The sequence below is a fragment of the Martes martes genome, assembly GCF_963455335.1.
Source record: "Martes martes genome assembly, chromosome: 13".
In the NCBI taxonomy this organism is placed as follows: domain Eukaryota; kingdom Metazoa; phylum Chordata; class Mammalia; order Carnivora; family Mustelidae; genus Martes; species Martes martes.
Genome location: NC_137901.1, coordinates 10,475,748 through 10,547,836, shown reverse-complemented (window position 1 = coordinate 10,547,836; position 72,089 = coordinate 10,475,748).

Sequence of the window (72,089 nt, the reverse complement as noted above, 5' to 3'; positions counted from 1 at the left end):
GAATGGAATACATGTCCAGCCATGTAACAGTGTGTGTAGAAAGAGAAAAAAAAAAACAGCTTACAACAGAATCCTGGGTTATGGTAAAAATAAACATAACCAAGGCCATATGGTTGGGTGGGAGACCTAGAGGGGGAAAGAAGGAGATTAAATGAGGATTTCACGAAGGAGGAAATGATCGACCAATTCACCCGCCGCAGAACACAATGTCAGCTAATAAAGGAAAAGGTCTGTTGGATGTAGGAATGAAAATGTAGCCGCGGAGAAGGGCTGAATAATACAAAATGCACTTTCAGAAAGGTTTAGATTTAAAGCCTGGTTTAATAGTTTATAGCTCTGTAACCATGAACAAGTTCTTTCTTTTAAAACTGAATTTCTCTGCCTTTAAAATGGGGATAATACTCTTACCTTCTTTTTAAAGTTAAAGAATTAACGTAAAGAACTTGAAGAGTATCTGCTTTGATCTATCCCTTAGACTGTTACCAAACATCTCAAAAATAAACATGCAGAATACGTGATAAGAAAGTGGGGTGAATCTATGAGCTGCTGCCATTTCAACCTTGAGCATCCACTGCTAATAATGAAGTGGAGCTTGGTTCCAGAATTGCTTGAATCCTGCTACCCACTTTCATTTTCCTTTCTTCTAAAATGAATCGAAACACAGAAGCTTTCAATTCAGGACAGGATGAGCCAACTACATTTGAATTTTTAAATCTAATCCTGATGAACATCTGGAGAAGAATTTCCTCCCTCCCTCTCTCCTTTCCTTCTCCCCCTGCTTCTTCCCTCCCTCTCTCTTTCTTTCTGACAATTTAGTGACTTTTCCTTTTTGCTAAGACAAAAATGACTTCTAGAGTGACATATGAAACATCCAAGATAGCTAAAGAAACTACGTTTCCTTTTCAGTTGTCTCCTTCTCCATCTCTTGCTCTTTTTCTGCCTCTTTTTTTCTCAACTTTTCTCCAATACAATTCCTTCTCTTCCCCATTTTCTTTCCCACTGTATTTTCCGTCTCCCTATCTTTCCTTGAGAAAGTCAAAAAATATATTGAAGTGTTCCTTTAGGAACTCAATACATCTACCAAAGAGTGTTTTCAAACCTCACCTTTTAATCGAGGGATGACTACTAATGTGTTACTTTTGTCAGTGATTCCAAGATAGGAACAGGGCTGCTTGTAGTCATGGGATGCTCAAAATAAAATTAGAAGTGACTTGGGATAAATCAGAGGCTTACAGAATCTCTCTTGTTTGTATGACAAAATGAAGCATGGGATATCTTCAAAGGAGTGTCTGAAACATATTTTGTTCTTCAGACCCACTGCAATAAAATCCTTTGTCAAATTATCTCCATTTAGTCTGTTGCTGTATTCTTTAGTCCATCTTTCAATCTTTCAAATAGGAATAAACCATGTTTGATCAAAGATGGCTTCTTTTGGAAATTTCTCTTTATTTAAATGTTAATATTTACCTCTGAGATTTTAGACCCTTAAGATTCTAGTTTCAGAACTTAGAAAAAGCAATGCTATCAATACCATTTAACCAAATACAAATTCAATTATAGATCACCACTTAGGGTTTTGGGTTGTTCATAAAAATATGAAATGTCCTCATCATTTCTCCTTCATATATATTTTATCACAGACCCCTTTTATGTGTACCTCTTGTTCCAGCTGGGCCTCTCATTAATGTAACTGCCTGAATAATGATGATTTTCTAACTTTCACTTCTCAATTTTTATGTTATATTGTTGTATCACACAATCTAATGTTCTTTGTCTACAGAAATTCATTCCTTCTTTCATTCCTCTTTTTCTTTCTTCTCAGAAGCCACAATTAGCTTTTATTTACCAAAAGATGTTCTGTAACTTGAAAGTAAGGATGGCATTTGATTTTCTTCTGATTTCTGAGTTAGAGTTTTTAGTATAGCTTGTGCAATTTCTTATGAACAAATAGACACCAAACAGCAACAACAAAAAACAAGCTGGCTTATGAGTTTACTTTTAAATGAAGGCACACTCAAAGAAATGGTAGCCTGACTCCCCAAAATTATTTGAAACAGATTTTTTTCTAAGTCTACGAGACAATGGTAAGCAGAGATTTAATTATTTGTATGCATTACAAAAGAAAAACAAACTTCTAAAGCCCTTTCTCCATCTCTGTTGCCAAGTAAAGGCAGAGACTAGAGAGAGGCAAGAGGCAAGACCTTAGGTACAAAATTTAAGTAATCATTACAAACCTCAGTAATAAACACAATTCCTATTTACTTCAATGCGGTCTTGAGAAATCAACGTTAGCGCAAAAAATCTTTATCAATCTTATGCTTGCACAACTCACTTCCCTTGTAGGACCCTCGACCCGGCCCTGTCTGTTGCTCCCAATCCCTGTCTCACATATACGGGTGACAGTTGCTCTCAATTTTTACTCTTGATGCACACGAAGCTACAAATAACTCTCTCTCTGTCTCTGTCTCTGTCTCTCTCTCTCTCTCACACACACACACACCGTGTATCCCTTCATTCCATTTAAGTTGTTCTCTCATTCACCCTACTTTCTTTAATTAATTGTTATGTCCTCTTGGGTTTCTCTATTTTTCAGTGTCACCTTATTAACTCTATTATGCACAATAAAGGTGGGCCCAATTATTGACCCAATGAGAAAGACTCATTTGTCCTTAGAAAAATTATGTTTAGACTTAATGAAGGGAGAGATGTTATATACAGTAATATACTGATAATGGCAAATAAATTTATATTCATAAAGATGCGTCCAGTTTGTCAGCACTTTCACATACGGCACTTGTGTGCTCCTTCCCTGTGACTAACGTAAGGAGTATATTATTACTTTCCCTTTCTAAAGATGAGAAAATAGGTGCAGAGAGGTGAATTACCTATTCAAGTCCACAAAAAGTTTCTGTGTTTAGTGGGTAAGTTGTGTAACCCAATTCTTTACTCACTGTTTTTTGTTTAAAATTCCGTATTTGAAGAAAAAGTTAGAATTTGAACTCCCAATTGTAGAATTATTATTCATGCGCATGCTTACTGTGTGTTGTGAGAAATTTGTAATAGAATAAGCTAGGTGTATATGCTACCATAAGATATCAACTATTCTGACTCTGCCAAACAAAATGAAAGTATACAATAGGCTTGTGTCTGTGTTTCCAACCAGTTCTGACAACAATGATGGTATGTGCTGTCAAAAAAAAAAAAAAAAAGCTAGCACCATCCAAAAATAGTTTTCTTGCCTTTTGGGTTGATTTCTCTGTCAAAATGATGAACCAATTGTGCAAGGAGAATCAGCATTTAGGGGGGTATCTTTTCTACCTGTCACAGCAGCCTGTCCTGCCAAAGTATAAGCTGATAAAAATGCCTGAAGTCTTCCCTTATCAGCCAACTATAGTCCTGATTTTAAAGAAGAAAAACTAAGTGTAGACCAAGATGCTCAGGAAGTAATACTGAAGATAAACATCCTCAAAATAGTGGAAGCAATAACTTTTCAATCTATATCCACTTTACCACAGACTCCTATCTTTAAAATAAAAGAAAATCATAATGCTGGTGGTTACTAATTATTCATTTTTTCATACATTCTTCCATATGTCATACCAAACTCCATACCAAAGTACTCAGGTAAGAATATAAGCTGCAGCCATTAAGGAAAAGGGTCCTGCCCCTCTGGAATGCTCAAAAAACGTATCAAATTATTTTCTAAAATAGCCCAAAGCAGCTCAAGTAGTTTCAGACTGCTTCAGGCATTCTTAAATTCATAACTGACAAGCGTTAGGAAATTTAGCTGTAATCATATCTTTCTCATTCAAGAAAAAGTTAATAATTGCAAAAAAAAATAGACACTAGCTTTTCCTATTTGCACATTTTAAAATGGAGAACAAAGTGTACAATGCCCTCCAGATAATATTTATCTTTGGCCAAAAATGTTAAATAGTGCTGACTAGAGAAAACTAGCAAAATGGATTTCTTCAGACAGTTCTGAGTCTAGAAGGCATAACCTTCTTTAACAATAGCACCTGGGAAAAGAACTGCACTAGTAATTATACTGGGGTGAAAATTATCATTCTTTTGTGCAGATTTATGGGGGAAAAAAAAAGGTCCATGTTAATTCACCGAGAATCAAGAAAAGATGGTTTAATGTTGTTTATTGCACCTGAATCATTTGATAAAACTGGAATTCATACTAACATGGAGTAAATATAACCTAGACAAATATTGTTGAGTACAATTTGGCATATTTTCCACATTCGCTGACAGCCAAGGACCTAAGCGTGGTACATTAGTAGACAGTATTAATAGCAAGACTTGGAAACACAATAGCAAATGGCAGTAAAAGGTATTTCCTACTTCATACTTTGGGTGAACAGGATGTTAAAGATCTATCTCTTCTAAGAATATTTCTGAGAGACAATCATTCACATTTAGCATGAACTACTAATAGCAAACAAAGACCTCACCTGGTTGTTCTGTTATTTTAAGCTACCATCCTTTTCTTTCCCCACTATTTAGAGTCAAAATCTGCCACCTTTTAAGTTCTTCCCATTGTGCTTAAATTTGTCTTATGGGAGACTCCCGAATAATTTTTCTCCTTTTCCCAAAATAGCAGGTTATCAAAATCAGGAAGCTGCTATCTGTTCTCTTCTACGGTTTCCAATGTCACTATTTAAACATCTCCAATATCCTCAACTGTTGTATTTATAACATACAAATTAGACATCTAAACTCCATCTCAACTCCCAAATTTCTTTCTTAGATGTTTTCAAACTCGTGAAACATAGGCAATGATCATAGGAATTCAAATGTAGTGACACAAAAATAGATTTGATTTCAAAACTAATACAGAGAACTGAGCTTCTGAGAGTCAGGACCTCCTACCAGAGGCATTCCCATCTCAGTCAACGGCAACTTTACTTTGGCTGTTGCTGTCCTTTCTTACCCTATCTCTGTCTCTTTCTCTTTCCCTCTCCCCATATTTAATACGGCAACAAATTTTTTCCATCTTCAAAATGTATTCAAATTTTGGCCACCTCTCACCTCCCCCATTGCTATAGCATGGTCCGTGATTATTGTAAATAGCCTCTTCCCTTGTCATGTATCACAGCATGATATTCTCCAGCATGTGGATCCTGTTAAAACATGTGTAGGCTCATGGTATTGCTTTGCTACCAACCCTGCAGATCTTGCCCCTCTCTCACAGACAATGTGCTCCTTTTTCCTCCAATGTTACACCTCATATTCTACAGCTCCCCCTTCCTCTCACTCTGATCTAGCCCCACTAATCTCTTTGCTGTGTTTGAATTATCAGAAAGCAGGATTCCTCAACATTAGCATTACTGACCAGATATTTGGGCTGGATAATTCTTTTCTGTATACTACTGGTCTCTACTCACTAGATGCCAGAAGAAAGCCCTGCCCTAAGTTCTGACAACCAAAACTGGATCCAAAGACTGCCAAATGTCCTAGAGGGTCAGAGTAATTTCTAGTTGAAGGCAACCATCTTAGGGCCTCGGCGTTTTGTGTTTCTTCTTCCTAGAAGAATATCTAACATTTTAAGTATTCTCATTTTCTTCTGAACTTTACCCAAATATCCAGGTGTTTTTGTTATTTTGCTTCTTTTCAACTTTCCTGGACACAATAACTAAAATTAACACAAACTCCTATTTTACATTTTAATTTTTTTTTCAAAATTTATCCATAGCTAATGTATTTTTAAAGACTTTTCTTTCTGGAGTAGTATTAGGTTCACAGCAAAACTGAAGGGAAGGTACAGAGATTTCACGTATATACCCCCTTTCCCCAACATACCACAGCCTCCCTCACTATCAACATCCCACAGCAGATTGGTACTTTTGTTACAGTTAATGAACTTACACTTACAAATCACTAACACCCAAAATCCAAAATTTACATTCAGGTTCATTCTAGGTGTAAAAGCTATAGGTTTGGACAGATGTATATAATCCACCATTGTAATATCATACAGAGTAGTTTCTCTGCCCTAGAAACCATCTGTGTTCTACCTAGTCATCTTTCCCTCCTTCTTAACCCCTGACAACCACCGATCTTATTAGCATCTCCATGTCTCCATATTCTTTTAAATTCCAAATGTCATATATTTAGAGTTATATAATAAATCACTTTTTCAGATTGGCTTCTTTCATTTAGTAGTGTGCCTTTAAGGTTCTTCATGTTTTTTTCAAGACTTCATAGCTCATTTCCCTTTAATATTAATAATATTCCACAGTCTGGATGTACCACAGTTTATTTATCCATTCACCTACTGAAGGACATCTTGATTGCTCCCAAGTTTTGGCATTTGAGTAACGCTGCTATGAACTATCCATGTACAGGTTTTTGTGTAAACATAAGTTTTTAATTCCTTGGATAAATATTAAGGAGCACAACTACAGGATCACAAGGTAAGAGTATGTTTAGATTTGTAAGAAAATACCAAACTCTCTTCCCAAAATGGCTGTGATATTTTGCCATCCATAAGAAATGTATGAAAATTCCCATTGCCTGACATCCTTGCCAGCATTTAGTGTTTTCAGTTTTCTGGAATTGGGCCATTCTAAAAGGTGTGCAATAGTATCTCATTATTGTTTTAATTTGCATTTGCCTGATGACATATGATATGGAACATCTCCTCATGTTTATTTGCCATCTGTACGCCATCTCTGGTGAGGTGTCTCTTAAGGTTTTTGGCTCATTTTCAAATTGCTTAAATTGCTTATAGTAGAGTTTTAAGTGTACTTTTTATTTTGGGTATCAGTCCTTCATCATATGTGTCTTTTTCAAATAAGCTCCCCACTCCCAGTCTGTGATTTGTCTTCCGATTGTCTTGACATGCATCTTGCAGAGCAAGAAGTTTTCCATTTTAATTTAATTTAATTTTATTGAAGCATATCTCATATATTTTAATATATATCTATAGGTGTTGGACCTAGAGTCATCATCATACTCAAGGTCAGTTAGGTTTCTCCTAGGCTGTCTTTTAGGATTTCATAATTTTGCATTTCACATTTAGGTCATTGATTTTTATTTTTGTAACACATGTAAGGGCAGTGTTTAGATTCGTTTTTTAGATGTGGATTGTTCCAGCACCATTTATTGAAGAGACCATTTTGCCCCTTGTATTGTTCTTACTCTTTGTCAAAGATCAGTTGATGGTATTCGTATGGGTCTGGTTCTGGCTCTCTATTCTAATTCATTCACCAATTTGTCTACTCTTTCATGAATGCCACACTGTCTGTTTACTGTAGCTTCTTAGTAAGTCTTGAAGTAGGATAACATCAGCCCTCCAACTTCATTCTCCCCCAGTACTGTGTTGACTATTCTGGGTCTTTTGCTTCTCCATATAAACTTTAGAATCTGTTGGTCAATATTCACAAGATAATTTGCTCCAGAAGGGGAGGAAAAGAAAAAAAATAAAAGAGGTATAGTAGACTTCACATATTTTAGGGAATAATAGAAGACTATAATGTGAAAATTAATGTATATTCTGAATGACAGCTGATATCAGGAACGTAGCTCCTGAGTGGGATACCTGAGGTTTCAGATCTTTGGTTAAGCCAAAAAGAGTACTGAGAGCACTTAAGCGGGCAGCTCATTCTTAGGAGCAAAACTGATGACTCTTTTATTGGAACATGATTCCCAGTTTATTCTATCCTTCACAGTAGCAGACAAAGAATGACTAAAGGATGATTGAGGTGCAAATACATACCCCACCCCCCCAAACACCAAACAGTAAATGGATAGCAGATGAGGAACACAGACCAAAAATATTTCACTAAAGTAAAAGAAAACTCTAGCTAAATGCATTACACAGCATTTGAACAAAATAATAAAAATATAGCCTTGCAGAAGGCCATTGGTCAGACTGCATGACTAATGATACAGGAATAAGGGAAGACACAGTACACAGAGTATTTAATTATTATTCAAAAAGGATATGAATTAACCAGCAGAGAGATACTTAAATGCTTAAATTGACCCCACAACCAGCCTGAAATTGTAAAACTATAAATATGTAGTTTCTTTCCTCTTCTCTTCCCAAAGACATTGATCACTGAGCTTATGCCCACCATTTTGAGGAACTCGAAAAGAACTGGGAAATGGCACTACTTCACTTATAACATCATTTTACATGCATCCTTTGTGTGTTACACTGTTTTCTAGGTCTGTACCAACCTAAAAGAATGACCTGAGTTTGGCATATATATTATATTTCTCTCAATATATCTATCTGTATCTGAATTTACTTTGTTATCTTTTTAGTAAATGGGCTTGTCATATATACCATGCTGTATCTACTTTCATGATAGAATATGTCACCAGTTACTTTTTATGTCAATGCATTTAGTTCTTTCTAATTTTTACACAGTCTGCATGTAATACCATTATAAAAATATTTAATAAAGTTAATAAAACCTCTATTCAAAGTTTAGTATAAATACTCAGCAATGAATATTTTCATGTATGCTAGTGTATCGTTTCATTATTATTTATGACACATTTCAAGATAAGGTGTTTCTGAGTTGAATGGCATATATTGTTTGTTTTTATTGTCAAATATTTCTTCAAAATAGGTTGTATAAATTATCTAGTTTAACACATTAATAGTATGTATTCCCCACCTTTTTGCCTCTTTCAGTATTTGATAACTTTCCCTATACTTTAATGAAACAAAGTTTTTTTTTCCTTTTGCATTTATGTTACTATTAAAGAGACTGAGCATATTTTACCTTTGAAAATTATTTCTCTTTGTTTCTGACTTTTCATGTCCTTTGCCTTTTTCACAGTTTTATTAGTTTCTTTAAAAATCAACTTTTGGGGAAGATGGCAATGTAGGAGGACCCTAAGCTTATGTTGTTCCACAGTTACAACTAGGTAACACCCACATCAGAGTAATTGACCCAGAAAACAACCCAAAGATTTTTCAGAACAAACCCTCCACAGCTAAATGTAAAGAGGCTACAACCAAGCAGGTAGGAAGGGCAGAGATGTGATCAGGAGACAGATTGACTTGTGGGATGGTCTACAGAAGGGAGAAGCACACTGAGCACAGAAAGGGGAAATGATCAGACTCTCACACCAAGCACCCCAGGGACTAGAACCACAAGATAATCCAAGTGGCTAATTTTACTACTTCTTACAATCCGCAGGACTTAACTAAACCTAATATTTTAAAAATCCGTGGGCTTGGCTCTTGAAGAGCTGGTAGGATAATAGGAAACTGAGTCTCCACCCTTAAACAGATGGTACAACAAACAGCCCCTTAGAGATACAGCATAAAAACAGCAGTTTGAAAAATACCAGGGGTATATGGGAGAATGAACTGTCTACTAATCTCAGAGCTTGTGCTGGAGGGGCCAGGACTGATGGGAGACTTCTTCAGGAGCAAAGGAGCTGCCTCGTGCCATTTCCTTCCCTGTCCTCCAGCCCAGACACAGACACTTATGGGAGCCAATGACATGTTAACATTCCCTGCATAACTTGCTAAGAGTGGACACTGTCCATCTGTTCTGCAAACATGCCCCCTCCAGCCAGGCCTTGGTTCCAGGTGACCCTTACTGCAGACCTGCAAAAACCTCCCTAGCACTGCATTCCCTGGCCTTCATTCTCCTGTGGACCTACACCATTCATATGCCCTTGGGCCCTGGCTGGAACCTATCCAAAATGGTGCCAAAAGTCTGGCAGGGTGCAAGCAGCCCTGACAGGAACCAGCACCATTCCAAACTGTCTCCTGTGCCAGGGAGAGGGCAAGATAACCACACACACCAGTCCAACTGAAGCTTGAGTAGGCGGCTGGAGGCAGCTAACTGGTCTGACTATAGGTCCCACACAGCAACAAAAGCTTCTCAAAGGAAAACAGAGAGAAAGCACCCAGCAATTTGCTGCAATCGCCTCTATGGCAAATGCCTGGTCTGACTCAATCCAAGTGCAAGGCAACCACAGACTACCCTAATAACAACATAGGGACCAAACCTCCCCACAACAGAAAAAGCGAGCCATCACAGACAACTAGACTGAAGGCAAAAGTGGCTTAGCCACAAGGCATAAGCAATACACATAGGAGACACCCCTGCAACACCAGGTTCTGGTAAATAGGGGACACTGCACTGCATGGCATTATAGGCCCTCTTCTTTATAAGACCACTACTTTCAAGAGCAAAAGACATAGCTGACTTCCCTAACACACAGAAACAGACACAGAGAGTTAGATAAAATGAGGAGGCAGAGGAATATGTCACAAATGAAAGAACAAGACAAAATCACAGAAAGAGAGCTAAACACAATGGAGATAAGTAATATGTGTGATAGAGAATTAAAGGTAATGTTTATAAAGATATTCACTGGATTAAGAAGAGTGGAGGACCTCAGTGAGACCCTTAACAAAGAGACAGAAAACATAAAATAGAACCAATCATAAATGAAGAACTCAATCACTGAAATTAAAAAAATAAAGTAGTGGAATAAATAGTGGATTAGAGGAAACAGAAGAACAGATTAGTGATCTGGAGAACAAAGCAACAGAAAGCAATTAAGCTGAAGAGGAGAGAAAAATGTTATAATAAAATGAAAATACACTTAGGGAATTCAGTGATACCATCAAGCACAATAATATTCACATTATAGGGATCTCAGAGGGAGAAGACAGAGAAACAGGGGCAGAAAATTTATTTGAAGAAATAATAGCTAAAAACATCCCAAATTTGGGGGGGAGGGGCCGGCTCCCGGCAAGCCGCGGAGCAATGGAGCACAAAATCGGGACTTTTAAAAGTCTGCTCCAGGGAGGGACATCGCTCCAGAGGTTAAACCGGGGGGAAACCCAGGTGTGGTCAGCATAACCCCAGGTCCCGCGGGGTCACAGAAGGACGGGGGCGTCTGAGTGCCGCAGAGCTTGCGGGTATTAGAGCAGGGAAGCCGGCTACAGCGACAAAGCCGAGGAGTGAGCTCTCAGCCCAGGGTTACCTTGTGCCGGTCACAGGCTGGGTGGGCTCGGAGCGCAGCCGGAGGCCACGGAGACGGAAGCGACCGGGTGTATTTCTCCAAGTGCCAGCAATTGACCACTTTCCTACCCGTGCGACAGAAGGCCAGGGAGGCAGGGCGGTTGGGCGCTTTTCTCTGAGGGCCCATTGTGGAGTGGAACCCCAAGCTCTCGGCTCCTCCGGCCGAGAGATTGGGAGGCCGCCATCTTCATTCCCGTCCTCCGGAACTCTATGGAAAGCACTCAGGGACCAAAAGCTCCCGAAAGCGAACCCGAGCGGATTACTTAGCCCGGCCCCTAGCAAGGGCAGTGCAATTCCGCCTGCGGCAAAGACACTTGTGAATCACCACAACAGGCCCTTCCCCCAGAAGATCAACAAGAAACCTAGCCAAGACCAACTTCACTCACCAGGAACAGCAGAATTCTATAGGAGGAGAAAGCAAATCTTACCCGGACAAAATGACAAGGCGAAAAAACTCAACACAAAGAAAAGAACAAGAGGCAGTACCGAAGGCTGGAGACCTAATCAATAGGGACATTGGTAACATGACAGATCTAGAGTTCAGAATGACGATTCTCAAGGTTCTACCCGGGCTTGAAAAAGGCATAGAAGATATTAGAGAAACCCTCTCTGGAGAGATAAAAGCCCTTTCTGGAGAAATAAAAGAACTAAAATCTAACCAAGTTGAAATCAAAAAAGCTATTAATGAGGTGTAATCAAAAATGGAAGCTCTTACTGTTAGGATAAATGAGGCAGAAGAAAGAATTAGTGACATAGAAGACCAAATGACAGAGAATAAAGAAGCTGAGCAAAAAAGAGAGACAAACAAATACTGGACCACGAGGAGAGAATTCGAGAGATAAGCGACACCAAAAGACCACACAACATTAGAATAATTGGGATTCCAGAAGAAGAAGAAAGAGAGAGGGGAGCAGAAGGTATATTGGAGACAATTATTGGAGAGAATTTCCCTAATATGGCAAAGGGAACAAACATCAAAATCCAGGAGATGCTAAGAACGCCCCTCAAAATCAATAAAAATAGGTCCACACCTCGTCACCTGATAGTAAAATTTTCAAGTCTTAGCGCCAAAGAGAAAATCCTGAAAGCAGCCCGGAAAAAGAAGTCTGTAACATACAAGGGTAAAAACATTAGATTGGCAGCGGACCTATCCACAGAGACCTGGCAGGCCAGAAAGAACTGGCATGATATATTCAGAGCACTAAACGAGAAAAACATGCAGCCAAGAATACTATATCCGGCTAGGCTATCATTGAAAATAGAAGGAGAGATAAAGAGCTTCCAGGACAAACAAAAGCTGAAAGAATTTGCAAACACCAAACCAGCTCTACAGAAAATATTGAAAGGGGTCCTCTAAGCAAAGAGAGACCCTAAAAGGAGTAGATCAGAAAGAAACAGAGAAAATATACAGTAACAGTCACCTTACAGGCAATACAATGGCACTAAATTCATATCTCTCAATAGTTACCCTGAATGTTAATGGGCTAAATGCCCCCAATCAAAAGACACAGGATATCAGAATGGATAAAAAAACAAAAGCCATCAATATGCTGCCTACAAGAAACTCATTTTAAAAGAAGACACCTCCAGATTTAAAGTGAGGGGGTGGAAAACAATGTACCATGCTAATGGACATCAGAAGAAAGCTGGGGTGGCAATCCTTATATCAAATCAATTAGATTTTAAGCCCAAGACTATAATAAGAGATGAGGAAGGACACTATATCATACTCAAAGGGTCTGTCCAACAAGAAGACCTAACAATCTTAAATATCTATGCCCCTAACATGGGAGCATCCAACTATATAAACCAATTAATAACAAAATCAAAGAAATAAATCGACAGTAATACAATAATAGCAGGGGACGTTAACACTCCCCTCACTGAAATGGACAGATCATCTAAGCAAAAGATCAACAAGGAAATAAAGGCCTTAAATGACACACTGGACCAGATGGACATCACAGATATATTCAGAACATTCCATCCCAAAGCAACAGAATATACACTCTTCTCTAGTGCACATGGAACATTCTCCAGAATAGACCACATCCTGGGTCATAAATCAGGTCTCAACTGGTATCAGAAGATTGGGATCTTTCCCTGCATATTTACAGGCCACAATGCTCTGAAGCTACAACTCAATCACAAGAGGAATTTTGGAAAGAACACAAATACATGGAGACTAAACAGCATCCTTCTAAAAAATGAATGGGCCAACCAGGAAATTAAAGAAGAATTGAAAAAAATCATGGAAACAAATGATAATGAAAACACAACGGTTCAAAATCTGTGGGACACAACAAAGGCAGTCCTGAGAGGAAAATATATAGCGGTGCAAGCCTTTCTCAAGAAACAAGAAAGGTCTCAAATACACAACCTAACCCTACACCTAAAGGAGCTGGAGAGAGAACCACAAAGAAAGCCTAAACTCAGCAGGAGATGAGAAATCATAAAGATCAGAGCAGAAGAGGCACCTGGGTGGCTCAGTGGGTTAAAGCCTCTGCCTTCAGCTCAGGACATGATCCCAGGGTCCTGGGATCGAGTCCCGCATCGGGCTCTCTGCTCAGCGGGGAGCCTGCTTCCCTTCCTCTCTCTCTGCCTGCCTGTCTGCCTACTTGTGATCTGTCTGTCAAATAAATAAAATATTTAAAAAAAAAAAAAGATCAGAGCAGAAACCAATGAAATAGAAACTAAAAAAACAACAGAACAAATCAATGAAACTAGGAGCTGGTTCTTTGAAAGAATTAATAAGATTGACAAACCCCTGGCCAGACTTATCAAAAAGAAAAGAGAAAGGACGCATATAAATAAAATCATGAATGCAAGAGGAGAGATCACAACCAACACCAAAGAAATACAAACAATTATAAGAACATACTACGAGCAACTCTCTGCCAACAAATTTGACAACCGGGAAGAAATGGATACATTTCTAGAGACATATAAACTACCACATAGATAACCTGAACAGACCCATAACCAGTAAGGAGATTGAAACAGTCATCAAAAATCTCCCAACAAACAAAAGTCCAGGACCAGACGGCTTCCCAGGGGAATTCTACCAAACATTTAAAGAAGAATTAATTCTTATTCTCCTGAAGCTGTTCCAAAAATTAGAAATGGAAGGAAAACTTCCAAACTCATTTTATGAGGCCAGCATCACCTTGATCCCAAAACCATACAAGGATCCCATCAAAAAAGAGAATTACAGACCAATACCCTTGATGAACACAGATGCGAAAATTCTCACCAAAATACTGGCCAATAGGATCCAACAGTACATTAAAAGGATTATTCACCACAACCAAGTGGGATTTATTCCAGGGCTGCAAGGTTGGTTCAACATCCACAAATCCATCAATGTGATACAATACATTAATAAAAGAAAGAGTAAGAACCATATGATACTCTCAATAGATGCTGAAAAAGCATTTGACAAAGTGCAGCATCCCTTCCTGATTAAAACTCTTCAAAGTATAGGGATAGAGAGCACATACCTCAATATTATCAAAGCCATCTATGAAAAACCCACTGCAAATATCATTCTCAATGGAGAAAAACTGAAAGCTTTTCCGCTAAGGTCAGGAACACAGCAAGGATGTCCGTTATCACCACTGCTGTTCAACATTGTACTAGAAGTCCTAGCCTCAGCAATCAGACAACAAAAACAAATTAAGGGCATCCAAATTGGCAAAGAAGAAGTCAAACTATCACTCTTTGCAGATGATATGATACTATATGTGGAAAACCCAAAAGGCTCCACTCCAAAACTGCTAGAACTTGTACAGGAATTCAGTAAAGTGTCAGGATATAAAGTCAATGCACAGAAATCAGTTGGATTTCTTTACACTAACAACAAGAAAGAAGAAAGAGAAATTGAGGAGTCAGTCCCATTTACAATCGCACCCAAAACCATAAGATACCTAGGAATAAATCTAACCAAAGAGGCAAAGAATCTGTACTCAGAAAACTATAAAGTCCTCATGAAAGAAATTGAGGAAGACACAAAGAAATGGAAAAATATTCCATGCTCATGGATTGGAAGAACAAATATTGTGAAAATGTCTATTCTACCTAAAGCAATCTACACATTTAATGCAATCCCTATCAAAATCCCATCCACTTTTTTTAAAGAAATAGAACAAATAATCCTAAAATTTATATGGAACCAGAAAAGACCACGAATAGCCAAAGGAATATTGAAAAAGAAAGCCAAAGTCGGTAGCATCACAATTCCAGACTTCAAGCTCTATTACAAAGCTGTCATCATCAAGACAGTATGGTACTGGCACAAAAACAGACATATAGATCAATGGAACAGAATAGAGAGCCCAGAAATAGACCCTCAACTCTATGGTCAACTAAGACAAAGCAGGAAAGAATATCCAATGGAAAAAAGAGCCTCTTCAACAAATGGTGCTGGGAAAATTGGACAGCCACATGCAGAAAAATGAAATTGGATTATTTCCTTACACCACACATGAAAATAGACTCAAAATGGATGAAGGACGTCAATGTGAGAAAGGAATCCATCAAAATCCTTGAGGAGAACGCAAGCAGCAACCTCTTTGACCTCAACCGCAGCAACTTCTTCCTAGGAACATCGCCAAAGGCAACAGAAGCAAGGGCAAAAATGAACTATTGGGATTTCATCAAGATCAAAAGCTCTTGCACAGCAAAGGAAACAGTTAACAAAACCAAAAGACAACTGACAGAATGGGAGAAGATACTTGCAAACGACATATCAGATAAAGGGCTAGTATCCAAAATCTATAAAGAGCTTAGCAAACTCAGCACCCAAAGAACAAATAATCCAATCAAGAAATGGGCAGAGGACATGAACAGACATTTCTGCAAAGAAGACATCCAGATGGCCAACAGACACATGAAAAAGTGCTCCACATCACTCGGCATCAGGGAAATACAAATCAAAACCACAATGAGATACCACCTCACATCAGTCAGAATGGTTAAAATGAACAAGTCAAGAAATGACAGATGCTGGCGAGGATGCGGAGAGAGGGGAACCCTCCTACACTGCTGGTGGGAATGCAAGCTGATACAACCACTCTGGAAAACAGTGTGGAGGTTCCTCAAAAAACTGAAAATAGAGCTACCCTATGACCCAGCAATTGCACTACTGGGTATATATCCTAAAGATACAAACGTGGTGCTCCAAAGGGGCACGTGCACCCGAATGTTTATAGCAGCAATGTCCACAATAGTCAAACTGTGGAAAGAACCTAGATGTACATAAACAGATGAATGGATAAAGAAGATGGTGTATATATACACAATGGAATACTATGCAGCCATCAAAAGAAATGAAATCTTGCCATTTGCAATGACATGGATGGAACTAGAGGGTATTATGCTTAGCGAAATAAGTCAATCAGAGAAAGACAACTATCATATGATCTATTTGATATGAGGAAGTGGAGAGGCAATGTGGGGGGTCTGGGGGGAGCTAGGAAAGAAAAAATGAAAAGATGGGATTGGGAGGGAGACAAACCATAAAAGACTCAATCTAAAAAAACAGACTGAGGGTTGCTGGGGGGAGGGGGGATGGGAGAGGGTGGTGAGGGGAAATGGACATTGGGGAGGGTATGGGCTATGATGAGTGCTGTGAAATGTGTAAACCTAGCGACTCACAGACCTGTACCCCTGGGGATAAAAATACATTATATGTTTATTAAAATAAAAAAAATCCAATTAAAAAAAAAGAAGTACATTTGTGGAAAGTACAGTTTGACAAACAGAAAAAAAAAATCCCAAATTTAAGGAAGGAAACAGAAATTCAGATCCAGAAGACCATGAAAGCCCACAACAAGATCAACCCACAGAGCTCCACACCAAGACACATAGCAATTAAAATAGCAAAATGTAGTAATAGGATGAGAATTTTAAAAGCAGCAAGAGAAAAGAAAATAGTTACATACAAAGGAAACTACATAAGGCTATAAGCTGATTTTTTTACCAGAAATTTGGCAGGTCAAAAGAGAGTTGTATGATATATTCAACGTGCTGAAAGAAAAAACCCTGCAGCCAAGAATACTCTATCCAGCAATGCTACCGTTCACAATACAAGGAGAGCTAAGGAGTTTCTCAAACAAAATTTAAAGGAATTCATGACCACTAAGCCAGCCCTATAATAAATGTAAAAAGAGGACTCTTTGAATGGAAAGGAAAGACCGTAAGCAGGAATAAAAAAAGTAGCAAGCACAGAAGCAGTAAAATTAAGTATATCTATAAAAATCAGTCAAACAATTCACAAATTAAAGGATGTCCAAGTATGACATCTTACTCTCAAACATGAGTAGGGGGTGAGTAAAGAATGAGTTCCAGTGTAAGTGACCATCAACTTAATATAGACTACTATATGCAGAAGATATTATATACAAACCAATGGTATTGACAAATCAAAAAATAGTAATAGTCATGCAAAAGAGGGAGGGGGGAGTGGAAGAGAGACAGAGAGAGAGAAAGAGGAAGAGAAAGTCAAGTATATTACTAAAGAAAATCAGCAAACCATGAGAGAAGAGAGCAAGAAAAGAAGGAAGGAGAAAAACAATAAAACTAATTATCAAAGGGAAATAAGTGCATATCTATTAATAACTACTTCAAACATAAATGGACTAAATGCCCCAATCAAAAGAGATAGGGTGACAGAATGGATAAGAAAGCAGGACCCATGTATATGCTGCCTACAAGAGACCCATTTCAGATCTAAAGATATGTACTAACTGAAAATGAAGGGATGGAAAACCATTTATCATGGAAATGGAAGTGAAAAGAAAGCCAGGGTAGCAATACTTGTTTCAGACAAAATAGACCTTAAAACAAAGACTTCAAAGAGTCAGAGAAAGATACTATATAATCATAAAAGGGACAATCCAATAAGAAGATATAACAACTGTAAATATTAATACACCCAACAGAGGAGTACCCAAATACAGAAAGCAGCAAATGAGAAATAAGGGAAGTAATTCACAGTTATATAATAATAGTAATGGACTTTAACTCCCCACTTACATCAAGTGACAGGGCGTCCAAATAGAAAATTAACAAGGAAACAGTGGCTTTGAATAACAAACTGGACCTGATGGATCAAACAGATACATTCAGAACATTCTATCCTAAAACTGCAGAAGACACATTCTTTTTAAGTGCACATGGAACATTCTCCAGAATAGACTACATATATGACCAAAAAAGAAGTCTCAAGAAATTCAAAGAGACTGAAATCATATCATCCATCTTTTCTGATCACAATGCTATGAAACTGAAATCAATCTCAAGAAAAACGGAGGCAAAGTAACATGCTATGAAACAATGAATGGGTCAGCCAAGAAATAAAAAAAGAAATAAAAAAAAAATACTTGGACACGAATGGAAATGAAAATGCAATGGTCCAAAATCTTTGGGTCACAGCAAAAGCTGTTCCAAGAGGGAAGTTTATAGCAATACAAGTCTACTTCAACAAACAAGAAAAAGCTCAAGTAAACCACCTAACCTCATATCTCAAGAGCTAGAAAAAGAACAAACAAGACCCAAAAGTAGTAGAAAGAAATAATAAAGATTGGAGCAGTAGTAAATAAAATAGATATTAAAAGGAAAAAAAAAACAGAGCAGATGACATCAGGATCTGGTTCTTTGAAAAGTTCAATAAAATTGATAAACCTTTAGCCAGACTTGTGAAGAAGAAGAGAAGAAGGAGGAGGAGGAAAAATAGGGGAGGAACAGGGGAAGGAGATAAAGAAGAGGAACTCGAATAAAAAAGCAGAAAGGAAAGAGGAGACATAACAACTGAACCACAAAACCACAAAGAATTGTAAGAGAATATTATGTTAAATCATATGCCAACAAACTGGATAAGTTAGAAGAAATGGATAAATGCCTAGAAACATATAACTTCCCAAAACTGATTCAGCAAGAAATAGAAAATTTGAACAGACTAATCACCAGTAATAAAACTGAATCAGTAATCAGTAATCAAAAAAAAAATCCCCAAAAACAGAAGTCCAAGACCAGATGGCTTCAGAGGTAAACTCTACCAAACATTGAAAGAAGAATCAATCCCTATTCTTCTCAAACTATTTCAGAAAATAGAAGAGAAAAAAAACTTCTAGATTCATTCTAAGATATCAAGGTACCTTGATAGCTAAACCAGATAAAGACAGTATAAAAGAAAAAGACATATAGATGCAAAAGTCCTGAACAAAATATTAGCAAAATGAATCCAATTATATATCAAAAAAAATTCACCACAATCAGGTGTGGTTCAATATTCACAAATCAATCAATACAATATATCACATCAACAAGAGAAAGGATAAAAACCATATGATCTTTTCAATAGATGCAGGAAAAGTATTTGACAAATAACAACATTCATTCATGATAAAAATCCTAAACAAAATAGGCTTAGAGGGAATATCCCTCAACAAAATGAAGGCCATAAATGAAAAACCCACAGCTAATGTCATTCTCAATGATGAAAAACTGACAGCTTTCTCCCTAAGATCAGATACAAGATGGGAGTGTCTACTCTCACTGCTTTGATTCAATATAATATTAAGTCCTAGCCACAGCAGCGAAACAAGAAAAAGGAAAAAAAATCCTAATTGGTAAGGAAGTAGTACACTTTCATTTTTTGCAGATGGCACGATATTATATATAGAAAACCCAAAAGACTCCACCAAAACCTACCAGAACTGATAAATGAATTCAATAAAGTCATAGGATACAAAGTTAATCTACATAAATCCACTGCATTTCTATACACTACTAATTATTAAGCAGCAGAAACAGAAATAATAAAAAAGCAGCAGAAAGGGGCGCCTGGGTGGCTCAGTGGGTTAAGCCGCTGCCTTCGGCTCAGGTCATGATCTCGGGGTCCTGGGATCGAGTCCCGCATCGGGCTCTCTGCTCAGCAGGGAGCCTGCTTCCCTCTCTCCCTCTCTCTCTGCCTCTCTGTCTACTGTGATCTCTCTCTGTCAAATAAATAAAATCTTTAAAAAAAAAAAAAAAAAAAAAAAAAAAAAAAAAAAAAGCAGCAGAAAGAGAAATGAAGAAAGAAATCCCATTTATAATTGCACCAAAAAGAATAAAATATGTAGGAACAAACTTGGTCAAGTAGGAGAAAGGCCTGTACTCTGAAAACTATAAAACATTGATGACGAAGGGCCTGGGTGGCTGAGTCCATCAAGTGAGGGATTCTTGATTTCAGCTCAGGTCAGGATCTCAGAGTCCTGGCATCAAGCCCTGCATCAGGATCCGAGCTCAGTGCAGAATCTGCTGGGATTCTCTGTCTCCCTCTCCCTCTGCCCCTCTTCCCACTTGCACTCTCTCTCTAAAATAAATAAATAAAATCCTTTGGAAAAAAAACACTGATGAAAGAAATAAAAAATGACACAAAGGAAAAGACAGTCCATGCTGATTGGCTGGAAGAACAAATACTGTTGAAATATCTATACTACCTAAAGCAATCTACAGCTTTAATGCAACCCACAGCATTTTTCAATATACCAACAGCAATTTTCACAGAACTAGAACAAATAATCCTAAATATGTATGGAACCACAAAACTCCTCGGATAGCCAAAGCTGTCCTGAAAAAGAAAAACAAAGATGGAGATATCACAATCCCAGATTTTGAGATATACTACAAAGCTGTAGCAATCAAAACAGTGTTGTATTGGCACAAAAATGGACACAGATAATTGGAGCTGGACAGAGCTCAGAACAGGAATGAAGAAATAAACTCACATTATAAGATCAATTAATCTTCAACAAAGGAGGCAATAATATGCAATGGGAAAAAAGACCTTCTCCTCCACAAATGGTGTTGGCAAAACTGGACAGCAATATGCAAAAGACTGAAACTAGACTACTTTTTTACACCATCCACAAAAATAAATTCAAAATGGACTGAGTACCTAAATGCGAGACCGGAAACCAGAAAAAAACCTAGATGAGAGCACAGGCATTAATTTCTCTGACACTGGCCACAGCAACAGTTTTATAGATATGTTTCCAGAGGCAAGGAAACAAAAGCAAAAATAAATTACTGGAACTACATCAAAATAAAATAAACAATCAATAAAACTAAAATACAACTGGCTGAATGGGAGAAGATAGTTGCAAGTAACATATCTGATAAAGGGTCAGTATCCAAAATATGTAAAATATAAATATAAAATATATATTTAAAAAACCTGATAGAACTCAACATCGAACCAAAAAAAAAAAAAAAAAAAAGTGGGCAGAAGACATAACAGACATATTTCTTCAAAGACATACAGATGGCCGGGGCGCCTGGGTGGCTCAGTGGGTTAAAGCCTGTGCCTTCGGCTCAGGTCATGATCCCAGGGTCCTGGGATGGAGCCACGCATTGGGCTCTCTGCTCAGCGGGGAGCCTGCTTCCCTTCCTCTCTCTCTCTCTGCCTGCCTCTCTGCCTACTTGTGATCTCTGTCAAATAAATTAAAAAAAAAAAAAAAAAGACATACAGATGGCCAACAAACACATGAAAAGATGCTCAAAGGCCCTAAACATTAAGAAAGGCAAATGCAAACATCACTTCACACCCGTCAGAATGGTCAAAATCAAAAATGCAAAACACAAGTGTTGACAAGGATATACAGAAAAAGGAACATTTTTAAAATTCAAAATTCATTTTACAGTTGTCTATATTTATTCTTAAAATAAATTTGAAAATAGATTTATAATTGTTTTATATTGATATTACTAAATTCTTATTTCTAATCACCTGTCATCTTATTGTCTTAGAAAACATTATTTAATTAGATGAAAAGCAACTTTAAAATGTATATAAAGAGAGAAGTTTGGGAATATGAGGTAACATTTTAGAAAAAGTGTCAATCATTTCACAAGTTTGGTGACTGCTCATTTGTCCACTTCTGCTTTGTGTTCTAGCATCAACATTTTCAAATGCTTAACTGCAAATAAAGGTTGGTAAGTACATGATTAAATTACACTCCAGATAGAGTTGTCAGATTTAATAAAAAATAGAGGAGGGGGGCGCCTGGGTGGCTCAGTGGGTTGGGCCGCTGCCTTCGGCTCAGGTCATGATCCCAGGGTCCTGGGTTCGAGTCCCGCATCGGGCTCTCTGCTCAGCAGGGAGCCTGCTTCCCTCTCTCTCTCTCTGCCTGCCTCTCTGTCTGCTGTGATCTCTCTCTGTCAAATAAATAAATAAAATCTTAAAAAAAAAAAATAGAGGAGGATAACTGAGGGATAATTTTAATTTCAGATAAACGTTTTGTTGCTGTTGTTGGTATAAGTATGTCCCAAATGTTGAACACAAATCCAAATTTAACTGGTGTTCCATATTTTATCTGGCAATTCTAACCCCAGCAAGAGGTCAAGTGCCATTCAATTTAAAGAACCATCTTTAACTTAAAGTTTGTAAGTTTATCTTTCTTAAATTGTAATGTGTATTCCAAAATGAATTAACTTTAAAAATTATTTCCATTTTATTCCTTCTATTTATAATTTTGAATTTTGAAAAATACATTTCCTTTAAAAAATGAAGCTGGTAAATGCTTGGCATCTTTGATTAACACAACAAAAAGTTGAAAACCTTATTTCTAACAAGGTTTCTATACAAATTTAATAAAATCCCAAACCAGGGAACCTATAGCTTATGGCATGCCCCTTAACTCCACTACCTTGGAAAGTAAAGTCACAATGTTCTCATGCTGCTATAAATTTGTTCTGTAAAGCCCAGAGAGTAGATACCAAAGATGAATTCTGAAAAGGCCTAGAGTAAAATTTTCCTATGTTCACTTTGGGCTAGTATGCCAAATATTTTATTGGGATCAGAAGAAGAGCCGATTTACTCCAACAATGCCACTTTCAGTAAGAACTCAGGAATTCACAAAATGCAAGAGTTCACTTTATTTTCTAAAAATGTCTCTTTAGGGGCGCCTGGGTGGCTCAGTGGGTTAAAGCCTCTGCCTTCGGCTCAGGTCATGATCCCAGGGTCCTGGGATCGAGCCCCGCATCGGGCTCTCTGCTCAGCAGGGAGCCTGCTTCCTCCTCTCTCTCTCTGCCGGCCTCTCTGCCTACTTGTGATCTCTACCTGTCAAATAAATAAATAAAATCTTTAAAAAAATAAAAAATTAAAAAAAGTCTCTTTAAAAATGAAAAGAAGGAACTGAGGAAAAAGGACTGTGCAAAAAATAAGATACTAGATTTCAGATTTTGACTATTTGAAGAAGCAAGTTTAATCTTGAAAACGTAAATTGTATTTCATTGTATTATATTACAGATAAAAAGTGTAGAAGAATACTGTGCATTCTTCTTCCTTCTTGTTTAATCTCACTTCACATGGTAATCTTTTATATACTGCCTTTTCAACATTTTGTCTTTGTATCCTGCTGCATCTCACCCCTAAAATTCAACACATCTTTGTTCTTTTCCATTTCTGTGCTTTTCTGTGCTCCTTGTTAAACCTAAATCCTAAAAGTGTCTAAAATGGTATCCATTTTTCTTCAATATTAACAATTTTTCAAAAATTATTGACACCAAAAGTAGAATATAGTTGTTCCATGAAATCACTGAGGGAACTGAAAATTTTAACATGAATATTCCTTATTTGACCAACAGGGAGTTAGCAGCAGCCAAGGGTAACAGAGTAATTTAAGACATTTCTATAAACTCTTCACTCAAAAAGAGTAGGAATAAATTGGATTGAGTCTATTTCACTTGACATTATCTTTTGACTTTCTGTTCTCTTGTAATTTCACCTCCTCAACTATCTGCTTACCAGTGCTCGGTTCCAACTGATCTTTGGGAAGTAAGAAACCTGGGGATAATTGTTAGATTGCACCTATTTTAGTCTAATCTGGTCTGAAGTGGACATGGAGAAGCCGTATGGCAGATACATATGGGACATGCCTGTGTTAATCCAAGAGTTCATTATTCAACAGATATACCTATGTTTTATATATATATATACATCTCATATCTATAGTGGATACAGTTATTCTCAATTATTAGCACTTAACTAATCCCATGCTTTGAAAGCATATCAATATTTTGTCTGTACAAATTAATACAGAAATCACTTTTCTTCTTAACCTGGATAATTGAGTTGTCCTCAGTTTCTTAATACACCCATTTGTGAGTAAGATTATAGTCTCATAAAATAATTCAGTCCTCTATTTGCTGTGTACTTAAAATTCAATATAATACACTGCTATTATTGGAAGCAATTATTTCATTTAATTGTTTGAAATAAAAATATTAAATGGGGCGCCTGGGTGGCTCAGTGGTTTAAAGCCTCTGCCTTCGGCTCAGGTCATGATCTCAGGGTCCGGGGATCGAGCCCCGCATTGGGCTCTCTGCTTGGCGGGGAGCCTGCTTCCTCCTCTCTCCCTCTCTGCTGCCTCTCTGCCTACTTGTGATCTCTGTCTGTCAAATAAATAAATAAAATTAAAAAAAATATATTAAATGTCATTCTCATTTCAGTGTTCTTAAACATTTCAGAGATGCATTCACATTATGATTTAGCCATATGCTCTTCTTTATTTTAAAAGGTTTACTAAAAAAATAAAAAATAATAAAAAACAAAAGGCTTATTAGAAAAACATTATTTCTTATCCTGTGAGCAAAAAAAGATAGTGTGATATTTTGATTTATAAATGATAGTGTGATATTTTGATTTATAATTAGAAATAATTATAGTGTGATATGATAGTGTGATATTTTGATTTATAATTAAAAATAAACTATATATACATTTGGTCTTTGTCCACTATGCCTTTGTCCACTATGCCTGACAGAGTTCTTAAAAGGCTTTGTTATTTTCTGAGGAGAACCATAAGGTGTCTCCTGTTACGTTAATGAGGTGACCTGTGGACTTTAACTAAGGATGGGGGCTGGTTGCCTGGAGAACCAACACTGTGAGAGAGGTTGGAACTTTTAAGTCCCAACCTCCAGACCCCCAGGTAAGAGAGTGGGACTAGAATTTGAATCCGTTGCCAGTGTCTAGTGATTTAGTTAATCCTGCCTTTATAATGAAGCCTCCATAAAAACCCAAAAGGAGCTTGCTTCTGAAGTGGTGAAAGGAGCAGTCTTGAGGGACTGTCTTTTTAAACTATGGAATCATGTTGCGGTAGATAGTGGCAGAACTGTGCTAACTTGAGGGACACCCAGGTGGTGTCCAGAGCCCTGCTTGTTGAGCATATGGGGAAACCATCACACACATGCCTGTTGGAATTGGTTCCAGAACACTAAATAGATAGCAAAAATTTCATTAAGTCAATGGACTTTTTAAAATGCTTTATCGTGGGGCGCTTGGGTGGCTCAATGGGTTAAAGCCTCTGCCTTCAGCTCAGGTCATGATCTCAGGGTCCTGGGATCGAGCCCCGCATCGGGCTCTCTGCTCAGCAGGGAGCCTGCTTCCCCCTCTCTCTCTCTGCGGGCCTCTCTGCCTACTTGTGATCTCTGTCTGTCAAATAAATAAAAAATCTTTAAAATGCTTTATCGAATCTCTTTATATTTCACTGTTTTGAACATATTTACATTATACAAGCATAAATGCGGAGTTGGCTAGAGACACTAATACTGGGGAAATACACACACACTGATGGATAGATATATAACAGAGAAAAGAGATAATCTATAACTTAAATGCTTCTGAAGTCAATTAATAACTTTACCATTAATTAAATAATTTTAATACAAAGCCCTCATTATCAATCTTTCCACTCTTTCCTAAAAGCACACAGAAAAAGAATTTTTTTTTGTTTTTTTGTTTCCTGAAATGTTAATTTAAATATATGCATGTTTTTGTGAACACTGTCAGAGCTCACAGGTTTCTATTTGCAGTATTTTCTTTTTCACTTTGTTAATTAGTATTAATTTCCTGTTAATCAAAGTTATTGTTTGTGGGGCCCTTTATATTTAAATATCCACCAGGAGAGTGACTTGACTGTTTTAGCTTTCAGTGTTTTGTATATTGATGTTTATATTTTTATTTAACTTTACATTGTAGTCTGACAATAGGTTTAGAAATTTTTAAAAATAATTATATGCATTTTCCTTCTTAACTGAATTAAGGGTATTTTTTAGTTTTCAATGAATGTTTCAGTGGAATATATAATCCTCATTGCTTGGATAAAAATTTTAATAATACCAAAAAATTTTAATAATATCTATTAGCATTTTGGTAGTAAGCAATGAAATCAGCACTCCTTCATTACACAATATTGGTACCAGCCATACTTTTATGTCCTTATGTTCAACTACATAAGGTCTATGAATAAAAACAGGACCTTCTTGCTTCAAGAAATACTTTGCTTAGAAGACTGATTCAACTAAAACATCTTGTTCTTTAAGACTTAAAGATGTGCCTCAATCTAAAAATGATATGTTATAAATACTGTCCAATCCCAACCAGCTTCCTAGCTTGCAAGACCTGCCTTAAAATAACCCAAATGAGGCTCTAAAACCTTTCCATGATTTTCCCATTCCATAATACTGAGACCATGTCAGCTTATTTTCTTCCATATTTTAGTAAGTCTAAAGGACTTCACTTAAACCCATAAATGTGTTTTTATTGATGATCATTTGGGAGTCAACAGCAGAAGTATGCCTTTGTTAAAATCATGTATTTCTCTTGTTTTATTTCTCATAGTCATACATTCTAATCATGCTAACCATTCTAATCAATACTAAGCATGCTATTTTACCACTTACCTGGTGTATACATGTATTTACGTATGTATGTATGACTGCTTGTATGTAGGGAGATACACATGATATTCCATCCCTGTATTTATAATTTTTGTCTCCTAAAACCAAGCATATTTTTTGTCTTTAAACTACGGATATGGAAATTTTATATATGAATATTGGAATTTAATCAATTCTTATTTTAATTATTGATTTATATAAGCCCACTCTTTACATTATTTTACTCTAGATCTTTTTTCATCTTTCTTTTGGTGGGTTGATTGAATGGCCTATGTTTTAAAACTTTTACTTCATACGTTTCTTAATAGAAAAATCCCCGGTGAAGGATTTCAATTACACTCTCCTTACTCCATACCACTTTTGATAACTTTAAAAAATTTTTTCAAGAGTTCACTTTGTAATTTTGGCAGAAAACAGGGGATTTCAAATACTATATGAGCACAATTTTGTATTCCTTTTTCCTTACGTGTTGTTGTCATTGCTGTTTAATTGATAGGTTGGCTGCCTGTTTGTTTAGTAACTTGCCTAGAGTAAACCAGTGAAATGTGTCCTTTCTTCGGTGTATAACTACTTATGTCACTCATTAGTTATTGAAAATTCTTGGTATTGTCTTAATTTTGTCTTCCTGGAGTCTCCCCTGTGTCTGCTTAGCTTTGTCATCAAAGTCTGCTGAAACATTTGAGCCAGTAATTCTTGTATCTCTCCCCCTCTCCCCCTGATGCAAATGTGGTGCAGGAACATATTCAAAGAATAGGTGGCTAACGGTTCTGTCCAGATTCACTTTCTTCTGGCTCCTCTTGCTTTGCTCGACATGTGTGCATATTCTCACAATCAGTCTGGGATGGATACAGTGTGCTGAAATGCACATGCAGCTTTCATTCAACAAGTCTATGTGGAGCGCTTATCACAGCCTCTTACAGCTGACTCATCTCCTGCCTCTTCCTGTTAAACTTCTGTCCAGTCTACCAGATTATTGCTTGCCCAACTAAGGCTACAACTAGTTCACTGAGATACTGGCTTTCTCCCTCCCACCTACCTGCACACTGAGACTGCTTCTCTTATTGCCAATGCCTATGGACAAGAGGTTTTCCAAGCTTTATCCCAAATCAAGTTAACTGCCATCAGATGGTAGTTACTCATTTTGGGGGGTACGCCCTAACCTGGGAGAACTACCATGCTGACCAAGACTGGGGCAAAGTGGGCAATAATAACTGCCCCAGAAAGAAACTCCATTGATACCCTGTGTTCTTACCCACTGTGAGAGTCAAGATTCTAACATGGCCCATGGTCCCTGATTTCTCGTGTTCATACCTTGTATCATCCCTCACGTAAGTATGGGCAGAATCTGTAACTTGCTTCTAGCCCTTAGAATATGGCAGTTGAAGAGATTGTGCAGATGTAATCAAGGTCTCAAATCAACTGTATCTGAGTTAGCTGAATATTCAACTACACATTTTGTTAGAGATCAGTAATACTTAAGAGGTTAATCCTCTTCAAAAAAGTCTGATTAATTTGGAATAAGAGTATATGACCAGATAGACTAATGAGTGTGCCTCCCACTCTTACCTCACATTTCAAAGGAATCCATAATACTTATCCTACATAAACATTAGAAAAGGAGATACAGGTTTTAAAAGAAATAAGCATGAGCCAGGATACAGCATGGTGGTAGGTACACATGTACACACACAATGGTCTTGAGTAAAATATAAAACAACTACAGCTAAAACAAAATTTGAGAGAACATTAGGAAATACAGTCTTGGTTGTTAGAGAGAAGAGGACTGAGGTGAAGGTCCCAGAATGGCTAGGTCAGTCAGTGTGTATTACTTTGTGCTGCTCTGATCTAACATGTGTACTTTGTTTTGTTAGGTTTTTTGTTTGCTTGTTTGGTTTTGGTTTGGTTCATTTCTTCTTTTTACTTTCAATGGAGACAAAGACTTTCTTTGTTGCTTTACTTTTTCAGGGTTGAAGGTAGGATATAAGTACACAATCTCTGGGCAGAGAAAAATTGTATGATTATTTCAAATAATACAAGAAAGTTATCTTTTTTTTAAAGATTTTATTTATTCATTTGAGAGAGAGAGAGAGAATGAGAGGGAGGACATGACAAGGGGGAGGGTCAGAGGGAGAAGCAGACTCTGCTGAGCAGAGAGCCTGATGTGGGACTCGATCCCAGGACTCCAGGATCATGACCTGAGCCGAAGACAGTCACTTAACCCACTGAGCCTCCCAGGTGCCCTACAAGAAAGTATCTTGATAAAACTCAGTACTTCTAAATTAACTAGGTATATAAGGAAACTTTGTTATCATGGGAAAATGTAACCTAAATAAAGACCATCTAAGAGTTTTTCTTCCCAGGGCATTCAAATGAGCTATCATAAAAAATACTGGTAGCAGCAGTTGTGAGGAGAATTGGCATCTAAATAAATCTATGAATTCTTGGTTAATGCAGATGCATAAGAATAATTAAAAATCCAACTATCCAAAAATAGTTTCCCTTTTGTACTGGCGTAAGTATGTTATTTCCTAAGGTTCATGGTGAATGAGGTAGACATTCTTCCAGCCTTGTGTGTCTATTGTGTGTCTAGATTATTGTGTGTATCCTTGTGTGTCTAGATTATTCTAAATAATCTATTTATTTTCATCAAGCCTCACTCTTTTCTTTATATCTTAAAAAATATATCCTACAATGCACAGTTTTAAATTCCAGAAAAGACATATAAATGCTCCACATTCCTACTTAATTAAATACAAGCATTTTCTTTTATTATTCCCTTTTTTCCTACTTTTATCTTCCTTTATTTGAATGCTTTTTTCTCTCTATTGCTGCTCCATAGCCTAAGTCTTAACCAGAAGCTACTTATTAAGTGCTCTCACATGGACTGTTACTAAAAAGATGTACCAATAGGCATGTTATAAGAATTTTAAAGAAGGATAAATTTACCTTCTGAGGACTTAAGGTTTCAAATGAAGTGGGGAGAATACAAAGGTGGGAGGAGGAAAAACTGGAGTACAACAGAGAAAAAGATGACTAAGGAAAAGTACACCAACACAAAATGCTTACTGAAAAGGGAAACTTAAGGGGGTAGCTGAAATGGTGTCACACCATTTGGATGTCTACCCAAAGCTTCACTATGAAAAATAATTGTCAGACAGAATGAAGAGAACCACTGAATTCTGATATTTTGGAAAAGGAATAAATTTCACTGTACTAAAGAGTAATGTGATAATTGAAGTAAAATGCAAATTTAACAGGATGTCTGATAACAAAAGGTAGGTGCATATTACAAAAGATATGGCTAATGGGATTTACATTGGTTTGAGGAGTGTTCTATGAAAGGAAAAATGTCACTTGAGCTGGAGTTTCTAGAAATCAGTACTGAGCTCATGGATTAGTCAGTGCAGGTGGCTCTAACAAAATATGATCGACTGGGTAGCTTAAACAACAGACACTGACTTCTCATAGTTCTGGAGGCTGGGAAGTCCAGGATCAAGGTGCTTGGCCTATTGAGTTCCTAGTTGGGACTCTCTTCTTGGCTTGCAGATGGCTGCTTCTAGCTGTGTCTTCACATGGAGGAGAAAGCAAGCTAGCTCTCCCATCTCTTCTTACAAGGGTACTAATCCCATCATGAGGATCCCACCTTCAGGACTTCCTCTAAATGTAATTACATCCCAAAGCCCCATCTCTAAAGACTATCCCATAATGGGTTAAAGCTTCAACATATGAATTTGAAGGGAAAACAAATACTTTATCCAAAACAGTCCATTACTCTTCTCTCCCTCCAGGTGATTTTCAATCACTATGTGCCAATCATATCCTAAATCTTAAATCTTCAACAAGATAGCCTTTCTGTGCTCCAGACTTGAATTTTCAGCATTTCTTTAATATTTTTGCTTCAGTATGTCTGCACAGACTTCTCAAACCATGGTTCAGTTTGAACTCTTCATCGCTGTTTGCCTCTTCTCACTAAATGAAACCTCTATTTTCCAAGTTACTTTAAGCAGTATATTGCCTGATGGTGTGAATTCTTCTGAATTCTTTATCCTATCTGTTACATCACTGTGTTCTGCTCATATTCACTTCAATATTTTTATGAAATCAACTTTTTGCATTTCATGGCTATTTCTACCATACTGGTTTAAGTTCTCATCACTATAGCAATATCTACCAAACTGGCTTTCCTACTTCTACGCATAAAAAACACAGACTGATTTTCAACATGTCAGCCATGTATATTTTTTGCAAACAAAAATATAATTGCACCAGATTTCTATTTAACAGCTTTCTTAGTGGGTTTCCATCGTCATCAGGTAAAATTCAGATGCTAGAACAGGATCACGAGGACAGGCATCATCAGGCTCCTGTCTATTAATCTATTGTTCACTATTTTGGTCATTCTAGTGAACTTAGAATTCACATTTGCTTCCGTAGTTACTCAATTTCCCAAGCATTTTGTCACCTCACAACTTTTACATATGTTGTTCTATCTGCCTGGAAGATTAGACCTATTTTCCATATGTCTAAATCTAAATTTATCCTTCAGATGTCAGCCTAAAGTTCACTAAACCAAGAAGATTACATTGATGCCCTCATCCAAATTAAATCTCAGTGATTCTTTTCAAGTTTATCCATACTCTTCTTTAAAAAATTTATCATCATAACTGTCTGGTTTTAATTTGCTTAATGTCTTTGTACTCTTCTTTAAAAGATTATAGGCTTCATGTAAGCAGACTTTTTTTTCTTTTTTCTATTTAATTCACCTATGCATTACTGAAATCTGGAAAAAAAATGTGTGGTACATAGAAGGTACTAAATATTTTTCATTGAATAAATTAATTTGTCAGTTAAAAAAAAAATCTGCTACTAAAAATCATCAATGAAGAGAACAGATTATCCAGACTTTAAAGAAGTGAATGTGGAAATATAAAATGTTTTAACCTATCAGACTAAGTCTGTTGAAATTTGAGGAAAAATTGACTAAAATGTGACTTCTTTTGTTGTCAGTACTCTGTATATAATATGAGGAAGATAATGACCTTTAAATAGGGGTTTTATTTTATTTTATTTTTTTAAAAGATTTTATTTATTTATTTGACAGACAGATCACAAGTAGGCATAGAGGCAGGCAGAGAGAGAAGGGAGGAAGCAGGCTCACTGCTGAGCAGAGAGCCCGATGCAGGGTTCGATCCCAGGACGCTGGGATCACGACCTGAGCCGAAGGCAGCGGCTTTAACCCACTGAGCCACCCAGGCGCCCCTAAATAGGTGTTTTATTTCTACTAGTCATTAATAGAGGCATATAGGACATACGTGTGTGGGTGTGAGTAGCGAAAGGACACTGGGAAAGAAATTTAGCGTAAGAAATAGATTCAGGGGGGCACCTGGGTGGCTCAGTTGTTAAATGTCTGCATTCAGTTCGGGTCATGATCCCAGGGTCCTGGGATGGAGCCCTACATCAGGCTCCCTGCTCTGTGGGAAGCCTGTTCTCCCTCTCCTCCCCTGTTTGTGTTCCCTCTCCTGCTGTGTCTTTCTCAAAAAAAAAAAAAAGAAAAAAAGAAATAGATTTAGAAAAAAATTAGCATGGCATTAATTACCTGAAACTTAAGTATATATTAATTAATAATTAAATTTCTCTGGGTAATTCAGAGCACTTTCTAAACTCTCCTCTCCAGACCTATGAAGTCCCTGCCAATCTTTGGCTACAAACACTATTGCGTAACAGAACATGTAGAGGTAATAGGCACATTTGCTCCACTGATTGCAAGACCTTCTCCATAGCCCAAATTCCGCCACAACTGACATGTGCATAATTCCACCAGAAGCCAGTGGCAGTTTTACATGATTAAAGATGGCAGAATCAGGGCCACAGATACATTTCCATGCAAATGTGCTTGAGAAAATAGCTTACAATACATTATGTAAACATATTTAGAATGAATAAACACACTCAGCTAAATTTTCAAACATCTGTTGAAGCTTGTGGCAGCACCCCAAATTTGCATACCTAACTCCTTTTTAAATAGGGCTTAATTTTGCCCTCCATATTATTAGATCGTAGTAGCCCTTTAACTCCAAAATACATAACTATCATTGTACCATTGATGCTAATTATCATTTTTTCAATCCAACTGCACTCCCTTTTAGCTTTAGACTTTCTTCTGTGCTTCTTGGGAGAGAGCGGTCTATGACAGGGGGAGAACTTTTATGCGTATTCCAATTCAATCTATGTGTTATCAAGAAAAGAACTGAGACTTGAATTATTTGCATAACTGTGCTCCTAGCCATATACAAATGCAGAAATTCTAACCACAAGATGCATATTATGCCCATTTAGTGGCATAAACCTGTCACTGCTTATAGTTTATGTACCCTAGAGTTCAAACAGTGGTGTAGTACCAATATATTGTTTTCTATTTTTATTTATCATGCCCTACGATAGTCTCTATTGGTTTCTGCTGAAAGTCATACAAATATATAACATATGACCTAAGTAAAAGTAGCAGGGCTTACTTAGAAAGCAAAATCTCAGAGCAAGAACTCTAGCTTCCTGCCATACAGAGTAATGAAACAGAGTTCCTCCTTATAAAGAAATTCTGGAACAGACAAAGCAAATATTCATTTGTTTCTTTGACTAAGACCTGTTTTAAAAAGATATTGCTTGGATATAGTTATTAAGTTAAAAACAACAACAACAACAACAACAACAACAAATTAAGAGTAGGATAATATGATGCCCCAAAAATATGTTACTTTGGTACTGAAATTATTTTCAGCTAAACATAAGTAAAAAGCAAGAGATGTAGAAAAGTTCTCTCAACCTTCTCCCCTTTCTGCCTAAAGACAGGATATAAACTCTCTATTTACTAGACACAGACTCTTATCAGCTCATTTGCAACAAACAAACAAAAAAACAAAACTTACTCCATTAGTTCCATCCCATATATTTACCTTCCCACAATTTGCCACTCATGGAAGCCTACAATTGCTATCCTTTGTCCAGTCATTCTTCTACAAATGTGTCTTCCTTTGTTGAAGACACTATATAAACCAGAGTTCTAAGCCACCACTTTGAGTTACTCTTATTTTTAGGTTACTTGCATATAATGTGCACTGAATGCATAAATAAACTATTTGTTTTTCTCTTGCTAATCTGTATTTTTGTATTTGTATTTGTAACTGTATTTAAAGAGCCCCAGGTGAAAACACAATGTGGATAGAGGTGAAATTCTACCTCCTCTCTCCAAACAGTGCTTCTTACAAACTCTATTTTGTTGTACTTATTCTTACAAACTCTGTTTTTGTTGGGAAAAAAAATGCATTTCTCATTTTTGAATCTTTAAAATATGGACATTCCCTCCAAAATCTAGTTATGTCTTTAAAAAAAGAAAAAAAATATGTAAATATTATAACCAGGTATGGAAAAATAATTATTAAGATTCATTTCAAGTCAAGGCAGAGTCATTCAGCACATCATTATTTGGACCAAACACTCCACCAGTCTCTGGGGATATGTGATTTAACTACATAAAGGGCCAACTGCACAAACATTAAATTCTAAGAGGGATGTAAACAATAGACAATTAAGATGTATTGTGGCAATTCTGTGATTGCATACTGATCTAAAATCTAAATATGTTACCCAAAAGGTTTCAAAGGATTCACTGACCCAAAGACTCAGAAACCCCTGTAAATATGCAAGATGTGGCAGCAAAGCCCTTTAGATGCTTCCAAATCACCCTATCTCCTGGATTAATACCACAAAGTGACTTCAGTCAATTCCTCTAGAGTCAACAATTTGCTTGATTTGAAATTTTAAACAACAGATATTTTAGACATAATGAAATTACTATGTTTTAGGTCTGTGTTTTGGAATAATTTATGATTCACCAAAGATAATACAAAATATTTTATTTGGAAGTGTGGTGCTGTTTTAACGAAAATGAATGTGTAAGGCATTGGCTTTGGGTGTATAGGGTAAGCAGACGATAGAAGAGCTGTACAACATCAGGAAATTCTTAAGGAGGATTGAAAAGATAGTAAGGAAGTTGTTACTGGAAGCTACATAAATGGGCAGGGAGCTTGGTAAAATGGTCGTTTGTAGTCATACATAAAGTAGAAAAGGTATCTCATGACCTGCTGGATTTGGTTAAGGAATGTTCATGTTGAACACACTAAATAGTTATTTTAAGCATATAGGAGAGGTGTAGTTAGAGAAAGATGTGCCAAAAAAGGTAAATAATCAGTTTTAAGCAGAATTCAGAAGACATTTAAGGGATTAATGGTATCAAATTAAAGTCATTTTTCATGTCCAGTCCATCCCTTAAAAAGCTCAAGTAAAAAATGACATCAAGGCAAAGGTCAAGTTCATAGCACTTCCAATAAAACATGGACTGAAAATTAAAATCTCAACACTGAGGCTTGAAGAACCTTTACTGATATTTCAAAACGACTGACAGGCAGGCATGGTTGGGCTTCTAAGAATCTTAAGGGCATGCTTATTAAATGAATCTTAAATAGACAAAAATTCTTCTCTAAGTATCTAAATGTGTTGTTTGCATAGTAAACTGACTATCAGCACAAAGTATGAAAGAGTCTAGAGTAAAATAAAATTATGTGTGAGTTTTCTAATGAATTAAATATTAATTTAATATTAATTATATGATTATAATTAATATTATAATCATATAATTACATATATAAGTATGTGTGTGTGTGTGTGCGTGTGTGTGTGTTATTTCACAGAAATCCCCAAAAGTTTTTAAGTCAACTATACCACTTTGCACTTCACACTGGATGGATGGGCTCTAGGTGACAGATAACATGTCTCTGTAGTTTGCTGGTTTCAGTTCAGGAGAAATTGTATTCAAGGAATTGAACCTCAGAAAACATAGTCGTGATTCAGCACAAACTCAGAAATGTTATAGATAACAATATTCAAGAATTTCTGCTAAGCTACATTAAATTTGTGATTTAGGTGAACGTATACATGTTATATCATCCTAGTATAACAAGTTAAAAGTTTCTAAATTAAATTTTTTTGAATTATTATAATATAATATGATACATGATATGACATGATATGATATGATATATAATAATATGTTGTCAAAGGATATTTAACTGATGGCCCACCTGGGTGACACAGTTAAGCATCTGACTCTTGGTTTCAATTCAAGTCATGATCTCAGGTCTTGAGATTGAGCCCCAAATTGGTGGGCTCTGTGCTCAGTGCAGAGTCTGCTTGAGACTCTCCCCTTCTGCTCCTCCCTACTGCTCTCTCTCCCTTTCTCTCAAACAAATAAATCTTTTTCTTTTTAATTAAGAACATTTAATTGAATCTGAAGAGGCTCATCTGCCTCTAGAACTGATTCGGATGATGAGATCCTAATCTTCGAACCAATGATGGAATGGAATGAAGCTTTTGAGGGGCTTGGAGGCAACTGAGTTTATTTTGCATGTGAGAGAGATGTAAATAATTTATAACCAGTAGGCAGACACTACTATATTAAAATGGTCACACTATTTTTTGCTCCTTCTCCCATTGACAGAGTTTTATTTTTCTCTCCATGATGGCTGATTCTGTCACTGATTTATAAATAAAACACTACAGAAGTGACACTGTCAATTTCCTGCACTAGGCCTTAAGTATCTGGAAGCTTCTGGTTATTGTCTCTTGGAACACTAGCTCAAAGTCCTAAAGCTGCCAAGGAGTCCAAATGCCCTGAGACTGCTATGATGGAGAGACCACATGCAGTCACTCCAATCAATAGTCCAAGTGAGTTCAGCCATCCTGCTAGCCCTGCCAAGGCATCCAAGATATGAGCAGAGCCAACGTGAACCCTCCATGCCAGTCCATCAGCTAACTGAATTCCAATAAGTGACCTTAGTCAGTGCCATGTGGAACAAAAGAATGGCCACATGAAAACTGCTCAAATTTCTGATTAAAAAAATAAAAATGAAAACAAAAATCACGAGATATAATAAAATGGTGTGTGTTTGTTTTAAGACACTAAATATTCAGGTAAATTATTAGGAAAAAATAGATAATCAGAACATAGGATTATAAAGGTCTTAGTTTTGGGTTACATGAAGACAGACATTTAAAAAAACACAAGACAGTGTTTGAAAGTTGTTTCTCAGTCCGGATTATCTTGATACTACTTTCTTTGATTTTGTATAGGCTTGAAATCCTAAGTCATTTAAAGATACTGATTACAGTATGTAAAGTATTCATATTACAGGCTACTTTTAAAGAATGGAAACAAATGCAAGAACAATATTATCAGTTAATGTCTAGGGACATTTCAATAAAAAATCTGCAATATACTGATGGGCTCACCTATTACCATAGACATTCACAGAGTTTTTTGACATAAAATAATGATGGGAGTCTTAAATGACATTTTTATACTTATTATTAGGCAAATCATATATCTAATTTTGAACTGCAATTTTCTTTTCCTTTTCAGTGATTACTTAATATGTAATACCTATTTATCAGAGATTCTCCCTATCTGAACTTATAAAAAAGTAGATAAAACATAGTCTATCTCTTCATAAGCTTATTTTTATAGCCTTAGTAATACTCAATACCTAATAATCTAAAACTACATTAACAACTTTATAAACTACATTTTGAATATATAATATGTGAAATGTAATGAATAAATCACACTAATAATAAAAAGAAATGCATCACTCATAAGAATGTTATTACAATGTTACTTTTAAAAGAATAATATACATTTAATAGATTTTGCAAAAAGACAGAAACAATCAGTAAAATATGAAAGTAAAGAAGGTAGTAAGGGATATCTGAAGGACAAATTTAGGAAGTATTATTTTCCCAAGTTTGTAAATGTCTCTCCTATTATTATGCCATTTAAAGATGTCACTGACTCAACAAAAATGTGATGATTTTCAATATATAGCTTATATGATTCATACATGGTCTTAGTAAAATATTGATGCAATTTTTGATCAGATTTTTATCTTTTTTTTTAAAGATTTTATTTACTTATTTGACAGAGAGAGACACAGTCAGAGAGGGAACACAAGCAGGGGGGACTAGGAGAGGGAAAGCAGGCTTCCCGCCGAGCAGGGAGCTGGACGTGGGGCTTGATCCCAGGATCCTGGGATCATGACCTGCGCCGAAGGCAGACGCCCAACGACTGAGTCACTCAGGTGCCCCATAGGCAGATTTTTATCTTAAATAGATATTAAAAGAAAAGAGAAAGTTCTTCTACAAAGAACATATTAAAATTATAGTAAATAATAAAATTATAAATAATACAAATATTATAATATATAATATAAATGATACAAAATAAAAATTATTTCATGGAAAATATTTCCATACAGATGTCACCAAATTCACTTGTATCTCATTAGTCCAAAATTATTCATGACATTATGTACATTTATTTATTAAATGTGCAGGTGAAAATTATGAGCATTAACATGATGAAATTTAAAATGAATTCTATATATTATATGTTAATTCTTTTTCTGTTTTTTTTTTAGGATCGAAGGTTTACTTAACACTGGTGGGCTCAGAGGAGACTGTTCTCCAAAGGTCTGAGCCATGTTAATTTTTTTATATCATTGTTTATCTTTACTGAAGTTAATCTTCAATTTTAAGAATGTGTTAATAATTATACATAGAAGAATTTTCACATCAGAAATTTAAACCTATCAGTGATATTGGAATATTTCAAGAATAAGTAGAATTGCCTAAGTCAGGTTAAATGGGAAGGTTAAAATGGAAGCAATATATTTAATAAGCAAGAAAAATATGCAGTTCCTTTTTTTTTTTTCCTAAATTTTTATTTATTTATTTGACAGAGATCACAAGTAGGCAGAGAGGCAGGCAGAGAGAGAGAGAGAGGAAGGGAAGCAGGCTCCCTGCTGAGCAGAGAGCCTGATGTGGGGCTCGATCCCAGGACCCTGAGATCACGACCTGAGCCGAAGGCAGAGGCTTTAACCCACTGAGCCACCCAGGCGCCCCGAAAAATATGCAGTTCCTTTTAAATATGATGTTTAACCATGTTGATTGTTAATGCTCTTTGAATTATGGTAGGTAGAGCATTTAGTTTTACTTCAATCCTTTAATAATTTCTTGCTAAATGACTCATAATCTTCTTACACATTTTGAGCCATGGTGGAGAAAGTTAACTAAGATGCACTAAGCAATGGAAGCTAGCAATGGAAAAATGTGATTTACAACTTTCTTCTCGTAAACGATGCTTTCCCTTATACTCCTGTCTTTGAAGGAAATCACCATTAGGGACCACAGAAAATATTTCACTTACAGGGTCAAGACAATGAATACATTTTGAACACTGTGTTTTTTTCTTTCTCTCTCTTCTTCTTTCTCTACATATAGATGATATAAATCAATTATTAAATATTAATATATACACACACACACACCAAATCCACTAATGTTAAATCCATTTTTTTTCCTGGACCCAATTCTAGGATTCCTACCCCTCATTCCCAAGAACATACCCTGTATTTGCAGTAGGTACTGGTTGGGAGCAAAGTCCCTTTCTACTGAGAAGGGCTCGCAGATCTCCACATCATTAGTATGGTTTTGATAATATGCTACGTTCTTAGGGTAGGCAAGATGTTCAAGGGTGCATTAGAGATGAAACTCTTTACCTTTACCTTCCTTTACCTTTTATAAGTCTACATTATGTAATCAACATTATTAACAAATTTAGTATAATCCCTTCTGTTAATCAATATATATTTTAACTTCAAATTTCAGTAAGTATAATTGAGTGATTGGGAAGGAATGGAAAGCAAACACAGCAAACACAACACAACACAACAAAACAAAACAAAACAAAAAACAAACTGGCTGTAACTTCTCCTTCACATGACAGTGCCCATGGTCTTCAGTTAAGCTTATAGCTACCACTTTTGGGACAAGCTATTTGAAATGCCACTTCTACCCTCACTGGAGGAAAACTATAATCCCACAGATGAGGAGCTACAGACTTTTGAGACGAGTTCCTATTCCTCTTCCATTCTGCCATTATAAAATGCCTCATTTCCATTCCTTTTACATTGAGGGGCCATAAGCATTGGTAATGAAATAAACAACATGAAAGACATCTGCTTTTCTTATTTTTAGGTAAAATAGAACCCTGAGAGCACAGTACCCAGATCACAGTCAAGTGACAGTCCTCAGCATCATTAATATGCTCACTCTGGCAAAACTTTCTCCCATACCCTTAAGTTATATATATATGCACAGGTAAATAAAACTTGCCTTTATTTGCAGAAGTCTGAGATAACTTGATGGAACAAACTAAAGGTTTCTGAAAGATTACGTCATCAATATTTTCTTTCCATATTTTTAAGTAAGTAAGTAAGTGATGATGTCAATGCAGTCAAAGCTCATGGGTATGCTCACTTTAGGATCAAGATTTGGGTGAGAAATTTGTGCCTTTCAGTTTGATGCCAATTTGGGTAATTTGTTTGGGTAGAATGAGTACATACCAGAATAGCTGATGAGCATTAGGTTAAAAGAGGTGTCTTAGTTGCTTTAAATGAAAGAAGTGCTTAAACTGTGTTATTAAAGATTTAGTGATTGAGAATAAGCAGATTTTTATATACATTTTATATACATTTTTATATACATTAACTGTAAATAAACCTAGACAGACATTTATCTCTTTTTTCTCTATTTTTTTTCCAAACTTTTTTGGTCCAGTTTTTATCTGTCTCTCTTCTCCTTTTTCTTGTAAGTTAAAGTGACCCCCAGGGATGCCTGGGTGGCTCAGTTGGTTAAGCATCTGCCTTCAGCCCAGGTCATGATCCCAGAGTCCTGGAATGGAGTTCCACATTGGGCTCCTTGGTCAGCATGGTGCCTGCTTCTCCCACTGCCTGACGCTCCCCCTGCTTGTGCTCTCTATCTCTCTGACAAATAAAATCTTAAAAAAAAAAAAAAAAAAAAAAAAGTGACCCTCTTGGCAGTTACCAAAGCTACTACTGGTGAAGTGAGGTGGGGTGAAGACATACAGAAGGTTTGAGTAGCAAGGGACTTAAGATAAAATCTACTTCTGTTTTCTTATTCAGCTGCTGAATAAGCTGAGGTCCGAAAGTACTAAACTCCTTTTTTTTAATTCAAATGGCTGGATTCCTGATTATCTCCCATACATTTATTATTAAAAAGAAAGAGAAGGAGAGACAGAGAGTGAAAATAAACAAGAAATGGAATGGAAAAACTATAAATAAAACAAAACAAAAACCAAAAATGTCCCTCTATTCTGATATTCTTCAAGGAAATCATTTCACTAATGCTAAGTATTGCCTCTTTCTTAATTTTGAATTTCTCAAACAGTTCACTTATCTCTCAATTATATCACTACACAATATTTCAATGATTGTAGCACTGTTAATCTTTCCTCACTAGTTTGTGTAACATATACGTACTGAGTACATGCTATGGGCAGGTGTTATGCTGGGAAAATCATCCCTGACTTAAGTCAAAAAAAGGACCAGACTCTGCTATGAAACATATACATTTAAATAAATTAATAATAGTGGAAATGATAAGCGCACATAAAGATGCATATAAAATGTGCTCTGAGAGAGACTGATTTCAGTAAAGTTAGTAAATATCTGAGTGCCTTTTCTCATTCTGGCACCACGTGTCTCCCTAGAGAGTCCATAAATTAATAAATAAATCAGACAAGCTACATGACATGTAGCAAAGAAATAGGCATGCCGACAAAACATGCCAGGGTAATATTATGAATGCATTCGGCAGTAGGGAAAGAACCGGATACATCCAGATACATCCATGGGCTGTGCATTTGAAAGGGTAATATCAGACTTCAATCTTCAAAGGCATGTAAAATTCGGCTGATAAAAAGTGGAAAAAGGAGCTCTGCAGAGAAGGGAATAATAATGAGAACAAAATGAGAGGTGTGGTATGGTGTGGTCAGGAAAGGAGAGCAGTTTTATATCTTTAGAATGCGGTGGTTAAAGGAGAGTTAGGAAAAGGGATAAAACAAATTATTTGAAGGGAAAATCTGAGTAAACCTTTGCTTTTTATATGGTGTATAATAATAATATAAGATATAATATTTATTGTGCTAGTCTCTGGCATGTATGTATTAATAATAAATAGATCAAGAATTATTCCAGATTTTTTTTTCTGACTATATGAGATCATAATATATAGATCCAATTCGGAGATATTTTAAAGGGTATTTTATTACCTTTCATTCTTTGAGAAGAGCTGTCTAAAGTGAGCTAGAAAAGACTGAGCATTTTTCAGTACCATGATATGGCTCTTCCACTATAAATCTACTCAATTTATCCCAGTTTTGATTGATCTTATCCACAAAGGAGACAGAAAATCCTTCAGAGTAAAAAGAGTTTGAGTGTGTTTCTGATCAGAGACTGCTCAGATTAATCAAGTTGTCAACCACCCAGAACCATTAAACTGATCAAGATGTTGGAGATACTTAGTAGAAAAATAGGACATGTATCTCTTTTTTTCTTGTCTATAGTAAGTATCAGAAAGCTGGAATGACTATCTTATATGTCACCTATAGTACATAATTCTTATGACATACCTGAATATACCTATGTAGAATACCTGAATAATTACGACAAAGATAAGATCTTTGCCCAAGCAGTTAGGATAACTGTCATATATTAAAATTTTTTAAATACAGAACCTTTTTTTTTTTTTTTTTAAGCATCTGGTCCATTTCACCATGTCAAAACAGGGAACTGGTCAGCTTCAGCAGGTCAGTGTAAAGCAAACCTATAGAGAAATACATGGATGGAGAATGCCATACTAAAGGACATAATGGTTAGGACCCAGAACCCTAGAGTCTGCATGAACGTTGCTAGTTATAACTGTGAGACCTTAATTTAAATATTTGAAATACCTTATTTCAAAAATGAGGTTTTATAATTACGAAGGTGGAATGGGTCCTGTTGACAACCAAAGAAAGTGAAAACAAAGCTTGTTGACTCCAGGACCCGCTATTCCCAACAAAATGTAAAGGAGGCTCAGAACAGCATAAAGCCAGGCTGCATTGATTCCACAAGAATGACCAAATATGCTCCTCTCTGGCCACTATATTTAACTTCCCTTTAATCATCTTGTATTCTGAATAAATATTAAAATACATATTCATAAACTGCTACCACTTCTTGCCCTGTCTAATCCAAAACTAGCTGATGCTTCCCAGTTTAAAATCACTTAGCACAGTCTCTCCTTAACAACTTCATGTAACTCCCCAAATCAAGGCATGATGCCTCCAAGTCTTCCTTTGCAGTGTGTGACCTTTTCAAAAATCCTATATGATGACTTTTATTATTCTTATTTCCATTATTTTAATGTGTAAACAGAGACTTAGAGAGGCATAAGGATTTGACCAGAATAAAGTAATCAGTGATGGAGCTGCTCCCAGCTCAATCAATCAATCAATTAATCAATAAAATCATCCAGCACAAACTCAAACCTCTAGTACAGGTCCCTCCTTACTCCCCTTTCTGTGACATTATCAAGGCTCCTCTAAGGACACTTTTTCCCATGATGCAGGAAGGTATAGAAGCCTGATTTTATTTGACTAGAAATGCAGTACGTAGATAATTTTTATACTATATGACTAAGTAGAAAGATCACATCCCAGTGGGGAACCTGAAGAAGCTTCACATAGACTTGCAAAATTATTTAAGACTGACATCAATAAAAGGACATCAATGTTATAAAAAGCTGGAGATGTGCTTTCTAGACAGAGAACAAATATAATCCAAGGCACAAAGATGAAAAAAAAATCCAATATTTTTAGGTTTAGATGGTGTGGTTTATTTTACAGACTCTGTGTACAAAATAAATCCACATCTCCTTCATTTTCTCGATTATCAATTATTCACACCTCTTGTTAGGAAGCAGGCAAGTGTCTCTGTCTTTGTCAAAAGATTGTCAAAGAATTGTCCTATACAGCCTGAGGGAACTATATATTTTTTTTTCCTTCTTCTCTGTTTTAATGCCTAAAAGTCAGAGATAACTACTTCAGGACATTCACAGTCTATTTCTTTACTGCTCCCATGTTGTCACTGTTAAACTATACCAGTACCTGTGATAAAGAGATACAACGAGGGTCTCACATTTAGATTCCACACCAGGCGGAAATGAATGGCACTCTCTCACTGCTACATTTGGCTGAAGCTACTTTCTCTCTTTACTTCTCAAAGTTTCCCTTCTTTAGTTTACACTCTTGTTGTCAGCACTTATTCTCCAAAGGACAACTACAGTGTAGTGGATCCTGGGAAAATATAATTAGAAACAAAATCTCCTAACCTGTAACACCTTTCCACAAAGGTAGAAGAGAAAGAATACAATTTTGTTACTGGATACTTAGAATGTGATGCACATCACGGGCAACCTGCTAAGAGATTGCAAAGACTGAAAGAAATCATGCCCTTTATTCCATCCAAGTAGATACAACCCACTAGCTATACATTCTCAAGATAAACAATACCCAGTCTCCCAAGTAAGAGGATTTAACAACACCAAAGCCATGGAAGGTTTATCCTACATTTACATGGTAATTGGGGAGACCATATGTATTAGCTAAATGGCTTTATCCAAAAGAAAAATAAACTTCTCATGTCTTTATGACAGGAGGTAGTTTTGGAGCAAGGTGGTTCACTGAAGTCAGGCTCCTACCCTCCCTCAGAAACTGGGAGAAAGCAGGGGCACTGTCTTTTTTGATGGATATATTTCAAAGACATGATTCTCAGATCCTTCAGAAAGGTATTTCTGGGTCTTTAACCTGGCAGGAGGCTTATTTAGCTTTTAAAATATTTGCATACATTTCAAAGAGACAAAGTACTTAAAAGTTTTCTAAAGTAAATGCTGTAAGAAAAAGGAAAAGGAAAGTTAATTAACCTCTTTGCCTCAGTAAATAAGATGTATGTAATCTATTCCATACCATGCCAACAAAATTATTCAGAATATCACTGGTTATAATATGGAATGAAGAACACTTGGAAGGCAAAGCAATGTGACATCAAGTGGCAGTGACACTAAGTTTTTAAGGCAACAGTAATGTTTCTTTTTATAGTCATAGGGAGCAGATAGAGGGAAAATGAGTTGTTAAGAAAGGTGTTGAAGAAAAAGACAGTTTGTAAAGAGACCTTTAACTTTTGAAGTCATAAGTATGTCTGAGAGCAAGGACAGATTCTGAATATAGATATTACAAAGTTTTATTGACAATTAATTCCCAGCTGTCTTCAATATGATGCATTATTTCATGGCTGAATTCTGTAGGTCAAAGACAGGAAGGAGGGATGCTCCATGAAATTAGGTTTCCTGATCTCACTGGAAAGGAGGACATTCCATGGTGGTGGAAACAGGTGCTGGCACTTAAGCATCAGAGACAAGGCAATAAGCCACAGGACTGAAATAGGATTCAGAGTTTTGGAGGCACAGGGAACTCTTCTGGCTAATCCTTCTACAGATCACTTACAAATTAAATAATTGGCTAGCCTCCTATGATTTTCATGACATACTTGCAAGGAAAAACTCAGATTGGTGGGCAAGTGCCTGATTACACTCACTGTAGTGGGGACATACTGCTTCTTATTCAGTTCTTGAATGTAAGCACTTTGGAGATCACTAGACTCTACATTAACTGGAAGGTGGAGTTCCTCAGGGAAAAGATACAGAGCATGAATCTCCTCCAAAGTTTTCATAAGAGTGGCTGTTTCCTACAAAAACAGAAATAATCAAACCTCTGGGGTAACTGAATATTGGTATTAACACGAGGCTGGTCCTTAAGTTCATCTGAGTAAGGGACAAATAATGGAGACAAATGGCTGATGAAGAGGTCAGGTGTCCGATTGTGCCTTGGTCCCAATTAATCTAAGAGTAGATGGTGAGACTATAGACCTATTCTATGGTCATTTGCCCTGGTAGAGATTATATGATGGGAATAAATATATTTTATAGCTGTCAGAATCATTTTATTGGCTTCAAAATGAGCTCTACCAATGTGGGAAGGACTAAGTGGTAGTTCTGAGAATTGGCAACTCCTGACAAAGAGTAAACAAAAAACAATTCCGAATCCCCAGACTAATTATAGAGACTAATAGAGACCCAAAAAATTCAAAGCAAATGCCTCCTGTCCTATCCCACTTAACTTCTCTATTTGGCCATGGAAATTCACATGAGTTGTAGAAAATGACAAGTCATTGTATACTTAATTAAGTAGTACTGCCAATCCCAACTTTGGTTCCAGATGTGGTATCTTTACTGGAGCAAATCAGCACACTTTGTAACACCTCATATAAAGCCTTTCCCCTGGTAAGTATTTTCTTTCCCATTCCAAACAGTAAGACCACAAACCCTTTTCATTTCCATGGCAAGGACAAAAGTATACTCCTAACACATTATTCAGTGCTAGGTCAACCCTCCTGCTCATCATCATATTTCATAGAAGTTTGTATCATTCAGAGAGATCACAAAAAATTCACTGATCCATAAGATTAATAACATTATCCTATTTAGATCTGGTCAGCAAAGTGTAGCAAGTGCTTTAGAGGGCTTATCAATACATATGCTTGACCAACGGTAGAAGATAAACCCAGTGAAACTTCCAGGGAGTTTACTGGTATGAATATTGTGATACCCTTGTAAAATGAGCCGAGCCGCTGTGTCTACCTACTATGATGAAAGACATGATTCTTAGCGGATCTCATTGGATTTGAAAGGGAACATTTATCACATCTGAACTTGCTTCTAGAAACTACCTGCACAATAACCTGCAAGGTTGCCAGGATTTTTAAAAAATTTTTAAAGACTTTATTCATTTATTTGTCAGAGAGAGAGAAAGAGAGAGCACAAGCAGGCAGGAGAAGCAGGCTCCCCACTGAGCAAGGAGCCCGATGTGGGACTCCATCCCAGGATCCTGGGATCATGACCTGGGCTGAAGGCAGATGCTTAACCAACTGAGCCACCCGTGTCCCTGGGGGTCACTTTTACTTACAAGAAAGAAGGCAGACACTTAACCGACTGAGCTACCCAGGTGTCCCTGCAAAGGTTGCCAGTTTTAAATGAGAACCAAAGCATGAATAGACTCCACAGAACGGATGGGCACGAGCTTCCACACCTCTTGGAACTTATGACCCAGCAGTTCCAACAGTGTGGGAGGCAGAGAAAAATGCAGAAGGTCCTGGCAAGCAGTCCTAACAGGAGAAACACAAAGTATATTCAAGGTTTCTGAGTAAGTCTAACCTCTTCTTCAATGGTTAATATTTAATTTTAAAGCAATTTTAGGCCAACTGCTAGGCCCTAGTGGAGACTGAATATATGATCACAGAACAAAATATAACTATGCAATCTAAATTGTCAATCATGCCTTGGAGATATCATCTGACCCACGGAATCATACATTTGGACATGCATAGCACCAGCATTTATTATAAAATAGACTTGTTACAGAAATGGAAAAGATTGAGTATATTCATAAAGTATCCACAAACTGCATGATGGATAAACACTGTTACTACTTTGACATATATTTTTTCATCCACACCAATAGCTTTACTTTGAGTACATATAACAAATTAAAAGAGGAAAAAAAAACATTAAACTGCTTCACAGAGGGATCCGTACGATATGCTGCTAAGGGCCTGCAGTAGAAAGTGCTGATTGAATAAAGAACAGCCTTGAGAAACAGTGACATAGGGATATTCTCCCAATGAACAGAATCTTGATTGTGCATTTTACGTATAAGAACAGTCTAAGTCACAGATAACAGCAGACTGACTAATGTATAATAACTAATGATTGGCAAGTAAGTCAGGAATTGGGAGAAAGTGGTTATTAGGAGGTATGGGTTAGGTATATTGTACGGACTTCCTGGAACATAAATTGAGAAAATATTCATGTTTGACATACATACCACACAGAGGGCATGTACAAGAGGAGATGCTTATCATAATCAGGGAAATAGTTACCTTCTCTGTGAATATAAGTCAGCAGCTTTGCCAAACTACCATAATACTTGCCTGATGGGTTTATTTGAGAAAAGGGCAATAGAAGCAGAGACGAAGACAAGGCATGGTGAAGAAAGGACTCAAAAGTGGTCTTGTTGATGCTGATCTGTGTACTCCTGCAAACAACAGAACTATCAATATTTCACCATCCCCTTAGTATATAAGCTGGTCATCTGCATGTAACAGGAAAATATTTTGCACATGGATGCCCTGGAATGCTAAACCAACACAACTATTGATGGATTGAGACACTGATCTCTATGATTTGCAACCATAGGCTCCCATCTCCCCTGGCTTCTCATTATATTGGGCTTATAGGCATCTACAACTGGAAGTAAGAGGTAAGAGTACATAATAAGGATTTTGTATTTATTTTCCTTTTTCTCATTATAGAGATTTCCTCAAGCTGGCTATTGTCCCTTGACTAGAGATCACTGCTATTTTTTAAGACATCTTCTGGGTCTATTTGATTCTCCTTCTAGAACAAAATCTCACATCACTTTTTTGGATGGGGATAATGGCAGGGCTGCTGGTACCATCAGGCTTCTGTGTTTTGCCTTGTTTTATCCTTATTCCTGCCAGACCCTTGTAATTAAATAAAAGATAACTTGTGTGTGCATTCACATGCAATTTTAGATATTAATGATATATTTGTCATCAATAGGGTGTTTTTTTTGTGTGTTTTAAGTTTTTCAGGAAAATAGAAAAACGGGCGACTCAGGTAGCAACAAACCAACCCTGGCTGCTACACTTGCATTTATCAGACCAACAATTCACTACTTCACTAGTCACCACGTTTAATCTTTGTCTTACCAAGCCTCCCTGAAAATATAAAATTAAAGTTCAGAGAGGGGAATAATGGAGTGGAAAATACGTGTTGGGAGACAATTTTAGGCAGGTCCTTGCATCCTTTCACATCTTTTTAACTTCTGCTCTGGCCTATCTCTTTGAAGATATTTATATTAACAACCAGCCTTTGAAGATAAAGATACTGTCTCCCTCTGGGGGCGGAGAACAGATTTGTTATTTGGCTGAGATGCGAAAGACACTATGTCACTCTAAGGCAAAGTATGGACAGGTTTCTTATCATCTCCTCCTTAAAAAGTCCAAGGTTCCCTAAACTCAAGAGTTTCTCCGCTATGAGGCAAGACCCCTTTGTGCACAATATCCATCTGACTTGCCCAAAACTGCCCTGGTACTTGGGGAGCAAGAGGAACAAGACTCATGCTCCCTGCTGTGCCCTGAGGAATAAAGTTCTCTGTCTCTGACCCAGGAGTTACACATTTTCTTCCAGCATCCACGTGGAACTGTGGAAGGCTAACTTGCTCCTTGAAATCAGGGTAAACTTTCAGACTCTTCATAGCTCTTGATAATGTGAGCTGGAAAACATTGGACAATAATAAAACAGAGGGTCTTAAATGTCTTCGTGAAAACGGCATTTATTTCAGGAGAAAGTGAAGCACTGTTTTGTTTTGTTTTGTTTTGTTTTTTTAATGTATTTTAGAAGTCCAGGGAAGTAACATGCCTAGCTTGGGGTTTTTAAGTGAAGAAAGGAGATGACTGGATCAAAGAGGGAAAAGACAATATCTGTAATGAAGTGCTAATATTTTAGTACCTTATATACTGAAGCGAGAACATTTAAGACCTGCTTAGCACAAAGTCCTTGAGAATGGAAATTAGATGGTATTTACCATACAAGGCAATTAATTATAAGTAAATAATAAATTGGGGAAGGTAGAGATACAAAGCTGATGCCAAAGATTTGAAACCAAATGAAAAGAAAGTTACTGGAACCAGTTATAGAACTAAAAAGGACAGGTTTTTGTGGGGATATATATCTATACATATATATATATATATTATATGTATATGTGTGTGTATATATGTATATGTGTGTGTGTGTATATATGTGTGTGTGTGTGTGTGTGTGTGTGTGTATTTAAGCTATTGAATCATTCATCTGACAGCAAAGAAAGCACAGCTCTGTCAGAGCCACGCCACTTATCTAGGCTTTGATCTCCACAAGGGAGTGCTCTTCACTGTGTGAGGCCAGGAAACAGGTGATCACCCGATACCCCCACCCCACCACATCCCAACAAGTGAGGGAGTTTCTTGGGATGGTGGGCTATTCTTGACTGTGTATACTGTGGTTTGCGGAGATTGCCCGACCTCTCTACGAACTGGCAAAAGGGGGGCTCACTATGGTAGAGTGGACAGCTGAGGCAGAAGGATAATTTTGGGAATTACAAACAGCCTTACTGAGTGCCACAGCATTGGCCATCCCAGATGTTACCAAGCCCTTCCAACCGTATGTGGGTGAAAAAGCAGGGATGGCCAAAGGAGTTTTGACTCAGACTCTGGGGCCTTGGCAAAGGCCAGTCGCCTATCTTAGCAAGAAACTAGATCCAGTAGTGGCTGGGTTCTCCTCTTGCCTCTGCATAATTGCTGCCACAGCCCTCCTGGTCAAGGATGCAAGTAAATTGAATTTGGATCAAAATCTCATCTTGACCACCACCCACGCTATCGAGGGCCTTCTCCGAACTCCACCAGACCAATGGATGACAAATGCCTGAGTGACAGGGTATCAGGCCCTCCTCTTCAACGAACCAAGAGTGACCTTCCGGCCCCCGGTGGTGCTAAATCCAGCCACGCTGCTGCCAGAGTTGCTGGCTGACCACCCACACGACTTTGGGGAGGTCCTAACCCAAGTCACAGGAATAAGGCCAGATCTCAGAGACATTCCCCTCCCGGATGCCAAGATGACTCTGTTCACAGATTGGAGTAGCTACATGATCAATGGAAAGAGGTATGCGGGCGCTGCGGTGGTTTCTCCTGAGCAGGAACTTTGGACAGCAGCCCTGCCACAGGGAACTTCGGCACAAAAAGCAGAACTGATTGCACTCACTAAGGCACTGCAGATGGCCAAAGGTAAAACCGCCAACATCTATATGGACAGCAGGTACGCCTTTGCTACTCTCCATATACATGGAGCTATTTATAAAGAAAGGGGCCTATTAACAGCAGAAGGAAAAGGAATTAAAAACAGAGGAGAAATACCGGCTCTCCTCCAGGCTATTTGGGACCCAAAAGAGGTGGCCGTTATGCATTGCCCAGGACACCAAAAGGGGACTGATCTGATTTCAAAAGGAAACCGATTAGCAGATCAAGCCACAAAGCAAGCAGCCAGAGAAACAGTACAAGAATTAGTTACACTCCCGGCTCCAGCCCTACCAGAAAAACCGAACTATTCAGAAAAAGATTTAAAGTGTTTACAGAAATGGGTTAAACTGGACTATGAAGGGCACTGGGCTAAGACTAAAACAGGAAAAATAATTCTTCCTCAAAGACTAGGTAAGAAGTTAGTGGACCAGATACATCAGGGTACTCATTTGGGGATACGCAAACTCAAGGAGCTTATAGCAAGCAGTTCCAGGTTTCTAAATTAGGGCGTATGGTTCAGGATGTAGTTGACAGATATGCTCAACGCCAGGCAGTTAATGTGGGAAGAACTAAAATGGGAAGAGGGAAAAGAGAAAGAGGTAAGGAACCAGGAATTTATTGGGAAATAGATTTTACAGAAATGAAACCCGGAAAATATGGGCACAAGTATATGTTAGTTTTTGTAGATACCTTTTCAGGCTGGGTAGAGGCTTTTTCCACCAAACATGAGATGGCACGAGTGGTAGCCAAAAAGCTACTAGAAGAAATAATTCCTAGGTTTGGGCTGCCTCTCACGATCAGGTCAAACAATGGCCCTGCATTTGTGAGTTCAGTCTCACAGGCATTGGCCAAGGCCGTGGGCACTAATTGGAAACTACATTGTGCCTACTGGCCCCAGAGTTCCGGGCAAGTAGAGAGAATGAACCGGACTGTTAAAGAGACCTTGACAAAACTAATTCTGGAGACTGACGGTGGATGGGTGGATCTCCTTCCTTTCGCCCTCCTCAGGGCATGATTTACACCCTATTTAAACAAGGTGACCCCATAATGTTTGGGAGACCCCGTCGCTATCAAGTGGGAAACTTGGAGCTTCGCTGGAAGGGACCGTCTACTGTTATTCCCGTTTATGACAGTGAAAGTAGACGGCACTAGGGCCTGGGTTCATGCGGGTCCCGTCAAACGAGCCAAGAACAAGGACACCCCCCCCCCCCCAGATGGAAGCCGCAGCCGATGGACCCTGCTGACCATGGACTAAAGCTAAGACTAAAAAACTGGGAGTTTATTGTTGCTCCTATTGTTACCTGTTTATGTAAAGTATAGGTGGGAAATTAGATGAACAGAATTAGGAAAAATGGAAAAGGTTATACAAAGCGTTGAATGGCTAACTCATCAACTGACTGTGCACTACTGTTACTTTTTGGTCCCTGTATTATAAACGCCCTAATGTCATTTGTACCAAAGAAAATTAGAGCGATAAAAATGTTAGTCTTACATGCTCGATATGACCCCTTACAACAGGAGAACATAGAACTGGCTGAAAAGTCAAGGATTTGACTAAATTCCAAAGAAAAGGGGGGAATGTAAGGTCCTGGTTAGCCAGAGGAACTTAGTTGCAAACCCCGGATATAGGGGCGGGCCAGGCCAGATGGAGACATCCAATCAGTGGGGCATGCACATATTTACTGTGGTGAGTTGAAATCCCATTGGCCACCTGTGTGTGGGCGGGGCTCAACCACCTATATAAAGGTTGGTCTGTGAGGGGGGGGAGTAGTAGGAGGAGTTAGAGTAGCCGTTGTGATAGCTGTTAGAGTAGCTGTTGGGATAGCCATTAGAGTAGTCGTCAGAGTGACAGTTGTTGGGAGCCATTAGGGTAGTCATCGGAGCGTCGTGGTCGTCATGGTCGGTGGGAGCGTCATGGTCGTCCTGGTTGTCGTAGCCAGCAGCAGACTCACCGCCGCCAACAGCCTCGCCGCCAGCAGCCTCATCCCCACGAGCAGCCTCGCCGCCCCAAGCCACGGCACCGCCACGAGCAGCCTCGCGGGAGCGGCATCATTCTGGAGAGCGGCCTCGCCAGAGCGGCATCAGTGGCCTCGCCGGAGCGGCCTCATTCCAGGGAGTGGCCCCGTCTGGGGAGCAGCATCATGGGGAGCAGAGTCTGTGTCGTCGGGGTTGTCATCTCCGTCATCACTGAGAGCGGCCTCGTCCGGAGCGGCGGCCTCGGAGGAGCGGCCTCATCGGGGTCATCGTTGTCGCCTCTTCGTAAGAGACGGCCCCTACCAGTCGGTTTGATTTTCGATGCTTGGCATGAAATAAAGCTTTACTTGACTTTTGCTTTGCATCAGTCTCGTTCCTTTGATCACAGACCCTAACAATATCAAGAATAAATCAGAGCCAGATACATAGATCAGTACTTGAAGCTATATATATACGACTATTGGGAGCTATTCTGAAGCAAAACCTTAGGAAAGTCTAAAATTAGGAGAAAAGAAAGAAAATACTTATAGAGACAGTAACATAAAAGTCAGAGAGGTTAGAAGGAAAAACAAGATACTACCATGACCTTGAAGCCAAAGGAGAAAAAAGGCACAGACAAAAGGTGCCAAAACTGTCAATTTTTGCTCAGAAATTAAGTCATATCGATCAATGGCATAAATGTTCCTGAAAAAAAGTCTTGCTCACTAGTGCAAGACTAACACAGTGCCTGGCATATATTAGTGTTCAAAAATTTACTACTGACTGTATTACTGTAAACTAGAGTAGCCTTGTATTCATGCAGACTTGTTCATGAGATTAACAAAATATCAATCCTGCTATTTTGATTTCTGTACCATTCCTGGTAAAGTTTCTCGTATCTCATGGTAAAACTGACATCATTTTCCTTGAGGTAAATGGTAGCATTGTTTTTTATTTTACATTTTTTTAATTTTTTTAGGTCATATCCCCCAAATCACTGTAGTTGAGATATCCAAGTTTTAGTATTTTATTTTATTCAGGGGTCACTATCCTGTGGTAGTTACAATGTAGAGTTTAGAATTAGTTCTCGGGGAACTGGAAATAACTTTAACTGCTACTTGGTTAACGGACAGTGTTTTACTCACCATTTCATAAACTCAGAGTCAGCAAACTTTGCTTGTCTCCTTTGACTCATCAATGTAGAATGAAATCTAATCAATCCACAATCATGCTAATGTACTGTGCCACTTCCATTGCAGCAAAGAATAATGTTGTTATACTCAGTTACATTTTAGAATAATGCAAAAATTGAAAGTGCTATTCTATGTGATATGTAAATGAAGCATTTTATGACCTGAGGCTTTACCATCAAAATTCCATTCTGATCCATCAATTTTCATCAACAAATTAAAAGAACTTGTAACTCAAGTATGGGAAACAATGAATTTAAAGTTACAGCTTATTATTTATGTAGAATGTTACAAAATAGATTACTTGTAATAGCAATATATAAAAATACATGGGCATTGTGAAATGTAAAATCCGACTATTTCTGTACCACACTGAGATAAATATTATAAAAGGCTGTTATGCTCTGATTGAAGTTTTTTTAATAACTAAACCAACAGATTTTCTCCCTCTGATATGGGAAATAAAGTAACACATCTTCTCACGTGTCAGAAAATTCACTTACTTCTTAGAGTATTCCTGTTCTCTTTTTTTAAAAATATTTTATTTATTTATTTGACAGACAGACAGAGATCACAAGTAGGCAGAGAGCTAGGCAGAGAGAGGGAGAAGCAGGCTCCCCGCTGAGCAGAGAGCCCGATGTGGGGCTCGATCCCAGGCCCTGAGATCATGACCTGAGCCAAAGGCAGAGGCCTAACCCACTGAGCCACCCAGGCACCCCTTCCTGTTCTCTTATGTAGTCTAAACTGTCCCCATCACTTAGGTGTAATCATTTATATCTTGTCTTTATAAACTGGAATACGCTCTTTATCCTTTTTTATGGGTATACCTTGTTGACAACTGGAATATAAGATGAGCAACCTTCCTTCCACTGTGTAAACATAAAATTGACGTCAAAATGAGTTATACTCTGGGACGCCTGGGTGGCTCAGTGGGTTAAAACCTCTGCTTTGGGCTCAGGTCATGGTTCCGGGGTCCTGGGATCAAGACCTGCATCGGGCTCTCTGCTCAGCAGGGAGCCTGCTTCCTCTTTTCTCTCTCTCTGCCTGCCTCTCTGCCTACTTGTGAGCTTTGTCTGTGAAATAAATAAATAAAACCTTTAAAAAATTTAAAAAATGAATTATACTCTACAGGTATGTATACATGTGTGTTTCTCCATATACAATATTTTGCCCTAATTCACCTCTTCTAAAGAGTCATTTTTCTCTTTCATATGGAATCCCTGACTCATTAAAACAATTATTCCTATGTATTATTTTTGTATTTACATATCCTTTAAATAAACAGATCTGCTTATTCCTAATTCACAATTTCTACCAGTCAGCACCAAATATGTACATAGTTCTGTGTAGGGAATTAAGTCCTGAGTTTGTAGTGAGTCTTGTAGCAGTGAAAATTTCATGTCTCAATGAACATTCATCTCTTACTCATTTCTACCCATTTGTGAAAAGGCAGCTCCAGAGGGGCATTTTCAATGTATAGCTCCATTAGACACACTGAGAATAATTATGGATTCAGAATAGGTATTTGCTCTCATTTTCAGTTATTTTTCTCTGTTTGGATTTTATTTCATCAGAGAATCTACTAGAATGATATACATCAAAGTTAGTTCATAACTTTTCAATTATGAGATAAAATATCCATAAATACTTTGGTAAGTGGTAATATATTTAAGAATTTCAAGTCTGACACACTAGAAAATGTGAAATCAACATTTTATTCGTGACCATACTGTCATATCAAAATGTTCACAGTAATAGTGAAATATTATACTTGCCACCTCAGTTAGTGCCAACTTAGTACAGAGCAAAGAAAGATATTACAGCACAGGTGTCCCTTTACTTGTTTCCACCTCTTTCTACCGGTCTGAATTGGCTCTAAATGGATATGCAAAAACTGGCAATGGAAGCAAGTGATAATTTGGAAAAATTAACAATCTTTATGAATAGTCTCTAACTCATAACAATCAAAACTGTAAACTAGGGGTGCCTGGGTGGTTCAGACAGTTAAGGGTCTGCCTTTGGCTCAGGTTATGATCTTAGGGTCCTCGGATGGAGCCCCAAATCAGGTTCTGCACTCAGCAGAGACCCTGCTCCTCCCTCTCCCCCCAGCCCTTCCCTTCCCCCTTCCCCCAGCTAGTGCGCCCAGACCTCTCTTGGTCCCTCTCCCTCAAATAAATAAAATCTTTAAAAACAAACAAACAGAAGACTGTAAACTAGAGGTTTCCTTGAGAAAAGGTCAATACAGGCAGTCTCTCTGAAGAGGTAATATTTAAGCGAAGCCTTTAAAGATACAAAGGAGTTAGTTGAGGGATGAAGGCGGCAAGAGTGCTCTATGGAAAAAGCACACCTTATGTAACTGCTATGAGTCAAGAATTAATTTGCAGAACTTCCCAAAAAGAAGCTAATATTGTAATAGAGAGAGTTATTAAGTGTAATACAGGGTCTGAGAGGAAGGTAAAGACCAACCAGTTCATTCAGGGCCCTGTAGGTCATTATAAGACTATGGGATTCTGTTCTATGTACAATGGAAAACCTGCACTAATTACTTTAATTGACCAATCCGATATATGTGTTACAAAAATCAATCTGGCTGATAGTTGGAAAATGGATAGTAGCAGCAAGAGTCACACAGGAAACTAGGTCAAAGGCACAGGCACTGGGTCTAATTAATGGATGATGGCCAACTGAATTAGAGATGGTAGTAAACATAAAATCAAAAGGAATACAGCAATACTGAAGTAGTATAAGCAGGCCTGGTGGTGACATTGGTAGGATTCTGAAGGAGAGATTAAAATTCAATGTCTTTGGGATTCATAACTAAAGACAATAAAGCATATATTGTTGGTTGGATTCTGTGTGGGCCATTTAACGTATTTTTAGTACTGAACTGACTGTTTTGTCTTTCTCAAGGCTGTGTCTCAAATACTTCTGACCTTGTCCTTATCATGATGATTCATTTTTGTGTCAAGTTAACTGGACCTCAGCCCAGATAGTGAGTGCCTAGATATCTGGTTAAACATTATTTGTAGGGATTTTGTGAGGGTGCTCCTGGATGAGACCAACATTTGAACTGGTGGACTGAGTAAAGCAGATGGTCCTGTCCAATGTGGATGGGTCTCATCCAATTCATGGAAGGCCTGAGTTGAACAAAAAGGCTGAGTAAGAGAGAATTTGCTCCCTCTGCTTGACTGGGTAAAAATCACCCAGTAGTTCAAGATTTTATCTTTTTTTCATGATTTTAATTTTCTAACAGGAGACGACTTGTGGATTATGTAAAACTTGACTGATTATTTTTAAATAAAAGTTGGGACATGTGTTTCTCCTTCCTTTGGGCTCAGACTTGACCTGGAATTTATAATATCACTTATCCTGGTTCTCGGAGGGAACTAAAACACTGACAATCCTGAGTCTCCAGCTTGTGCACTGAAGATCTTGGGACTTTTCAGCCTCCACAACTGTGATCCGATTCCATATAATTAAGCCTAGGTACAAGTACTGGTTCTTTTTCTGTGGAGAACCCAGAGTGATACACTTACTAGGTTAACATCCTGTTTTGTTCTAAAATTTGCTCTTGGAGGGCACACCAAGAGTCTTATTAGTGACTTAACAAAACTATAAAACTGAACCTCTTATGTATTCTTACAGAGATACAGAATTTTACTTATCTTGGTAAATAATTCGGTTCAACTGGTTGGTGAAGTATGCTACTGGTGGTCAAGGGGTTTCAACTCAGATGACCCTTGCTCACCAATCATCCCTTCCTTAAATGAATTTTAATTGAAATTTAGCACACAGAAATAAATACACACAAATTATCACATATATCTCAATAAGTAATCACAAACATGACTTGTCATATTCCTACAACCCAGGTAAGGACATAGAATATTTCCAAAATCTCATTATCTTTCTTTTGTTCTTGCCCAATTATTATTCTTTTCCTCTTTCTTAATAGTATCGATTATCCTGATTTCTGATACTATATTTGTCTTTTTTTTAAAAGATTTTATTTATTTGACAGAGAGAGAGAGAGAAAATCACAAGTAGCAGAGCAGCAGGCAGAGGGGGGGGGAAGCAGGTTCCCTGCTGAGCAGAGAGCCCAATGCGGAGCTCTATCCCAGGACCCTGAGACCATGAACTGAGCCGAAGGCAGACGCTTAACCCACTGAGCCACCCAGGCACCCCAATATTTGTCTGTTTTTTTGACTTTATATGAATCAAGGAATATTGTGTATTCTTTTATGCCCAGCTTCTTTTATCCAATATGATATTTAAAAAAACCAATCTTTTTTTTTTCTTGTAATGGTAGTAATCCTAGTATTTTTAAAAACAGGTGTATTGTAATATAATTGACATATAATAAACATTTAAAATGTACTATGAGCTTTGGCATATATATATATGCATATACATATGCATATATATATATGTATATATATCTCACAGCAATCAAGTTAATGAATATACGCATAATCCGCAAAAGTTTCTTCATGCACATTTGTAATTCTTTCTGTTTGTCTCTTCCCAAAAACCCTCACCCCCATCCCCAGGCAATTAATGGTCAGCTGTTACTATTTAAATTGCAACTATTAATAACAGTTTGTTTCTTTTCCTTAACTTTGCATAGTTTACAAAATTTCTCACTTATATGTAATTCTAGGCACAAATTTGTAATGTGGGTTGGACTGAGACTTATTGAAAAAACAGGTTCAGAGAGGTTAAACCATTTACTCAGGGTAAGTCACATATTAAATAGCAGGAGGAGAACACAATTAATATGGGTCTTCTGATTCCAAGTTCTTTGCTTTTATTATACACAAAGTCTCATGCTGTACAATACTGTTTTTCTAGTCAAATTTTAGATTTTCTGTATTCTTACAAAAACCACTTACTTCTTAGGTTACCAGTATTTGCATACTTTAAAAGTTTTATATTCTTAAAACAAATCTTCTTACTCCCGACGGTCTTCATACTTCCTAATGAGTGTAACTGACATTTAGAGAGGCACAATTAGAATCACAGCTTATCACTTACTACATTATTGAAAAATCACCCAGCCATTCATAACTCTGCTTTTCTAAAAGGGAGTGACTTACAGAAAATGTAAAACTGAGCGATTATTTTTAAATAAAAGAAAATGAAGAGGGAATAGAAAGAGTATGACATTATACACTTACTCATATGCTAACTATTAGCTCTGACACATTCTCTTTGTCATCAAAATGATGATTGTCTATAAATATTTGTTATGCACTTGAACCTATAGCAGAGTGTGACAGATTCCAATAAAATATTCAGTGTGATGCTTTGAGGTCTTCAGAGGAACATGAAATAGTTCCCAAATTGCACATTACATGTAGTTTTCTATTATACACTGCACAAAATGTCCTTGACATTCAGGAGTGCACCATCATATTTTAGTCTACCTCACTCCAGGGTGTATTTGAAAATACCCTCCATTTGCCTTTAATAATAATGACTTGTCATATGGAATCCAGATCTCGGCTAATCTAACATAATATGTACTTGATGGTTTTTATTAACTGTCAAATGAAACCCAACAGTCATCAGAAACATTTGCCCCTTCTGTCGTGCAATTGTTCTCAGCATGTTTCATTTTTGACCATTAACGTAAAAGGTTAATAAACAGAACTACTTGGTGTTATTAATATTCAATATGCATGGCAAGTGAATCATTTTGCAGACTTACGATTTTTAAAGATGCTGGGCCATTAATGTTACTATTTTGCAGGCTTGTAAAACTGCAGCATGCAGCATGCATGCCATAATTTGAATGCTAAAAGGTCTGTGAAGAGTTCTTGCTACATTACATTTTACTCACCTTTATTGAAATTCAGACTCTTTCTTTGGAATGTAAAAGAACTCTACCTCACTATCTCTGTCTCTCTCTCTCCTTAATAATTTATTTTTACTTGTTCTTACTCCATATTAATATTTGTTATGTTTGATCCAATTTTATCTAATTCCTAGCTTTATAGAATTGCTGATTAAAGTAAAATCAACCCCAGCTTTTATCTAAGATCTATTTAATGATCAATGTACATTGTCATATAGATTAGTGGTTAAGGATGTTTAACTGAGTTCTATCGTTGTAAAATATGTTTCAAATGTGAAAAGCGTTTGAACCAGATTTCAGGCAAAATTCACAGACTGTTACTCAGAATCATTAGAAGAGTGTAGGGTTATAAAAATAATGGATTATAAATGGGAATTCAAAGATAAGCTTTGTCTTCAAAATGGATCTTTTAATTTAGTTTTCTTTTTCATTGTCTGCATATCTATTAGATACCTTTCTATTGAAACTGAAATCAATTTCCCATAGTGCATTTTATTTTCAAATAAACACCTAACAACAAAAAACAGTAACAAAAGATACAGTAGCTGAATCTATCTTATTAAAATAATTAGAACTAAGCCAAACATTCAATACTTGCTAAAAATAATATGGAAATCTGTGTCGGGATACTGTAGGCAATCATTATAAAGTACAAAAAATGTCTTCTGGTAGTAACTGACAGAACTAAAGAAAGAAAAACTTTGCAAGTGTAGCATTCCTCTTTTTTCTAGGTATTTGTAATCAACTGTCAAAGGAAACCAATTGTAAATGATAAGGATGCAAATCATAATCAATTAGACACATATTGTTCCTAAGGTAATCTTGAAACAAACAAGAGAATTCTAGAAGTATCCTGGCCAGATTGTCAAGCAGATTAAAACAAAACAAAACAAAACAAACAAATAATCACATATCTACACACATATATACTCAGTATAAATATGCCCACAGAGATAGTTCTTTTTTGTTTTGATTTGCAAGTACAGAGCATTTTAAGAGTATTGTCAATCTATTACCTAAAATATGTGACTAATATTATCAATAAGACCTCGTTCTATCAAGGTTTAGAGCAACTGTGCTGTTCACCTGAAAGATTTTAACTCTAATTTCCACTTTGTATTAATGAGAAAGTAAAAATCACTGACACTACAGATGTCTTCTTCCAGAAGGATGGGGATAAAATTTATGGTAGAGCCTAATTTTGGTACCAAAAACAACTGTGCTACTAGAGTTAATTTAAAGATGGTTTGATCTGAGGCTTTTATTTATTCTTTTTAAGATTTTATTTATTTATTTGACAGAGAGAGAGAGAACACGCTGCACCAGTGAGTGGTTGAGGGTAGGAGGAAGGAGCAGAGGCAGAGGGAAAAGGATCCTCCTCCCTGAGTACATAGCCCGCTGCCTTGGGGCTGGAACCCAGGACCCTGAGATCATGACTGAGCCCAAGGCATAAGTTTAACCAACCAAGCCACACAGATGCCTCTGATCTGAGGCTTTTAATAAACATTAAAGTTTGCAATAAATTTACTAAAACCTTTTAAACTCAACTGCAGTTTCATAGATGGTATTTGACAATGAAAAAAGAAACGAATGTAGAGGGAACGATTTTTCAGAAACTAAGGAGAATATCTCAGCACTTAATATAAACAAGGCTCTTATTTCTGCTTCCCTCCGCAACCAAGATTCTTTATCTCCAGTATTTCACCAAGCAGAATTAAAGGAGAATTTTACCTTTTGAAATACCAGCATTTGCATGGATTTATGTTATAACACATAAAAACAGAAATGAGGCATTAGGCAACTCACTTTTTTCATAAAGATTTTGTGCTCTGAGAACTGAGAGGCAGAAAATGAAAATAATCTTCAGTTTTTGATTAAGCCCTGATAAAACAAAGGGAACACACATACTTGAATTGCTTGGGCCCATGTAGGACAAAAATTAAGAGACAGCCCTGCATCTGCTGTGCTGACAAAGAGAACTCTGGGTCAGATTTTCTGAATCAGCACAGAATCACTGCATGCCATTACTGGCTATAAGGTTTCTCGATACCATAGACAGCAGATATTGATCAGAAACAAATGCAAATAGTGAAAATCCCATATGAGATAATCAGGTAAGCATGCATTCCTCTAAGTCTCAACTCATTAATGTCATTAATGCTATAAAAATTTTCCCTGGTTTCCAAGTGAAGATAAAAAATTTTCTCTCAACCTCTATAAATGAAGACAGTTACAGAATGTGTGTTATGTATGGCTTCAGAATGTATTAGTCCTTGTTACAAAGGGGAATGAAAGGATTGTAATTGTAACAGATTTTTCCTAAAATCTGTTAATTGCCTGCGTAAGAGAAATTAACAAAAAATATCAGTTTTCCTTTTTCCCTTCACAGAGTTGATCAGGTGAACATTAAATTCAAGCATAGGTAGTTCTATTATTGGTTGCAAAGATTCTCTAAACAAATTAAATATTCACACCAAGTATTTTAGCACTTTTCTATTCTACCTAGAAATTTTAACTCCAGGTACATTTTGATGTTTTCTTCCAGGTAAGCAAAGTATTAGAAGACCAAATAAAAAAATTTTAATGGGGTAATGGCAACATCACAACAAATAAGCTTTTCCATGACTGTCAAAAAAGTAATGGGAAAATGTTTATATCCTTAGCTATGTGTAACTCTCTTTAGAAAGAGCATGATATATTTGATGAAATAAAATTCATAAAATATTTAAATAATTAAAAAAGGAAATTAAAATTAACAATTTATAAAGTTAAATTTGTTCAGCTAAACTTTGAAAGAAGTAACATGATTGTTGCATTGGGTTTTGGTTTGAGTAAGACTGGAGAACATGTCACTCCTATACATCTTTCTATCTCCTTCAACTAACAGATGCTTGACCCAAAATACCTATTTAATATTTCTACATATATGACTAAAAAAATAAAATTAAATTTCAGACATATCTGACTTTCACTTGTTTACATACTAATATATGGAAGAACTGTGACTCAAAGTGCTTACAGCGTGTGTGTGTATGTGTGTGTGCGCGCGCTGTATTTACGGTTTATTCATTCATCTATTGATAGACCCCTAGGCCGTTTCCATATCGTGGCTATTCTGAATAATGTTGCACTAAATATAAGCATGCAAATATCTCTTCAGTATACTGAATTTATTTCCTTTGGATATATCCTCAAAAGTGGGATCGTTGGATCACATGGCAGTTCTTTTTTTTTAAATTTTTTGAGGAGGCTCCATAATATTTTCCATAGGTTCTGCACCAATAACATGAGCCTATTATCAAAATATTATATTTAGTGATGATAATTCTAAAGATCTGCCTGTCTTGAATCAATAAACTTAAACTAGCTTTTGTTTTTTATTATTTTCTTCCTTTTTATTTTATTTAAAAACAGAATATAACTCAGCACTGCCACATCCAGGTATTAATCTAAAAAAATGATATTACTAATTAGGAAAGATACATATACACCTATGTTCATCATAGCATTTGTTTACAATAGTGAAGATATGGAAGCAAGCTTAAGTGAACACTGATGGATGAGTGGATAAAGAAGGTATGATATATATATATAATATATATGTAATATGATATACATAAAATATTACTCAACCATAAAAAAATAATAAAATCTTGCCATTGGGGACAACATGGATGGATCTTGATGTTATTATGCTAAGTGAACTCAGTCAGATAAAGACAAATACCATATGAGTTCACTTTGATGTGTAATCTAAAAATCAAAACAAATGAACAAAACAAAACAAAATCAAACATATAGATACGGGGAACAGACTGGTAGTTGTCAGACGTGAGGAGGGTTAGGGAATGGGCAAAATGGGTGCAGGGGGTCAAAAAGTACAAACTTCCAGTTACAAAACAAATAAATCATGGGAATGTCATTGATAGCATGATGAATTGTATATGTGAAGTTGCCAAAGGAGTGAATCTTAAAAGCTCCCACTGCAAGGAAAAAAAAATGTGACTTTACATGGTGGATGGTAACCAGACTTACGATCATTTCCTAGGGTGTACAAATAGTGAATCATTACCTTGTACACCTGAAATTAATACAATGTTATATGTCAATTATACCTCAATAAAAAATAAATAATAAGATCCTAGCAGACTAAATGTGACCTTCCAATCTAGTCAGTTTCTCACCATAGAGCTACTTTTAAGCAATGACAACAACAAAGATCAAGTATCCTGTTAGGTTTCAGCCTAAATAAACAGTAAATATTCCTGGCAGGATTAAAAAAAAAAAAAAAATCCATGGGCACAAAGGGGTCCCCAAAAAGAGATAAAAGGATACTACTTTCCCAAGCTCCAGGCTACTCTTAAAGATAACCAAAGAAAGGCAGACAGACAATTCCCCTGAGATCCGGCATAGTCCATAGAACCCAAACCGCAAATGAAGTGTAAAGCCACATTTCTGTTCAGCGACATTAGCCACAAATAGGGTGCAACCACATTTCCGTTTGGCTATATTGGGGTCCCCTAACCTGACAGTTGCCAAGCCAGGTTCTCAGGAAACAATATGAGACAAAAAAGAAGGAATAGCAATCCCTGGGAGAGAAAGGATCGATAACCCGTGTTTTCTCCTGCTAATCGGAGTTTGGAAAGGAAGGGACATTGTGAACATTTTACCTTCCTTTCTGCACCAGGCACCACCCATGGAGATCTGGGAGAGCTGACTTTCCTAAGAATTCTTACCTTTTACAGGATTCCGCCAGTTTTCCCAGGATCCGTCTGCAGACTCCCGAGCGGGTGGACTGTCCCATCAGGCCCCATCTGGGTCACCAGAAACTGGAGAGGAGGACAAATAATTTTCCCTCTATTTCTATGGTGTTTAGCTGGGGCTTGTTTTTCTCTAGGCACCTCCTAATGGATGCGCTTATCTACGATGGTTACAAGTTCTCCGCTGTAATTCAAGATTATTTTTGGTAGGTTAACCTGCTTGTTGAACCTTAGAACAAAATCTTACTCACCTGAGACCTCACACTGGACTCAGCCCTGTTTCTGAATCAGACCCATTGAGGGCTCCGGGGTGGCTCAGTCGGTCAAGGGTCTGCCCTCCGCTGGAATCCAGGGTTCTCCGATCAACACCCACATCCTGCTCCCGAGCAGGGAGTCCGTTTCTTCCTCTCCCTCGGCCCCTCTGCCTGCTTGTGCTCTCTCTCTCAGAGAGATAAAAAAATCTTAAATACATCGGACCGGCTCCGACCGTGGGTGGCTGTGCTTTCTCAGTCGGCCCGGTGCGACGTTGCCCCCTCTGGTTCTAGGTCGGACCTCGTCCAACAGCGGACCCGCCGCGTCCGGTTCTAAGTCAGACCCCGCACCCGGACGGGTTTTGAAATGGGACCGGGTCAGTCAGACTCCCCCTTGGTTTCCGGACCGAGTCCGGGGCAGCTCGGGTCCGGTCTGAGAGCACCTGACGGAGGAGCTGCGGCGCGGGGACTTCCCCGGACCTCCGGAGGCCACGAGGAGGCAGTGAGCTCCGCGGCCTGGCAGGTACCTCCAGGGCTCGCTCTTTCCTCTCGGGCGGTGGTGGGCGTCTCCTTCGGCTTAGTCTCCCGACGCCAGAACTGTTAAGAGATAAACTGAGGCATAGTAAACCTTCTGAGAGTTTCCGTGAGCAAAAATTGATTAAAATGGGACGGGCCCGAACTGAACGTGGTTAAGAACGTTCCGGCCGCATGGAGCTGGGGGACAGGTTTCTAGAGAGACGCGGCCGAAGCCACAGTAAGGAGATGTTCACGCGGCGGTGGCCTCAAGCCTGAGACGCTGTTGGTGATGGGTTGTCCTGACTGTTGGGTGTTCTCACCTCGGGGCGTTCACAGGCAGAGGTTTGGGTTTGCTTACTGAGGAGCTAGAGCCAACTCATCGCCTCCTCGCTTAATTAATTTAACACTTTATGAGTTTCTTATATATTTTGGATATTAACCCCTTATCATATATATATGATAACTTATGATATTGATGATAACATATGATATTGATGATAATATATAATATTATATGTGTATACATAATATACATATATACATGATAATGATAATATATGATATATGTGTGTGATATATGAGATATAGCATACATGTCACATATGATATATATGATATCAAATATCAAATGTGATATATATGTGATATATATAACAAATATGATGTATATGTGTATACACAATATACATATATACATAATAATGATAATATATGATTGTGTGTGTGTGTGTGTGTGTGTGTATATATATATATGGTTTGCAAATATTTTCACCTATTTCATAGTTTGCCTTTTCATTTTGTTGATTGTTTCCTTTGCTGAACAGAAGCATCTTTGGTTTGATGTAGTCCCCTTTGTCTATTTGGCTTTGGCTGCCTATGCTTTTGGTGTCCTGTCTAAAATAATCACTGTTAAGACCAATTCCAAGAAGCTTTTTCCTTACAATTTCTAGGATTTTTATGGTTTCAGCTCTTACATTTGAGTCTTTAACCCGTTTTGAGTTATTTTGGGGCATGGTGTGAGATAAGGGTATAGTTTTGGTCTTTTGCATGTGGGTATTGTTTTCCCAGCACCATTTATTGAAGAAACTATCCTTTTCCCATTGTGTATTTTTGGTACTTTTGTCAAAGATTAGCTTATTGTGCATGTCTGGTTTTATTTCTGGGGTCTTTTTTCTATTCCATTGGTCTATGTGTTTGTTTTTATCCCAGTGACATACTGTTTTGATTACTGTAGTTAACAGTGCTTATATACTAATCTGTGGAAGAGAAGGGGCTCAAACTGAATTATTTTAGACTTCCATTTCTTAAATTATAACATTTATACTATGATATTCTTTTAAAAGATCTTAGAAATTTGAAAAACTAAGGTTTTATAGCATTCAACCAGAATTCCATATCAATATTCAGCACAAGAAGATCGATATGATTCTTACTTACTATATTTATGTATAAAACTTTCCAAAACATAAAACATGTGCAATGGTTATAGAATGTGACTTGAGAAACAAGGTGTCTCCCTGTTATTGATGAACACATTTATAGTGGCAACAATTTCAAAAGCTGAAGAATTATTTACAAATCTTGAAGAAAGGTCTACTCTTCTTTACAAAATGTAAGACACAGATATTTAGGTTAATGTTGGGCTTTGGTCATTATGCTTATTTTCGCTTTTTGATTGAGTTAATCAATAGGGGAAGTCAAATGGTGAAGAGGTTTTGAGAAATATGTGACTTTTGTAACTTCATTGGGGTCCAAAATTGATGAAACAACCTAAAGCATATTAACTTAAATGGTTAGTTTAAGTTATGTTTGTTTAAGTTATGTTACTTAAGTTATGTTTGTTTAAGTTATGTTAATTAAGTTTAAATGTTTGGATTTTATAATTTAGGCTTCCTGGTAAAGAAGTATTCCTGCTGTAGATACTGAAATGAGTCATGAATGGTGATCTAAGCAGAGACAGTTTTTTAGTGGAGCTGTCATTTTCGATTCCTTAAATATTTCAACAATTCGTTTCTGATAGTTCAGTGGGAATGACTAGAAATTCCATGCCCATGGAGGCAGCTGATGCAGACAGGTCAGGTCTGAGGATCCTGAGGGGGTTCCCACAGGACCAGCCACAAAGTCCTTGGTTTCACGTAAAATAAAAATCGAAGATGGGCCACAGGAGCGGAAAAGCAGAATTTATTGAAGATACCTATATAGAGAGCCAGGCAGACAGACTGAGCATCCAGGAGGCTGGGAAGGAAAAGAGGGAATCTAGACTTTGTTCAAGGTCTGTGGTTTTTTAGTGAGGACAGTGGTTTGGTGTATGTATACCTTCAGGGATCTATGAACCATTTAGAACAAAGAAGGTGGCCCAGGTATTATTTTTTGGAGCCAGGGGGCCTTGGCATCTAGATTTCCAGTGACGAGATGTCTAACACTGAGTTGTCTAGCGTCTGTGGTTTGGAAGATGCGTATGATAGCTTCCTCCAGTCATCTCACCTGGACCTTCCTTAGATGTTATCTGTTCAAGAAAAATCATTAACTTCTTGTCCCTCACAAGAAGGACATGTGCTGTGTAAATTACAAGGTGTGTGCAAAGTAGAGTGGAGGTGCAGGTCCTAGCAAGTATAGAAGCAGGAAAAGGAGCATAAAGCAGATTGTTAGGAAGTCCTTCAGTTTTCCTATCCCACACTAAATGCGCCTGCTTAGATTTCCTGCTGTGGTTGTTTCAGATTTGGGCAGTAGTGAAACAGTTGCAGTGGTTGAAGGCAGAGAAGCTATGGCTGTAATTTGGTATAAAAATTGAATGGATCTGAAAGACAAGGCCACAGTACAAAAGATTCTTTTGTAGGACTCTGGAAGAAGTCAGGTAATTATAATAATATTTAATCATCTTGTGCTTGATACTTAGAATTAAATATCAATTTTTCTTTTATGATTCTTTGAGAACATTTAGAATTTCAGAGCAAATTATTTCTTTATTCATATAAGACTTACTTTGCTAAAACTGGTAAAGACATAAGCAAAGACAAAATAGAATGTATGTGCTATGGCTGTCCTTAAAAGCATGGAGATAAGTGGAAAAAAGACACAAGCAAAGACAAAATAGAATGTATGTGCTATGGCTGTCCTTAAAAGCATGGAGATAAGTGGAAAAAATACCCCAAAAGTGAACAAACAATTACAATATTTTGGCACTAGGGCTTAAATACAAACTTAAGTGGGGCAATATGTGAGCTCAGTAAATGAAAGTCTGCTTAAAAAATGTGTGTATCAGTCTTAAGCAGGTGATGAAACCCATTCTGTGGATTCTGTTACCAAAAAGCAGTCCTGATTTATTATAATCAAGTAATTCTGTAAAAAGTGTTGAAAATAATGAAGGTGGCTGTACATCTAAGTTTTCTGATTTATAAGGAAAGTAATGGATTGCATTTCTCTATACCTAAGCCACAGTATTTGTATTTTGCATATTATATTGTTCTATCAGGGAAGCTTTGGGTGATACTTAATCACAGAATTGCCATTGACTTATTACTTAGAGTTTATTAATGTTAAGTGTTTGGGTTCCATGTTATTGTAGCATCATTATTTCAAACAAAACAGAAATTAATAAAATATTCATAGATATAATTAGTCATGAATATTAAAAAGCCTCTAATTCACACATTCAATCAACTAATTATCCATAAAAATATACTTACTATGTGAATTGCTGTCTACCAAGTGCAATTTTGGCAGATATAGCGAATAGTTCCTGCCAAAAGCAGTATTTCATCTTTTCTTCAGCAGAAGGAGAAATAAAGCACACAAGAGAGATAGCCGTACGTTCTTAATCAGGAGCTTGGAAGCCGCATCATAGCCCATCCCATTACGTGGATCACTGTACTTACTAATATTTTCATATGTATTTTATTTTTATGAAAATGGCCTGAGTGCCATGCAGATACACATACCACAAAGTATACTTGACATTAGATAACAAGATTTTGAAAATCCTAACTTAAATTCCCATAATCTGATCTTTTATTAATAGTGTTCTTGTTCTTACCATACCTACTCTCTTTTACTGCATTATCTTTTTCTTTCTTACCCACACTAATACTTGTATATAGGAAATTAATTATATTTTTTGAGCCATTCTTTCTTTGAGTCCAATAGCTTTGGCTGTGGTTTTCGTATTGTCTCTTACACTTATTTTCTCATCAGACATCATGCTAGTTTTACCTTAATGATTCTGTTGCCCCTCCCCTGCTTTTTTAGAATCATGAAAGAAAGATGAATTAAAGAATTGTTTGAATATTGTGCTTTGTATTTTATTTTTAGACATAGTTTATATATGTGTGTGTGTGTGTGTATGTGTGTGTGTATATATATACAGTCATAAATTAGCAATAAAGCGATTTAAGTGGATTTTTAAATTTATGTAATTGTGGAGGTTTTTTCTTACAGAACAACCCATATTTTATTTCTTTTTAATTACATTTAATTCAGTGACTGTTTCCTGGTTCTTAGTAACTACTTAATGAGGATTTACTATTTCACTAGCACTGTGATAACCACCCAAAATGTACTGTCATATATTTGTCACAATGAATCCTCAAAGTGGATTTTTTAGTCCATTTAAAGATAATAAATGTATTAGTTCATTGTAAAATAATAAGTTATAATTTAAACTAATAGATTATAATTTAAAGGATAAGATACAATTTATCATTGAAATGATAAGACAATAATTAACCATTTCAGGGTCAGATTGTATTTGAAAGTAGCAGAAACTGTATTCTTGCTGAGTTGTCTTCCTGAGTCTTTAACGGCAAAATAAGATGTGAGTGAATCTGCATTATCTTTTTTCATTAATTTTGCCATTCTGTATTTTTATAGGTTTTATTTTTGATAATATAACTATGTTGTAGAAACCAATTTAAAATACAAATCAGATTTTGCCATATAACTTATGTTTCAGGACTTCAAAAGCTTTACAATGAAAGTAGATAAATCTCTACAAAAAATATTTCACCAGTTTATTCATATAAATCTAAACTTTTCTTTACTCTGACACTGAATTAACTGAGGGATAACTTCCATACCCAAGCTAAAGGAGGTAGGTAGAGTAAATAAAAGCAGGAAGAGAACATTTCTTTTAGTGCTTTTTCAGCAAATCAAATATTCTTGTTTACACAAGAAAGGTTACAAATAAAAACTCAATTAACCTGAACATTTGGAAAGCACAAATACTGATAATCTTGATTTTCTTTTTAATATGCAGTAAAATTTCCAATTTTGTATGGCAATTTTAATTACTTCAGTAACTTATAAAATGCACACAGCCATGAGAAAGGATGAAGAGTCAACTTCTGCATCAACATGGATGGGGCTGGAGGAGATTATGCTAAGCGAAATAAGTCAAGCAGAGAAAGTCAATTATCCTATGATTTCACTTATTTGGGGAACATAAGGAATAGGATGGAGGACATTAAGAGAAGAAAGGGAAAAATGAAATGGGTGGGGGGAAGTCGGAGTGGGAGATGAACGTGAGAGACTATGGACTCTGGGGAAAGAAACTGAGGGTTTTAGAAGGGAGGGGATATAAGAGGATGGGTGAGTCTGGTGATGGGTATTAAGGAGGAAAGGGATTGCATGGATCACTGGGTGTTATATGCAAACAATGTATTATGGAATACTACATCAAAAACTAATGATGTGGGCGGCTGGGTGGCTCAGTGGGTTAAAGCCTCTGTCTTCAGCTCAGGTCATGATCCCAGGGTCCTGGGATCGAGTCCCACATCAGGCTCTCTGCCCAGCCGCGAGCCTGCTACCCTTCCTCTCTCTCTGCCTGCCTCTCTGCCTACCTGTGATCTCTGTCTGTCAAATTAAATAAAATCTTTAAAAACAAAACAAAACAAAAAATAATGATGTACTGTATGTGACTAGCATAACGTTAAAAAATTTTGTTTAAAGTGAATGGATAGGAGAGAAGTAAAAAAAAAAAAAAAAAATCAAAATAAAATTCCCTGTCTCATTAGAGATCTTTTGAATCAAAATCTCTGAAAGAACAAACTTGGTTACACATATACATACACAAAGTCTATAGCAAACCACCACCAACAAAGATAGAAGGTAAAATTCAACTTGATATTGACAATCTTTCAAAAAGTTGTAATTACATTCACTGCATAAAAATTTTTGTAAATCGATTCTTGATGACTAAAAAGCACAAGGATTCTATATCCTTGTGCATTGTATAGTTAGGTGTTCTACAGTAAATTATGTTACATTAAATGATGTGGAGGACAATGTGTTTTGACTTCAAGTGATGCCCTGGAAGTTACAATAAATAACTATTGATAATTTAGGCTTGTACTTTGATTTGATAATTATAAAAAATATCTTCCTAAGTCATTAAAATATGACTTAAGTTATAATTGTTCCAGTAACTGTAATTCTAAGTAATGCATTTTAATTTTTTTGAAAAAGAATATGTTAGATTTTGTAATATATCTTTATGCTTGCTTCGAAATAAACCTTAATTCCTGATGACTTGTTGTATAAACCTGGGTATACATGTGGAAAATTGATACATGTGTTAGCTACGTTTACTGAAGGGATCCCCTCCCATTTGTAAGATTATAATGTAATGGTTTCAAAGACTTTCATTTTCAGTTTTAGAAAGGTATCTTATTTTTATAGAAACTGAATGGAGACATGTTTATTTAGTACACTTACATAATGCAGAATGGTTACCTCCTCAGAGTTAGCTAACACCTCCGTCAAGTCATATAACTACTACTTTTTATTTGTTTGTTTGTTACATGTCAATTATAGCTCAGTAAATCTGTGGATGGGGAAAAAGTAGAATGG